The sequence below is a fragment of the Magnolia sinica genome, chromosome 17, assembly GCF_029962835.1.
Source record: "Magnolia sinica isolate HGM2019 chromosome 17, MsV1, whole genome shotgun sequence".
NCBI classification, from domain to species: Eukaryota; Viridiplantae; Streptophyta; class Magnoliopsida; order Magnoliales; family Magnoliaceae; genus Magnolia; species Magnolia sinica.
Genome location: NC_080589.1, coordinates 56,836,335 through 56,908,423, shown reverse-complemented (window position 1 = coordinate 56,908,423; position 72,089 = coordinate 56,836,335). Strand labels below are relative to the sequence as shown.

General features: G+C 40.0%; 2 protein-coding genes across 5 annotated transcripts; one reads left to right on the top strand and one right to left on the bottom strand.

The window, feature by feature from the left end:
- The first annotated feature begins 36,831 nt into the window (after positions 1 to 36,831).
- LOC131230667 (serine/threonine-protein kinase PCRK1-like) lies at positions 36,832 to 52,960 on the top strand. Of its 4 annotated transcripts, XR_009164059.1 has the most exons (6): positions 36,835 to 37,202; positions 38,327 to 38,734; positions 46,086 to 46,346; positions 48,347 to 48,469; positions 51,488 to 52,757; positions 52,858 to 52,960. XR_009164059.1 is itself a non-coding variant. In XM_058226564.1 (5 exons), exons 2-5 carry the CDS (start codon positions 38,354 to 38,356, stop codon positions 52,004 to 52,006), a joined length of 1,284 nt encoding a protein of 427 aa, XP_058082547.1. In that variant the 5' UTR covers positions 36,835 to 37,202; positions 38,327 to 38,353; the 3' UTR covers positions 52,007 to 52,960. The 4 variants fall into 4 exon arrangements, 3 of the variants coding, with proteins under 3 accessions (XP_058082549.1, XP_058082547.1, XP_058082548.1); XM_058226564.1 differs by having other exon boundaries at positions 51,488 to 52,960; XM_058226565.1 differs by lacking the exon at positions 36,835 to 37,202 and adding an exon at positions 37,640 to 37,811 and having other exon boundaries at positions 51,488 to 52,960.
- Positions 52,961 to 62,002: 9,042 nt separating this feature from the next.
- Positions 62,003 to 63,127, bottom strand: LOC131231096 (transcription factor PCF1). The gene has a single exon (XM_058227188.1). It carries the CDS (start codon positions 62,898 to 62,900, stop codon positions 62,214 to 62,216), a length of 687 nt encoding a protein of 228 aa, XP_058083171.1. The 5' UTR covers positions 62,901 to 63,127; the 3' UTR covers positions 62,003 to 62,213.
- Between the last annotated feature and the right edge of the window lie 8,962 nt (positions 63,128 to 72,089).

The following is a 72,089-nucleotide window of genomic DNA, read 5'->3' as shown; positions in this document are numbered from 1 at the left end:
ACATGGACAATCCAAATCCATTACCAAACCATTCTTATCATGATGGTTTGGTCCATGCATCTTGCCATTTATTTGTGGACAGCATTGTCACATCAAAATGACCTTCTGGAAGCATACAGAATCAGGTGTGGGGCTACCCTTTTTGGACTGTCCACATCAATGACCAGACATTTTCCATTTTCTTATCAATTGATGTAATATATACCATTATTAAGCATGAGTAAGCAGATTGGAAGCAGCGTGATGGAAAATATGAGAGTGGATTGCGCCCTGCCCACCTCTGGACTGAAAATTGAAATTGGTCCAGGGAGGGGATCCGTTGGGCCCACTGTATGGGTTTTATCCATGCCGTTCATCCATTTTTTCAGATCATTTTAGATTGTAAAAAAACAAACATTGAGGTAGATCCAAGGCTCAAGTGGACCACACCAAAGGAAGCATTGATGATAATGACACATACCGTTGAAACCTTCCACTGGCCCACCGTAATGTTTATTTTCCATCCAACCTGTTGATAAGGCCATATAGACCTTGATGAAGGGAAAACACAAATGTCAGCTTGATCCAGAACTTCTTTGGCCCTCAAATTTTTTTTAACGGTGGGAGTTCAATTCCCCATCTTTGGTTCACTTAAGGTTGGATCTGCCTATCTTTGGACTCATTTCCTAAAATGATCTAGAAAACTGGATGAACGGTATGGATAATACCCATACATCACGGTGGGGCCCACAGAGCCCCTGCCTGGACCGATTCCATCAGCAGGACGCAATCCGGATAATGTGGATTGGTAGACCATTTTGGCCAAAAAGAATGGGAAATATTAATTTTAGAGGCGGTCTGGGAAAGCTGTGGAGGATGGTTGTTAAATTACCTAAATACCCTTATTTCAGGTTTAAAACCCCTCATATGTCCTTTAGTAAAATATGATTCAAGCCTTTTGAAAGACAACTAGTGGCCTATGAAAGGCAAGCGGTTTGTAGGATTTTTTTCTTTTTTTTTGTTGGGGGGGGGGGGGGGGGGGGGGGTGGATAGGGTCCAATTGAGTCGAAGTAGACTCAAACGAGTCTCATGGGACTTAAACAAGTCTTATAACCATCGTCAGGTATGGATGTTTGCCCCTAGCGTTGTCAATGAGTTGGTTCGAGTCGGATCCTACAGTACCATGCTCGATCTAGTTGGGTTCAAGTCTTGTTGGGTTTAAGCTTCATTCTTAAATGCCTGTAGCTGAATTTTAAGGGTCCAAGAGCTTCATTTTTGAAGACCTGTAGCTGAATTTTAGGTCCCCATCAGATTTTTAAGTGTGAGTTTTTCTTTGGGTTCAGGTTTAATTGTTTACGCCTATTTTCAAAGCTCCTGACATGGGTCAATCAAAAGTCAGCACGTGTCAGCATCATGTGACCGCAACGGGCGTGAAATCTATTATCATACAAGAGTAGCGTCATTTGCATTTGCTTCCGTAATGTGCATTTCGTTATAAATATGAAGGCAAAAATTCTTCTGTCGGTCTTTGAGAAAGCAAATTAGCATACGCCACTTATTCATGTTTATTGTGCCCATTAATGAGATAATGTGTTCGATGCAATTATAAAAGACCCATCGAGAAAATAATTTTATCAAAACTTTTGTTATGATATTCTTGATGAAGCCATATCTCACTATCCTTCTAAAATGGGCAATCTCTCCGAAGATGTTTGGAAATGCTATAACATTGGAGGAGATTCTGAAAATCAAACCAATGTCATAACGAATCGAGTCATACCTCGAACTTGAGTTCAAAGAGGCAGACACATCGGCCCGATCAAGTTCCCCATCCTGTACATCAATTGGAATCAAAAGAATGGGAGAACTAAATCAAGTATGGACCAACACCACAATTGTGTTGCGAGACATCACTCGAGACCATCACATGTAGGATGATTAAGTGCGGTAAGATGTTTGATTTGGACTGTCCAACACATCGAAGTGAAGGAATGAGGCAACCATGAGAGTGGTCATGGTCAACTAACACCCCAGACCAACGCATGGGGATTCCCAAAATATGATCCGATGGCCCAGATCTAGAGAAACTTTGGTGGTCCCGAGCTTAATCTGTATGGTAGACCATCACTAGAGACATTGAGTGGTTGAGATCGATCAAGATCTAGCCCTTGACTTGCTCGTCTTGATAAGAAGAATCTTAACATATTTACAGCTGGTCTCTAATGGACCATGGACACCCATCGGCGGATCAATCACGAGAATAATATTCGAGAAGCAAGAGAGTTTGAATATGACCAGAGCCATTTTTTCTAATCCAAGTCATCAATTCTAGAGCAATTAAAAGGATTCTCATATCCAGAACAATGACGTAAGAGCATGAAAGATTCAGAAACAACGAGGAAACCCCATCATAGGTTTCACTGCCTGGACAATCTATAAAATGAGCAATTAAAGAAGAGCTCGGGATACTACGCCAAACACATCAACTTATCTTTTATTTTATATTTCCTTTATTTTAGCATAGTCTAACCTAATTTTATATAATTACTGCCTAGCGGCTACCACTACAATACCTTAGGAGTATAAATAATCTTTTTGCAACCTTAAATTGTACGACCGTGATCATCTAAATCACACCCGCCTCAATCGTCTGTTCTAATAGGCATATCACGTATTTATCTTTTCTTGTTTGTTAATTCATTTGGTTATCTCGCAACTTGTCGATTATAATGCGCATCATTTCCAAATGTTAATAAAATCAACAACATTTTACCTTCTTTAATTTGTATGTGTATTTTTATTCTTTTGAGAAGTACTTTAAACTTAAAATGTTGGTGAAAGAACATGTCTTTAAGTTCGTAGACTTACATCTATTGTCACAAGGAAAAAAGAACTCATTCGGAAGGGTTAACTATAACTCCTCAAAAATTGATTCCCATGTATCTTACATGGGATCCGAGCTCTGTGGTGTTAGACATTATACTCAAGGCATAAACCCTCGTAACTTATATCATCGCCTTCATTTATATTAAAAAAGGTAACCATTCACCAGAATAAACCAACCATCCTATAATTCTTATTCCATTAAACCATAAAATGTAATAACCCATTTTTTAAACGGTGGGAACTAAATCCCACTCTTTCCTTTGGTGTGGCCTACTCAAGCCTTGAATCTACCTCTTTCCTTGGCACATGTCCTAACATCATCCAGTACGACGTGAATTTTTCTTAAACATATCGGTGTCGCCCACTTCCTCAACAAAAAAAAAAAAAACTCTCAATGACATGCATCAGCAGGTCACCCCATTAACAACTCCTCTCGACTTTTCCTCTCTCTCTCTCCCTCTCCTTCATTTACTTCTTCTTTATCCAGACGTTGTGCACTACCTTACCCATTCGTGCCATGTACAGTCCATAATGGTGAGACCTACCCATTGATTTGATCCATCCATCAACATAAGAGCTTGGCAAAACCCCAACCATCAAAGTGTCGCCCCTAAATCTTCGTTGCACAACCCACCTTGATCATTTAATCAAACCCATTTTCAAGCTCCTATCATAACCTGAATTGCCTAAATTGATGAGCAGCTTAGATCTTTCTCCAAGCCATCTCTGTGGACGCTACCTATCATCCCAGGTTCCACATGTGCCAGGAAGCCTTCCGAGAAATCCTTCCGTATTTGCAGGCACGACTCTCTTTCTTCACAATTGTTGCCGATCTCAACCGTTCATGGCCTTGGTTTTAAATCTACATCCTACGGTTTACAACACCCCAGCACTCTCTAATGATGAGAACCAAACAAAAAATAAAAGCTCTCCACGTCTTCCTCGCATTTTTAGCACGCGCAAGCCGAAATTATACATATCGTGAACCCACCACTGAAATGCGTTCAGATCTTCGAAAACCCGATTCGACAAGCTTCTATAGGTCAATTTGGACGATCAAGAACCATTAGATCAAAGAAATAAGCATCAAATAGCTATCTGCCATTGTCAACCGACCTTTCCCTCATTAGAACCTACCTCCGAAAACTTATTTAAATCTCATCCTTTCCAACATTAAACATCACGTGAGGCCCACCGAAATAAAAAATGGTCATCAAATTGACTAGATAAGTAAACTATTTTGATATAGAAGACCCTGGGTGCAACTACGTTTCCATATGCAGTGCATTGTCACTCTCCTTGTGCAAGTGGGACTCCGAAACTGTCTTTAAGAATGCTTTATACTCGTCATCGTGCATATGAGAGCCTCTACAGAGAGAGCATCATCGAGATAGCTAAAAGAAAGATATTACGGAAGTGGGTGGAGAACGAGTGAGTCACTAAGTCGCAAAGTCGTTGCATTTGTATGTTGCTGACTTGTTTGACAAAGGAACATTTAAGGAGAGATGAAGATAAGTGAAAAGCAGGGAAAAAAAACGAAGAAGAAAAAGACCATAGAAAGAAAGAAAACGAATCAGAGAAAAAGATAGATCGATCGAGAGAAAGAAAACTTGGCTCGACTCGCTTTCGAGTTGAGCTGGATGCATCCATTTCCAACATCATGGCTTGACATGTTTGAAACAGAAGAGAAAACAAAAGAACAAAAGAATAGAGAAGGGGAAAGAAGGAGAGCCAGGAGGAGAGAATAATGAAGTTTTACCGAGTTGATTTGGTGCGAGTCGACTAACAAGTAGCTGAGTCTTCATATTGAAACCAATTCCAAATTTAATCAAGACCTTGTGTGCGATCCCTGATAGATGCCTTCATCAATTTATGTAAAAATTGTAAAGAGTTGCACTAAGTCGCTTTGCGTATAATGCGTTAAAGTACTGGAGCAGAATCGAATCGTCGACACATTAAGACCAATCATACATTAAATTATAGCATACTAAATCAGGTAGGTGATCTTCCCGGTTGAAAACCCTACGGTTACAATGTAACCTTGCGTTAGCATGTGGATTTACATTCTTGTCTTAATATATCATTGTGTATAATGAATTCCTTTAATTATATTTACATGTTATATATTGAATTTGTTTAAATCATATTACATGTGTAAATTGAATTTAATTCATTATAATTACGTGTTGTGGATTGAATTTATCATTATTGTTACGTACTATATATTAAAATTATTTCATTATTAGTACATTTTTAAATTGAATTTAGTTGTTTACTGTTATATATTGGAGAATAAATTCATTTGATGATTATGGTGTAATTAATTTCTGGGTGCTCTGCCTTAAAAGGATTATTATATTTTATTGGTGCTCTGACCAGGGTCATTCTTGAAAGGATCACGACACGATACGGGTGCTCTACCCGAGGTCATTTTTGAAAGGATCGGCACGGGTGCTCTGCCTAGGGTAATTCCCTAAAAGATATTCATACACGGGTGCTCTGCCCTTTGCATTTACACTAAAAGTTTATTCACTGGTGCTTTATCGATGGTAAATCCCTAAATAATCAACATGGGTGCTCTGCCAATGGTCATTCCCTAAAAGTATCAACATCGATACTTTGCCGATGGTCATTCCCTAAAATGATCAACACACACGGGTACTCTACCATGGATTGAACAAAAAAGGAGCTTGGATGATTGTCTTATCTTATTTTGTTATTATGAATATGTAACACCCTAAAAATTGGGGGTCGTGCATACACTCGACTCCCAAGTTCCCGAGTATCACTTATTCTGATTTTTTTTTACTAATTTCTATTCAATTAGGTTTAAATATGCAGCATGAAATTTCTTGGAACATGAAACACAATCACAACTAGTCTACTGAAATAAAAGAGGTCAAATATATACAAGTCCAAAGAATGTAAATGGGTCGCTCAAGGCGTTGCCCAACAAAATCACAAAAGAATGACAAGTCCAAAAGAATAGTGCGCTGAGTCCACCACTCAGCAATGCAAAATAGGCAGCAAAAGTCTATGATGAGCCGCCTATCAACTATAAGTAAGACATCTCATCCTTCTCATCAATGTCAGCGCCGCTCGGCTCCTCGAACTCATCGTCACCTACAGCTACTGTAGAATCTGGTTGGTGTTTTAAAACACTATCCCAGAGTGGGAGTGAGTGATCAAGGCAGTGGGTGCTATTAGTCTTAAGTTACAAGAGACATCAATTAAATTATGGATTTAATGAAAGGCAATACATTCATAAAAACTAACTAATCTTGTTAATGCATGTGCATGTATAATGATATGATGCATGCCCTCACAACAACACTCCCTCGAGCGACTCCGTCTAACGATCGCGTATGACCAACACTCCTTCATTGCGACCTCGACTGCTGAGTCGCCACCCTAACTAGTGCGATGCATGAATAATGTTAACCAAGTATTTAGTTAATTCCGTTCATCCAGTAAATTGGGGAAACTAGTACACCCCACGTATCAATGCCCTCAACTAGTTGCGAAGCCTAGGCTCCTCAACGTGCGAGGCCAGGGCTCCGCAATCCTTGATCCCGTTGGATTCCCCATCCCCAACTTCAAGCACATAGGGAGTGCTAAGAAAAGGGATCGTTCGCGGTCACTATGGGGAGGCTCGTCACCCCAGTGTAGGCCAACAGCTCGGCCACAGTGTCCCATTCCACCATGTCTAGCTCACAAGTCGGTGGATCGACTCCAATTGGTTATTAATGGGCTACAACGGTTGTAGGGTATTGACAGACGATATCGGGTACGAGCGACCCATGTAGTCGAACTACTGCCGCCCATATACACCCGCCCAAATCCACAGGTTTAGTCTTAGGATAGTCCTACTGACGGGACCACTTACACTCTCCTTATGTTCCTGACTAACCCAAGGGTTTGATGGTAATCCACAACATGCCAACGGTCAGGGTCATCAACTAACATAAGCAATACCATGCATCCATATTTCCTAACACACAATTCAAATTTTTCCTACAAAGCAAGCTAACAATATTATGAAACAAAGGTGCATGTGTGGTGTGTGGGTTAGTGAGGAAGCTAAGCATTTCATATATCTCATAGAACTAAATTGCACAAGAGTTAATGAATCATTCATGCCATAAGGCAACATCATATAGGAATCAAACAAGCCATGAACATACAATCATCCATTTATATCAAATCATGTGAGAGGCAACCAACATTCCCTAACTATTCTATGTAAATTAAGAGGATCAAGGATAAGATCTTTCCTAGGTTTCCTCTAAATTCTCCAAATACATCATTCAAGCAATCAAAATCATTAGATTCGTAATAAAATTGGTGCTAGGCCACCTAAGGATAATAGTCTGCACTTATGGATCATTGAAGACTTGAAAAACGACCTAGGAACGCCAAACTCGGTGTCGATCGGCCAGAATCCTAAGACAATATACTTGCATGTTAGAATCTCATGTGAATCCGCCCTCAACATGAGCTATTTCTAATAGATGAGGGTTTACTTACTCAATCGGTGGAGAGGGGCTCTTCCGGTTGTGGGTGAAGGATTTGTTGAGGAAGAGGTGAGGAGTTGCAAGAATTGGTCTCCTTTGGGCCCCACTAGAGTTATGGCCTACCTTTCCTCTTCTTCACTCTCCCTTCCTCTCTTCTTCCTTTCTTCTTTCTCCCTTTTCTCTCCTCTCTTTCCTTTTTTCTAGGGCAAAATCGTATGGGGAGAGGGGTGCTCAAAAGAAGCTCCTTTTATAATGCCAGATTTGGTGCAAATGGCCTCAATTGTTGGGTTTTTACTATACTAGCCCTATGGGAGAGTTTTTCTAGCATCTAGGACCCACTATGAGGTGCACAAGTCGATATACACCGTAGGATAGTTAGCCCTAATGATGATCTACGTATGGATACGTTCGGCCCGCCATTTGGATGTGTCAATCAACGGATATGATTGGAAGTTTGTTTAACGATCACCGATGGTCAATCGGGGCTACAGCTATATGGATATGAGCAAGAAAATATCCTTACTCCACGTGTAAAGTTTGGTCGCAAAGCGACGGTCTGAAACTCTCAACTTTGCATAAGAGTGGACGACCCAATTCACTTAAGTTTCAGCTTCTTCCTTTAAGGTATTTGCACTTCTCATGCATTCGTCCTTTAGCTCAAGTTGAGCGGTTCTGGACCGTTCCTAGGTCTGACTCCCGCGATGGACGTCAAGCCTAGTAAGACGGACATTACTCTATAATTTTGTAACTAGTAGCCCACCAACGAGCGGTCTAGAGCTTGTTCAGAAAATCGGGGCATTTTTGGAATGAATTAGGTATTGAGATTTTTCCTGAGTGATGATTAGGGTTTGGATTAACTATGTTCATAGTGTGACCTATTTATAACTAGTGAAAGTGGAGATTTAGTCATGATTACTCTAAACCGTCGGTTTTAGGCTAAAAGAGTAACAGAGTTGATTTGGTCTATTAGTCAAGATCTGGGCCTTATCTGATTCAGCCACGGTTAGATCTTTTAATTTAGTCATGATTGTCTTGATTAGTTAGCGATGGGTCGGTTAGATTTGGGTCTTATGTGAGTAAATCATGGGGCTACACCTGATATTCAAGTGATCGGGCGGATTCGTTGGTTTCCTACGGTTGATTAATTTAACTTGTGCGGTTCTTTACTGGTTTCACCCCTGTATATACTAACATTGAGTGTTAATGGTCATTAAGTGATATTATAAGTTAGTTACATGAAAAAAAATTCAAGAATTTTTTGAAAATCCAAAACAGTGAAAATCCAAGATGTTACAATTTACCCCCCTTAAAAATAATTTCGTCCCCGAAATTACCTAAGGGTAGTAAGCAAAGATTTTATTATTTCATTTACCTAAGTTTTTTTGATTTTAAGTTTATATGCATGGTAAGGTGTATACTATCTTTACTAGTTTGGCTCATTTTAGTCTACCCCCTTAAAACTTTTTTACCTTGATGGTTTACTACAATTTATTTAATTATCTATTTATTTTTAAAGATTTGGATTCATGATGACGATTTCCCTTTATTTAGAGTAAAAATATTTATTTTCAATGTTAGACCAATACGGAGAGATGGTTGTAGTGGGCTTGAAGCCGATACGTCGATCATCTACCTGACCAGGGTAGAAGGCTCATCGTATCCTTTCTTCGTCCTGGTGGGTCCTAGTCTTCTGCTCGGTCAAAGCAGTGAGTCCATTAGTAGTTGCCCATGATTAAGAATTGGGTCAAGCCGCGAATGCTTCTTAGGCGTATACTCGCATAATTCCGTAGTCTGATCAATCTAAATGTTCAGGGAACAACCATCATTAGAAAGTTTAAATCTTTTATTTATAAGGTTGTCCTTTAAGTCTTGGTCAACGAGAGTCCTTGTTTTAATTTATATCTAATTTGGGGTTTAATAATTCTCTCAACATGCCTATGGGCAACGATCATCCTAAAAAGTTTTTTGAAAGGCACAAAATTTTATATGAATTACTATTTCAATCTTATGGCTAGTGGGTTAATCGCAGACTACACTTTGGTTTCATAAATTTCAAGAATGAATGAATAGTCAAGGTTCTAAGGTATTTGGGAGGTTTGGAGTGCTAATAACGCTAGTAAGGACACAAGAAGGCAAAGATGAAGGATATCATCTTCTCGATGTTGTTTAAACCTTAAGTCAATAAGAGAATAGGAAAACTCAATATATTTTACTGTAGTACACCTCTAACATGAGCTTATAGAGTATTAAACTATGAAACTCAATCCTACTTAAGGATTCTAACTTAATTGCACCAAAACAACTTAAACAAATATATATATATATATATATATATATATATATATATATATATATATATATATAATCAAACTTAATCACGAGATGATTCCTAGCACGATTATAAGTAATTTCTAAATAGACACTTAATGTTAAACTTTAATATGAAAAGACATGACTAGTCTATTGGCAACAATACATGCAAGCATTCACAAAGTGACAAGAGAATTTCAATCCATACATTCACGTTGAATTCCAAAATGCCATTGGCATGGCCAGTTACATCCTACAGTATGGATTTACATGTATCACTAGATATTGCAAACTTAAGGGAAATACAGCCTAATCAAAGCAGGAAAGGTTACAACTATCCTTCAACATATGAAAGTAATTCTAACTGACTTGAACAAACTACTAATTGTCCGTTAGGTTAAGCTACTATTCTTCTGGGTCAGACGCGGACAGGGGTGCTTCTTCCCCTTGAGGGAAAGGATCACCGGAATGGAGAAGAAAGAGGCAATGGTTGCCAAGAACGACATATCCCTCGGCTAGGTTGGGTTGGCTATGAGAAATGTAGGTGGGTCATTGGAGGGAAGATTTTAGGGGTGGTTTTGAGAAGACTTGAGAATGGGTCTAGGATAGGATTTGGGGAGTATATTTTTTGGAAATGATTTGAGAATGTATTGGAGAAGGAGTGGTTAAGAATGGGTTTGGGAAAAATGGATTGTAAGTGGTTGTTGGATTTATTTTTTTTTTAAGTGGTTTTGTAGATGAAGATTGGAGAGGGTTTGGGAAAGGATTTGTTGAGATGAGATCGTTTTGTAAAGGAGAAGAAGATGAGTTTGAAATGGGTTTTGTGGGTGAACTTGAGAATGGGATCGAGAAAAAGAAAATGGTTGAGAAAGGGTTTGGGAATATGGTTTGGAGATGAGGAAGAGGAGATGGGTTAGGGAGATGGGAAATGTGAAGAAGAATGTGGTTTTGGGATTTGGGTTTGAGGATGGGAGAGGGAGAGGTCTCTCTCTCTAGGGGTTTAGAAGCAACGGAGGGGAGTGAGAGGGGAAGAATAAGGGTTTAATTTAATCACCCAAGATGATTCATAGGATTTTTGAAAGTAATTCTTAATTTGACTTCGAATCCTAAAACTCTACGATGAAAGAGATACATCTGGTCCATTAGCAACTTTTAGTTGTAGGAACTTTTAGTTTCAATACATCTTTTGTTCATAAAGTATTTATCACTTTTAATTACTGGATAATTTTTATAATTTTTAATTTTTAATTTTTTTTGGTAATTCATCATTAAGTTGACCCTTTTTATACAAAATTTTAATCTATTTCAAGTTCCATAAAATTATAAAAAAGTTTAGAAGTATAAGTTATTCGAAACTAACAATTTCTTGTAAGATACTAAAATGTATCTAATTCTTATTACTTCTCTTATACTTTTAGTAACTGAATTATTTTTAAAATTTTTATGATGATTTATCATTAAGTTTCAAGTCATCCCACAAAATTTCATATCAATTGGAGTTATAAATAATTTATTAAAATTCTAGGAGCAACAGCTGCCTGAAATTAAAAATTTTCAAATAGTTGACAGAACATCTTAAATTTAATTATATTAAAATTTTTATTTTATTTTTCTTATTTTTATATAAAACTAAACTCATCAAGCTTCAATCTGGTTTTTGAATCACCTAAATCGGAGTTGTAACGAAGGAGATATGAATTTTTGAAGTCAACCTAAATTCGCAGGAAATTCTGGCGGGGGCAACGTGGGTCAGCAGGTGGAACGCGGGCCTCTAGCTTCCCGGGCGGGGGCCATGCGGGCCTCTGGCTCCCTGGGCTGTTGAGGTCTTTCGATGCGCATATCTCGCCAACCGGAATGAGTTTTTCAATATGCCATATATGAATTTAGGGTAGGAGAAGCCGATCTAAGCAATGAGCCTACTGGTTTCGCGAGATTCCCCCCGGTTAGCAGTCAAAATTTGATTTTTCTACAGTTTTACTAATTTCGGTAAATTTTCATTCACCTCTATATCTTCATCCTTGAATGGGTCGGAACTATCAATTTTGGTCCAGTATTAGCTCATTTGGATTTAGACGGTGGTCTCGACCGTCTAATCGTTCAGTTCCAGTTCGTTCCTATCATCAGGCTAAGGTATTGTAAGCATCTCAGACCTTTTTCCTAGCGTTGCTACTATCTCTCGCTACTCAACTCTAATACCTTGGAAGTCTCCCTTCTACCTAATACTGTCGATTCAGGGACTGGGGTGGTTCCCAGCATTTTTATGTTTTCTATTGCATTTCCTCTCAAGTCAGCGGACGCGTTATTGAATTCATGGTCCATGGCCTAATTACTTCCAAACCATTGCATTGATACCATCTTGTAACACCCTAGAAATTAGGGGTCGTGCATACACTCGATTCCCAAGTTCTTGGGTATCACTTATTCTGATTTTTTTACTAATTTCCGTTCAATCAGGTTTAAATACGCAGCATAGAATTTCTTGGAACATGAAACACAATCACAACTAGTCTACTGAAATAAAAGAGGTCAAATATATACAACTCTAAAGAATGTAAATGGGTCGCTCAAGGCGTTGCCCAACAAAATCACAAAATAATGACAAGTCCAAAAGAATAGTGCGCTGAGTCCAATAGTCAGCAATCCAAAATAGGCAGCAAAAGTTTATGATGAGCCGCCTATTAGCTGCAAGTAGGACATCTCATCCTCCTCGTCAATGCCAGCGCCGCTCGGCTCCTCGAACTCATCGTCACCTGCAGCTACTGAAGAATCTGGTTGGTGTTTTAAAACACCATCCCAGAGTGGGAGTGAGTGATCAACTCAGTAGGTGCTATTAGTCTTAAGTTACAATAGACATCAATTAAATTATGGATTTAATGAAAGACAATACATTCATAAAAACTAACTAATCTTGTTAATGCATGTACATGTATAATGATATGATGTATGGCCTCACAGCAACACTCCCTCGAGCGACTCCATCTAACGATCGCGTATGACCAACACTCCCTCATTGCGACCTCGACTGTCCTAACTAGTGCGATGTATGAATAATGTTAACTGAGTATTTAGTTAATTCCGTTCATCCAGCAGATTGGGGAAACTAGTACACCCCACGTATCAATGCCCTCAACTAGTTACGAAGCCTAGGCCCCTCAACGTGCGAGGCCAGGGCTCCGTGATCCTTGATCCTATTGGGTTCTCCTTCCCTGACTTTAGGCACATGGGAAGTGCTAAGAAAAGGGATCGCTCGCGCTCACGACGGGGATACTTGTCACCCCAGTGTAGGCTGACAGCTCGGCCACAGTGTCTCATTTCATTATGTCCGGCTCATGAGTCGGTGGATCGACTCCAATTGGTTATCAATGGGCTACAACGGTTATAGGGTGTTCCAGGTTTCATACATATGTGAGTAAATAGGGTTAACAAACAAGGTTGATCAGTAAGTAGACTAGGCCGCATGAATTCAGACGAGTACTTGACAGACGACATCGGGTACGAGCGACCCATGTAGTCAAACTACTGCCGCCTATATACACCCGCCCAAATCCACGGGTTTAGTCTCAGGATAGTCCTACCGACGGGACCACCTACACCCTCCTCATGTTCCTGACTAACCGAAGGGTTTGATGGTAATCCACAACATGCCAACAGTCAGGGTCATCAACTAACATAAGCAATACCATGCATCCATATTTTCTAACACACAATTCAGATTTTTCCTACAAAGCAAGCTAACAATATTATGAAACAAGGTGCATGTGTGGTGTGTGGGTTAGTGAGGAAGCTAAGCATTTCATATATCTCATAGAACTAAATTGCACAAGAGTTAATGAATCATTCATGCCATAAGGCAACATCATATAGGAACCAAACAAGCCATGAACATGCAATCATCCATTTATATCAAATCATGTTAGAGGCAACCAACATTCCCTAACTATTCTATGTAAATTGAGAGGACTAAGGGTAAGGTCTTTCCTAGGTTTCCTCTAAATTCTCCAAATACATCATCCAAGAAATTAAAATCATTAGATTCGTAATAAAATTGGTGCTAGGCCACCTAAGGATAATAGTCCGCACCTATAGATCGTTGAAGACTTGGAAAATAACATAGGAACGCCGAACTCAGTGTCGATCGACCGGAATCCTAAGACAATGTACTTGCATGTTAGAATCTCATGTGAATCTGCCCTCAACATCAGGGATTTCTAAGAGATGAGGGTTTACCTACTTAATCGGTGGAGAGGGCCTCTTCCGGTTGTGGGTGAAGGATTTGTTGAGGAAGGGGTGAGGAGTTGCAAGAATCGGTCTCCTTTTGGCCCCACTAAAGCTATGATCTACCTTCCCTCTTCTTCATCTCCCTTCCTCTCTTCTTCCTTTCTTCTTTCTCCATTTTCTCTCTTCTCTCTTTCCTTTTTTCTAGGAAAAAATCGTACGGGGAGAGGGGTGCCCAAAAGAAGCTCCTTTTATAATGTGAGATTTGGTGCAAATGGCCCCAAGTGTTGGGTTTTTACTATACTAACCCTATGGGAGAGTTTTTCTAGCCTCTAGGGCCCACTATGGGGTGTACAAGTCAACATATACCATAGGATAGTTAGCCCTAATGATGATTTGCGTATGGATACATTCGGCCCGCCATTTGGATGTGTCAATCAACGGATATGATTGGAAGTTTGTTTAATGGTCACCGATGGTCAATCGGGGCTGCAGTTATACGGATATGAGCAGAAAAATATCTTAACTCTACGTGTGAAGTTTGGTTGCAAACCGACGGTTCGAAACTCTCAACTTTGTATAAGAGTGGACGACCCAATTTACTTAAGTTTCAGCTTCTTCCTTTATGGTATTTGCACTTCTCATACACTCGTCTTTTGACTCAAGTTGAGCGGTTCTAGACTATTCCTAGGTCCAACTCCCGCGATGGATGTCAAGCCCAGTAAGACGGACATTACTCTATAATTTTGTAACTAGTGGCCCACCAACGTATGGTCTAGAGCTTGTTCGAAAAATCGGAACATTTCTGGAATGAATTAGGTATTGAGATTTCTCGTGGGCGATGATTAGGGTTTGGATTAACTATGTTCATAGTGTGGCCTATTTATAACTAGTGAAAGTGGAGATTTAGTCATGATTACTCTAAACCGTCGGTTTTAGGCTAAAAGAGTAACGGGGTTGATTTGGTCTATTAGTTAAGATCCGGGCCTTATCTGATTCGGCCACGGTTAAATCTTTTAATTTAATCATGATTGTCTTGATTAGTTAGCGATGGGTCGGTTAGATTTTGGTCCTATGTGAGTAAATCATGGGGCTACATCTGATGTTCAAGTGATCGGGTGGATTCGTTGGCTTCCTACGGTTAATTAATTTAACTTGTGCGGTTCTTTACTGGTTTCACCCTTGTATATACTAACATTGAGTGTTAATGGTCATTAAGTAATTTATAAGTTAGTTACATGAAAAAAAAATTTAAGGATTTTTTGGAAATCCAAAACAGTGAAAATTCAGGATGTTACAGAATACCAAATCGTTACTATTTCCATGTAAAATCCGAATTCAATACTTGCAATTGATTGTGTTTATTTATTAAGTTATATTGGTGTTATCGCAGAATTTTCAATTTTGGGAAGGATGTGACCCTACGAATCGTCGCGCTCACACCCACATAGATTATTTTTCAGGTTTTGCATATGAAGAGCCAGTTGGGTAAGATTGAAGACTTTTCCTCTTGTTTATTTGAAGAATAATTAAAATTCAATGTATTTTATTTTAATGTAATTAAGACTTGATGATAATTTAATATAACGTTTGTTGATGGAAAATAATATTAGTTTATCCCCTCTTAGTTGCTATGTTTACCTTGAAAATGCATGAAAATTGTGTGGGTTGTGATTTATATTTTGTTTAAATACAACTCATAATCTTAAAATTCGGGTTCGGGCTTGGCTAACTCGAATACCGAATTTCAGGGTGTGACATGAAAGTGCAACTAATCATTTAATGCTTACTCAGGTGGGAGCTGATTACAAATATCCAAATGCGCAGTGTGAAACACAAATAAAGATAAGCTATAATTTAAACATCAACACTATCATACTTCATCACTCGAAATAATCTTCTATAGGGAGATCATCATCCGTATCTTCGATTTGTACATCACTTACATCATCTGTATAGTTGGAGAGGGTTAATGCCCTAGTTTCTCACCTTTGAATTTTACAAGTTTTAGTTTAAAATTTCACCATTGTTCCCTTAAATTTTCCTGAGTTAGATTACATCTTCTTCTAGTTCTAGTTCTAGTTACTTTCAGAATATGTATAAGGTTCAATCCCTGTGGATTCGACCCCGATCTTACTGAGATTATTACTACATTGCGACCTTATACCTGGGGTGGTGAACAGGTGATCGTCCAAAATGGAGATTATATAAGCTATAATGAACATACCATAAAATAAACATATAGAGTACATCAAGTTAAAACTCCAACATATACAAGCACAAGATTAAATAAGTGCATGGTATTCCAGTTTCGCCCGACGCTCCTAAGGCATCACGGTGAAAGTGTAAGCCGATCCAAGCCTACTCGCCGGAGGCCCCGATAGAACCTATATTAACAACAATGCCTGGTTAATATTTTAAAACACCGTCCTAGGTGGAAGTGAATAAGTAACTCAGTGGTTCCATTAGTTTTAAGTTAAACATGTTATCAATCCAATCAGTGCAGGCATGATAAAACAAGAAATCAAACAATTCCTAAATACTCTTGTTAAATGTGTATACGAAGATATATAATGATATATGCTCTTTCTAAACAATATTCCCTCCCAAGTGACTTCAATGCCTATTTCGCACATGCCAACAATTCCTCACAGGCAGCCCAACGCCAAATCGCAAGTCTTATCTAATGCAATGCGGTGAATAAGTATATTAGTTAAGTAGTTATTAGGTTTCATTCATCTAGCATATTAGGAAAGTTAGGGTACCCTCATTTAATCGTGGTATCAACTGAATCACTAGGCTCGGGGTGGCCGAATTAGTTCCTTACCTGTGTCCCTTGATCTGTATTCGGGTTTACCACCCAGACGACAACTCTTCAATCAACGTGAGGCTAAAACTGACCCGACTAACTGGCCCGATTGATTACTAAGGACCCATATGACACAGCTCGGACGCACAGGGTTAGGCGGCCCATCGACGGGTGAAGGGCGCCCACAAATGATATAAGAGTCCTCACCCAACATAAATGTGGAGCGATCGTGTCATCATTATAGTTTGATGTACTAGGCTCATGGCTTTATGATTGCTCATTGGTCATTACGAGAAGGCTCGTCACCCCATCGTAGGCCAACAACTCGGACATGGTATCCTATACCACCATGCTCGGCTCATAAATCTGGTGGATCGTACCGCTAATGGTTATAAGTAGATTAATCTAATGAAAATAGGGGTATCCTAGATTCAATTCAGTATTATCATGCATCACAATTTCAAGCGGTCAGTCGACTTTTAGACTGGTTCGGTCGACTTAGGGCACTCCGGCTCGATCGACATTCGGTGCGAGCATCCCGTGTAGTCCAACTACCGTCGGTCATTTGAACAAGTTAAGAGCGGCCAACTTAACTCGGGCCTCCCCTTAGTTTGGGCGGTTAGTCAATCGACCTAACATTGCAGGCAATTCTAATATCACTATGAACCTAACAACTCATAATGCGATCATTGCGAGGTTTCATAAGAATCATAGATTCAACAATGCAAACACTTAGGCATTTCATCAAACATGTGAGCCTCAATAGAGTAATACGTTCACTAGATCATTTTATCAAACATGTGAATATCAACAAATCAATACATTTAATCGAGCATTCAATCAAACATATAAGTATCATTAGAATAACACTTTTAATCACCTAGGCATTTTATCAAACATGTAGGCATCCATAAACAACACATTCAATCACCTAGACATTTTATCAAATATGTGAGCATCCACATCCAACCAATAACATATATTATAGAAAAATTAAAATGTTAATATATTAGCTTTCACAAATTCATCTACAAGCATCTAATCGTTAACTGAGACCCTCAAGGGTCGATAAATGATAACCTAAAGATAATAGTCCGCACCTTTGCAAGGATTCGCCCAACTCAAAGCGCTCATAGGATTAGGGATTTAGAAAAAATGATTCATATACCAATTTTGAAGTAATTAGGTAAGATTTATACAATTTAATCTACAAAAACCTGAGTTGGGAAGTAGGATTCATTTCTTACCTCTCGATCGCGAGTGGGATGAATTCAGCGAAGGAAAACGGTTGATGCTCAGGCTTGATCGAAGGGAACTCATCAAGAAAACTCTAACATCTCCCTCATCTTTCTCTCTCTCTTCTCTCTTTCTCTCTAGGGTAAATTCGTATATGGAGAGGCGGTGTGAAATGAAATGGTATTTATAGTGCCAGATATTACACAAATAGCCCAATGGCCCTTTATTCATTATACTAACCCTGGAGGGGATTGTTTTCAACTAATGGGACCCGTTGGGAGGTGTACAGGTCAATCTAAGCCATGGGATAAATGCCTCAATAGGCAATGTATATTTGGACACAACCATGTGATGATCGAACGTGTCGATTAACCGAGAAGGCCCTAAAATATTGATGGTCACTGATGATCAATCGGGGCTGTGACTATACGGATATGTATGAAGAAATATCTTTAGTCGGTACCCTAAATTTGGCCATGAATTGACGGTCCGAAAGTTACAATTTTGCGAAAGAGCAATGGGCTAGTTTCACTTAAATTTAAGGTTTTCACTTAAGGCATTCACATATCCAATGCACTTGGCTTGAGGTCCAAGTTGAACAATTTAAGATGCGACCTCGGCTTAATGTCCCACGATGGACGTCAAGCCCACTAAGACGAACGTATTTCTATAACCTCGAGTTTAGTGGCCCATTAACGAGTGGTCTAGAGCTTGTTTAGATAATCGGTGCATTTTTGGAATGAATTGGGTAGCGAGATTTCTTGTGCACAATTATTAGGATTTGAATTATCTAAGTTCATAGTGTGGCTTATTTGCAACTAGCAGAAATGACGATTCGATTATAATCACCCTAAGCTATTGGTTTTTTGGTTAAAAGGATAAGTATGTCAGTTTTGTTTGTTAATTAAGATCCGACCCCTAATTGTCTCGACTTTTGGTAGGTCTTATTTACTTGTGGTTGTCTTGATTAATTAGTGATAGGTCAGCTAGATTTGAGCCCTAGATGAGCACATTACGAGGCTAGACTTAATGTTTAAGTGATCGAGGTGGATTTGTTGCCTTTCTATCATTGATTAATCGAATTTGGGCGGTTCTTTACTGATACCACTTACCTATAGGCTCACCTCGAGCGTTAAGGGTCAGTAAGTGATAATGTAAGCTAGTTATATCAAAAAATTTTAAGAATTTTTAAAAATTCAAAAAGTGAAAATCCAAGATGTTACAAGAAGGAATTTTAATAGCAGATCTAGATCCTTGGGGTTTTCCTTTGATCTGATCATCATGGTTGGCCTAGATTGATTAATAAAAGCTTAAGGTAGCTTAAGATCAAAGCTTTAGGTCGATTTCCTTGATGGGTTTGGCTAAAAACTGTTTAAGCCAATTTTTTATCATAACTGCAAAATATAGGAGTTGTTCGAGTTCAGATAGGTTTCTTAGGATGGAATCTAACGTTGGAATGCTAGTGGTGGGTCCCGCAATCTCTATGATGGAGAATCTTTTAAGGTTTTGAATCCTCGTTTCAATTAGGAAATGTAAGCACAAGTTTCTATTTCAAACTCACCTTGCGTGTGCTTCCGATTTCTACCATTAAAGACAATCTACGAGCTCATGTGGGGTCCACTATGCAGGTTTGATAAGAGCTCCCTGTGTTATAACATAGACGATGCAGATCATTATCATGATTAATGGAGGTGGGTCACATGAATTGAAGAATCAGTTTGATCTTGCTAGCGTGGGAAACACCAATCTGAAGAAGAAGAGTCCTCTTCTTTTGGGTCAGGTCAGCACCCGAACGGTCGTCGAGCAGTTATACACAAGGGTTTGGGTTAGATGGGGTCCACCATGATGTTTGAGGGAAATCCACTTCGTTAATTCGCTTCTCCATATCAAGTTAGGACACGGGGTCGAAAACGGGGCAGATCCAATAGTAAGGTGGGCCACACAGTCTGGAGGAACTCTCGCTGTTGAAACCTCCATTATGATATTCATGTTCCATAATGCCATGCAAATGGCATTAGTTATTTACAATTTTACCCTTTTGGTTATCATGGATTTCCTTCCATAACTCTTAACTTCACCGTCCAGATGCGATGAAATTAGATGAACATTCGTTATTTTTCATGCTATTTCTAATGCTTCAATTTGAGCCTTGATTTCTTAAGGATGACTAAGATATTCTTTTAGTAGTTAACACACTTTGTCGTTCCAAATAGCGTTTGTACACATCTAATTGAAAAGTTACTCGGTGTTTTGGACATATATCATAAGATCTTCATAGTGATCGATTCATTCTGATGTTCTGATGTTCAGGTGGTTCGTTTGGCGGATTCGATTATGATGGGTGGTCAGATGACATGCTAAAAATGTGAAACCAGACGGTTAGTATCTGATCATGTGTTTGGGTGATAGTATGGTTAGTTTTTTAGACGGATGACAACAACAATGCTTTTTATCATGAAAGCGTAGTGTATTTAAGCAAGAAATAATTTTTTGACGTAATAATCCAGACTTTTCCATACCCGAGTATGGGAGATCTGGGCTATTACAATAACCTCCTTCCATCCACAAATTGTTTAAACGGAGCACAGTATTGGTGGTTGAGAGGACTTTGGATTTTGTGTCCAATCTCCAATCTATCTGTCTCTATGAAGGGGACACCAGCAATTCAATCAACCCTTGAGTTAGGCAAACTTTGACATGCCCGCGCATCTTACTTACACACATACATTTAATTTAGGCCCTCGCTCATATGCGCGGCCTAATATAATTGAATTGAGAGCAACACAAATAAGAGCATCTACATGGTTAAACTCACTAAACAGATGGATGGATGGATGAATGAGACAGGCCTGCAAACATGCTTGCCACTCTAACACACGTGGTGTATATATGGCCTCCTACATGCATGTGGCTTAGGAAACCTCATCATATTTGCTATAATAATTAGTTTGATGGACCTAACTCAATCTAACTATACCCAATTTTAACTAGTCTCCTAAAGAAAAGAGTAGGATCCAACCCAATTTCTTGATATAGGATGACTCGTGGTCATCTTGAGATGTACAGTCCATCCTAACCAATGATAGGATAACTATACATCTTAAGATACAGTGTCCACAAGTGCATATTATGTATGTGTGACAATCGTCACATATAACGGTATTGAGATCAATAGATTACCACTCTCCACAATCAATGAGTACCATGTCCAATCTCAAGCTCCCAAGGACTATCAGAGGACTCACTCCTCAACTAACCCATATTATACATTAAGACGTACAAGGTGTCTATGAGGGACTGATAATCATCATGATCTATGGATAAGATTAGCCCTGGCCCATCCACATGACTAGTGGATTAGGGCTCACATTGGTTTTTCGGGGCACATACTTAAACACTAGGCCCAACACCTAAAAGGTCTTAGAAGACTTTTTTTTAATGGATTATAACCATTAAAGTTTTGTTTTAACCATTTTGATTGCACTAAACGACAATCTTATGGCCCATGTTTGATGGTCCACTACTGATCAACGTGGTATGTAGATCTTTGGTGGATATCCACAATAATAGAAAAATTGGATCATGAGTGCATGCATGTCATAGATTTTCTTTGTAGTATGATACACATAAGTCCACGGGTTGATAGGGTACCATACTGGGTGCACCCTTGAAATTAGGTGTGTTAATGGGTTAGGCTCAAGCTTGCCAAAATATGAATTTTGAATAAGCTTAGCCCAACAGCCCAGCCCGAAATAGTTTAAAATCTAGGCTGAGACCAACCCCAGGCCCGAGCCGTTAAAATCCCACTTAAAACCTTAATTCCTCTTTATAAAGTAGATCACATCTCAAAAGGGAGGTGTATAGAGCACTAAATGCCCCTCGGGTGTTACCTAAAATGGAGAGTGCCCTTCTCATCTTCCTCTTCTTCATCCACACATGTAAGTGTAGGGTCCACCTTATGAATGGTGTAGGTCAACACTCAACCACTACCAGAGGATTTGACGAGGCCTTTTGCTTTCCTTCACTTGAGATAGATCCAGAAGGGACCTATGAGTTTAAGTTGGGTCCTAAAATACCCATGCCTTATCTAGTCATTTTCAAGTCTTGTTGAGTCGAAGCTGTCACACGCCCGAACTCGGAAACCGGGCTCACAAAATTCCCGATCACCGAATCCGGCGCCGACAGCCTCCGTAGAACCCCATTCTCGGACCCCGGCATCCATTCACCAGGTTCCGATCCTGGGAGACTACAAGGAGGATTTCAAATCATCAGTCTGATTCATAATGAGCATAACAAAAGCATAACCCACAAACAATAACCACAAGAACACCACCACAAAATCCACTATGATCAAAAACTTTTGAGTACAATGCGGCAGAAAGGGGAAATACAAGATAGTGCGAATAACAAAAACTCCAAAGGCTCGGCTGCACACTCCTGCTGCTGCTATGCTGCGACTGCGTCCTGGCGTCACCTGCACGCATCAATCGTGCATAAGCTTATGGAAAGCTTAGAGGGTGGTGTAAGTGTGTGCGCAATATAAACGTTCTCAAAATGCAAGGTCAGAGTGATGCGGAATCATGGTGATGAGTACATGAATGCAATCAGCCGTACCAAGGCTATGCGGTGCAAGATATGAATGCTATCGGCCATAACACAGCCATGCGATGCGAGATGCAACTCAAGCATGCCAATCCTCATCATGTATCAGTACAGTTCTTATTCTGGATAATCACCGGGGTTCAATACACTCCAAATGGCACTGTCGCTCTCCTAGCCGCACAGTCCAAGTAAGCGTAAGAAACCTCACTATCCGCCTGGCCAATAGTCTGCCAATACCTATCCAGCACGTCGATAGCGGACCCATTCGCGAGCTGGTCAAACTCAGCCTAGTATTGCCCCCTACCCTCGGGCGAGTAAGGCCACACCCCTTTCCAACCGACCACGACACAGTGGGAGATGCGGCCTCCTGGTATTCGGCCCTCGTGCGCTCATATATCCACTCGGTCTCGACATTGGAGTCATCCTCTGGTACCATCGGGTTTAGGGATTTTCACCCAGGGACGTCTATGGCGCCCGTATGCTAGAACCAAACATTTCCGGTATCCAACCCAGCCATCCACGATGTGTCTATGGAGGCTATGGCCCTGATGTCACTAGGGCATACGATAACTATAATCACACAAATGCAAGTGTATGAGTCACACTATCAGTCATGCAACAGTCATGTATGTACCATGCACTTATATGGGCAACTCCGCCTATCAGGGAGCCCATAAATAGTCTGCCCAAAGGCATATGCTATGATCGGTCACTCCTCTCATCAGGCATACAGATGATGCGAATGATCATGAATCATGGATCTATACTAAACATGTATAAAGAGGTGGGTTCTAGGTATAATGGAGATGGGCCTAGACGACCTACTTACCACAAGTTTGGGCCTATCAGTGGGCCTTAGGGAGAGCTATAATGCGGACATTTAACCAACATTATTAATGTGGACGTCAAACCAACATCGCTCCCAAGGAATGGCCTTCCATGAATCATATATTGTAATGGGCCTTTTGTACATCTAATTGGGTTTTGACCCAAAGACCCAAATACATCAAATGGGCTACATAACATGAGCCCCATATCTATGTCAAGGTGGGCCTCAACAAGGACCACTAATGCATGAAGATGGGCCTCCATAATGGGCCTTAAATTATCTCCAAAAACAGTTGGACAGTGGCATGAAACACATACATTATGATGGAGCCCACACTAATAGAGGGTATGGTTTACAATACTTACATAAGTGGGGCCCACCAAAATGCTCATTTTCCACCCAACTTAAGGCCCAATAAGATGTTTATTTTCCAACCAACTATTCATAGGGTCATGTGGACCCGGGTAGGGCCCACTACAATATTTATTTATCACCCAGGTCACGTGGGCCTGGATAGGGCCCACTGTACTATTCATTTGACATCCAAACTATTCTTAAGGTCACGTGGGCCTGGATAGGGCCCACTGAAATATTTATTTCCCATACAACCTGTTGATGGGGGGGTTGTGTGGGCCAAGGGCCCACTGAAATGTTCAACCACGAGGTGAAGGGGCGCACCGTAATGTTATTGTTTATTTTTTATTTATTTATTTATTTTTTTTTATTTTTATTTTTTTATTATTATTATTTTTTTTTTGCACCCGTTCTGGACGAGGCCCCACAGTAAGGTTTATTTGTCATTTGATGAGGCCACCCAACCTAGGGCCCACTGTGATGTGGTCCATGGATCCAGCCCGCCCATTATGTGTGCCCCACTTGGCTGAAAGTACAGACCAAGTTTCAGCCGCATCCAGATCTCAAGTAGGCCCCACCAAGGGTTTTTATATGTTTAGACATGTCTTCACATGATTTTAGATGGTGTGGCCTACCTAAGTTCCGTATAAGGCTAATTTTTGAGTTGGACGTACGGTTTGTGGGGACCCATCAAATGCACGGTGTCGATCATCGAAATGCATCAAGGTGGGGCCCGCAATTGGGCCGTGAGGCCCTGCCTCGTCCGCCCGTCAGGAGCGTCCAGTGTAGGCGCTGCCTGCGCCTGGCGTCAGTGGCAGCAGTTGCTGCTGCTGTTGGTTTTTTTTTTTTTAAAACGGTTTTTCTACGGTTTTTCATAGACGGGGCCCGCATCTGCAAGATCCACCCCAGTCATGGGTCCCCATGGCTTGATACAAACCCATAGAGTCCAATGTTGGGCTGTTTTAGACATACCGGAGCATTAGAGAGTAAATCGAAGGTAGGATCGCTGTTTCCTATGGCATGACCCGCTTGTTTCTCAGATGGGTCCCAAACTTTAGTTCAACGGTTAAAATAATCTGGGCAACGGGATAGACGGCTTAGATTACATGTATACATCAAGGTGGGGCCTGCACGAGTGGTCCACCATTTCTTTCTCTCTCTTCCTTTTTTTTTTAAAGCATTGGCACTTTACGTTGTCAACGTCCAGTGTCCCTGGACGCTGGACGACTTTCACAATCACTTCATTGTGGTGGGCCCCACGTGGACGTGGCCCACCAATATAAATAAATATACATATATAATATATACCAAATAAATAAAAAAAAATAAACAATAACATTACGGTGCGCCCCTTCACCTCGTGGTTGAACATTTCAGTGGGCCCTTGGCCCACACAACCCCCCCATCAACAGGTTGTATGGGAAATAAATATTTCAGTGGGCCCTATCCAGGCCCACGTGACCTTACGAATAGTTTGGATGTCAAATGAATAGTACAGTGGGCCCTATCCAGGCCCACGTGACCTGGGTGATAAATAAATATTGTAGTGGGCCCTACCCGGGTCCACATGACCCTATGAATAGTTGGTTGGAAAATAAACATCTTATTGGGCCTTAAGTTGGGTGGAAAATGAGCATTTTGGTGGGCCCCACTTATGTAAGTATTGTAAACCATACCCTCTATTAGTGTGGGCTCCATCATAATGTATGTGTTTCATGCCACTGTCCAACTGTTTTTGGAGATAATTTAAGGCCCATTATGGAGGCCCATCTTCATGCATTAGTGGTCCTTGTTGAGGCCCACCTTGACATAGATATGGGGCTCATGTTATGTAGCCCATTTGATGTATTTGGGTCTTTGGGTCAAAACCCAATTAGATGTACAAAAGGCCCATTACAATATGTGATTCATGGAAGGCCATTCCTTGGGAGCGATGTTGGTTTGACGTCCACATTAATAATGTTGGTTAAATGTCTGCATTATAGCTCTCCCTAAGGCCCATTGATAGGCCCAAACTTGTGGTAAGTAGGCCGTCTAGGCCCATCTCCATTATACCTAGAACCCACCTCTTTATACATGTTTAGTATAGATCCATGATTCATGATCATTCGCATCATCTGTATGCCTGATGAGAGGAGTGACCGATCATAGCATATGCCTTTGGGCAGACTATTTATGGGCTCCCTGATAGGTGGAGTTGCCCATATAAGTGCATGGTACATACATGACTGTTGCATGACTGATAGTGTGACTCATACACTTGCATTTGTGTGATTACAGTTATCGTATGCCCTAGTGACATCAGGGCCATAGCCTCCATAGACACATCGTGGATGGCTGGGTTGGATACCGAAAATGTTTGGTTCTAGCATACGGGCGCCATAAACGTCCCTGGGTGAAAATCCCTAAACCCGATGGTACCAGAGGATGACTCCAATGTCGAGACCGAGTGGATAGATGAGCGCACGAGGGCCGAATACCAGGAGGTCGCGTCTCCCACTGTGTCGTGGTCGGTTGGAAAGGGGTGTGGCCTTACTCGCCCGAGGGTAGGGGGCAATACTAGGCTGAGTTTGACCAGCTCGCGAATGGGTCCGCTATCGACGTGCCGGATAGGTATTGGTAGACTATTGGCCAGGCGGATAGTGAGGTTTCTTACGCTTACTTGGACTGTGCGGCTAGGAGAGCGACAGTGCCATTTGGAGTGTATTGAACCCCGGTGATTATCCAGAATGAGAACTGTACTGATACATGATGAGGATTGGCATGCTTGAGTTGCATCTCGCATCGCATGGCTGTGTTATGGCCGATAGCATTCATATCTTGCACCGCATAGCCTTGGTACGGCTGATTGCATTCATGTACTCATCACCATGATTCCGCATCACTCTGACCTTACATTTTGAGCACGTTTATATTGCGCACACACTTACACCACCCTTTAAGCTTTCCATAAGCTTATGCACGATTGATGCGTGCAGGTGACGCCAGGACGCAGTCGCAGCCCTAGTCTTGCTGTAGTTGGAGCGTGCAGCAGAGCTTCTGGAGTTTTATTTCTTTTGTTGCATTGTATTTCCCCTTTCTGCCGCATTGTACTCAAAAGTTTTTGATCATAGTGAATTTTGTGGTGGTGTTCTTGTGGTTATTGTTTGTGGGTTATGCTTTTGTTATGCTCATTATGAATCAGACTGATGATTTGAAATCCTCCTTGTAGTCTCCCAAGATTGGAACCTGGTGAATGGATGCCGGGGTCCGAGAATGGGGTTCTACGGAGGCTGTCGGCGCCGGATTCGGCGATCGGGAATTTTGTGAGCCCGGTTTCCGAGTTCGGGCGTGACAGAAGCCTCGTTCTTAAAGACCCATAATTGAATTTTGGTATCCGTCAGGTTTTTAAATCTAAGTTTCTAGTTGAGTTCAAGTCAAATAAGAGCATTCACATGGTTAGACCCAGCAGATGGATGGAGGGATGGATGGATGAAACGAGATTGCAGACATTTGTGCCACTGTGACACGTGTGGTGTGTAAATGGCTTCTTACATGCATGTGGCTTAGAAAACCTGATTATATTGCTATAATAATCAATTTGATAAACTTGAATCGATCTAATTGGATGCGAATTTAACCAGGTATCTAAACGAGAGACCAACATCTAACCTGATTTCTTGAAGGGTCCAAAAAATATAACTAGGACCAGATAAAATTAGGTTGAGTTCATTGGATACATTGACATCTTTAATTTGTAAATTGTAGATCAAATGCATGCTTACAAGATAGGCTACTGGGTAAGGCATTGACCTGATTCAAGCCCAAAATAGGCTATTGATGATGTTAGTGAGGTTTTTTTAGGCAGGCTGCATTTGGGCCATGCATATCTTCACTATCGATCTTCTAGTGATTCACAATTTTAATGGTTAAGATCATGCCATGATTTATGTGTTCAAGCTAGGTTATCATTGTGTGCACTTGTTTGTAGGTAGCATGGGCTTAATATATAGTTTCCTTTATGTTGGTTCCCAAAAAACTAATGTGAGCCCATTCAATTGGTATGTGGATGTGATGATGATTATCTTAAATGTAGATCATGATAACCAAGTGTCCTAGGTGGACATATGATGTCTTAGTTAATATGTAATACCACCTTAAATATACATTAATATGGGGTAAGTGGAGGAGTGGTTCTTCTTGTTGTCCTTAAAAACTTAAGATTGGACAAATGTGTTGGAGTTGTTGCCCGGAAAACCAATGTGAGCTCTAATCCATCAACCATGTGGATGTGATAGGGGCGATCTTAGTCGTAGATCATGATGACCATGTGTTTCTTGTAGACAATTAGATTCTCCTTAGCTAATATATGATGTCATCTTAAACATGTATGGTTTAGATTGGACAAACGATTGTTGTTCGTAAAGAGTTGTGGCCAATGGATTCCAGTACCCTATTATGCCATGACCATCATATGCACTTGGGACATACCTTGGGCACATCTTATACTGAGATATATGGCCATCCTATACAACGGGGGTTGCATGAGTCATGGTAGGTGGTTCTACCATTAGGGCCCCACACAACATCGGGCACATGTATATCTTTGTGCTCGATGGCACTTGCAATTCGGTCATGCAATATATATCCCTGTTCAATATGGGTGCTTGAGCGTCACAACTCCATACACACTAAACATGACCCAACTTTAATGATATTGACAATTATGGAATAATTGCTCGAATCAAGCCCCATATCAAGCATAGCCGTATATGGGATAATTGCACAAATTAAGCCCCATATCAAGCACAGCCATGTATGGGATAATTGCACAAATCAAGCCCCATATCAAGCATAGCCGTGTATGGGATAATTGCACAAATCAAGCCTCATATCAAGCACATCCATGTACAACTCATAGTACATTCCATATGTAGCACCATTTTAGTTGTACAAATATAGCACCGTGATTGATTGTAATAAACTATCAATAAAAAATACAAAACAGACGAGAATATTTTTCTCCTTGTATGTTTCTTATCATGGTATCAAAGCATCTTGTTCTTTGGGATCTCTAACGTTTCCGTTTCCATGGCTGAACCCAGCCAAACTCCATCCTAACTCATCAGTGATCTCACTTCACCATATTTCCTAACCACTGCCGACAACCCTGAAGCAACCTTAGTTCCAGAACTTCTCACCGGCGATAATTACCCCTCATGGCGACGTTTCATGCGTATGGCTCTCAACGCCAAAAATAAACTTGTTTTCGTTGATGGCACTTTAACAAAACCTGCAGATGCGTCCATAGCTACACTGTGGGAGAGGTGCTGCGACATGGTTCTTTCTTGGTTACTCAACTCCATCGACAAATCTCTAAGGCAAAGCTTGATCTATTATTAAAATCCTTCTGAAGTATAGAAAGACCCCGCGGTTGTATCGCCTCAAGCGTGATCTCGTCAATCTACATCAAGATTCCATGACTGTTACAGCCTACTACAACACCATCAAGGGACTCTGGGATGAATTGCACACTCTATAGGAACCTAACTCTTGCACATGCAGTGCTTGAAAAAATGCTTCAGCAAAGGAAAACATAGAATATTTATTTCATTTTCTCATGGGCCTTAATGATTCCTTTAACAATATCAGGAGCCAAATTCTAGCTATGAATCCTCTACCCTCCACTACCAAAGCATATGCTACTGTTCATCAAGAGGAGACACAACGCCACCTTCATCTACCACTCCTACCCACACCCAACAACACAGCCATGATTGTTTCTCGCTCTTCCAATCCAGTCCACAATAGAGCATTAAATGGCAAGAAGTGTATCAAATGCGGAAAAGAAGGCCACCTTGTTGAGAGTTGCTATGAGATTATTGGATACCCAGCCCATTGGAATACCTCTAAGCCTAAGCAAAAGCCTGATGCCGCAACTGCTCCAACCGTCTCAGCCAATGTAGTATCTTGGACATCCCCTCCTTCCACTGCAAGTGTAATCCCTGGCCTCTCCACTGAGCAATATCGACAATTGATGGGTCTTCTTCAGCCAAGCCATGTAGATGATTTTTCTGGTACCTCTAGCCTTTAATCACTCACTAGTTCTATGCCCTCCTTGCATTGGGTCATTAACACGGGTGCTTTAACGCATGTGGCCTCTATGAATTTTTTACCTCATGCTACACATATCACGACTCACTCGCAGTCCCTCACTTTACCCACAGGGGCCACATCTCAAGTCACTCACATGGGCAATCTTAATTTATTTACCTCCTTTCAGTTCACTAATGTGTTATTTGTCCCTGGTTCTCAATACAATCTTATTTCTATTAGCCAGTTTACTAAAGCCGTCTCTTGCCTTATTTTTTTTACTCCATCTCTTTGCATTAACACACGAGGAAGCTGATTGGAATAGGTGAGGAACGTGAAGGTCTATATCACCTTCGAGCCCCGGGTTTCATTGCTCTTCACACCGACTCTACCGCCCACCTGTTATGGCATTTTCATTTAGGTCATCCTTCACTTCCTTGTACCCCAAAAGATTTCTTTGATTTGAATAAAGATGCTCATTGTAATGTTTGTATTCATGCTAAAAATACTCGTTTACCTTTTTCATTGGTTGAAAATAAAAGTGCAAATCCTTTTGATCGTATTTACTGTGATATATGGGGTGGCTATGCCACACCTTCTCATTCTGGTGTACATTATTTTCTTACTATTGAAGAAGATTATTCTCGTGTCACTTGGGTTTATCTCATGAAATTTAAATCAGACACTTTTTCTTGTCTCACAAATTTTTTTCATGATCAAAACCCAATTCCATTTTGACATAAAATGAATTTGCACCAATAATGGTCAGGAATTTTTAGCTCATCGCCTACAAAACTTCTTTTCTGATCATGGTGTACTTCATGAGCGTACTTGTGTTGAAACTCCTCAACAAAATGGTGTTGCCGAGCGAAAACACCGTCACCTCTTAAATGTTGCTCGTTGTTTACGTTTTCAAGCTTGTTTACTTATCTCTTTTTGGGGTGAATGCATTCTAACTACCACGTATTTGATTAATCCTACCCCGTCGGTCTCATGACATCATAAAACTCCATATGAACTTCTTTTTCATAAAGCCCTCACTTATGCACATCTTCGTGTTTTTGGTTGTCTATGCTATGCACATGTTTTAAACATTTATCGTGGTAAATTTTCACCACGTGTCACCCTTTACATTTTCCTTGATTATTCTCTTAGCCACTCCACCTATCGTGTATATAACATAGAAACCAAGAAAATTTTTTCTTCACGAGATGTTCAGTTTGTTGAGACTGTCTTTCCTTATGCTGACCCTACAGCTTATAACCTCACAGACACCCCACCCACTGTCCCTCCTGTCTCTATCGACCCCACCCATATCTTTCCTGCACTTCCTCCCCAAGAGCATTTTCCTAACCATCCCACTAATAGCCCCTCTCTTGAACCCGTTGAACCCAACCTTCCCACTGCCTCCTCTCGGCCACACCACTAGATCATTCGTCCTTCCTACCTTCAAGACTCTATCAGCTCAGACCTCCCGGAGCCTTCACGTTCCACTCCCGATCCACAGACTTTCTCAGGTACGGTTCATTCTTTACCTAATTTTCTCTCTTATCATTTTTTAGTCCTAACCACTTTGCTTTTCTCACCTCTATTTTCAAAAATGTTCATGACCCTCACCTTTATTCTGAAGCTGTTCTTGTTCCTCACTGGCAAGTTGCTATGGCTGATGAAATCAAAGCCCTGAAAGCCAACCATACCTGGACTCTGGAACCCCTTCCTCCCAACAAAAAACCCATTAGTTGTAAGTGGGTTTACAAAACCAAACTCAAGACTGATGGATCCATTGAACGTCACAAAGCTCGGTTGGTTGCCAAGGGTTACACCCAGGTAGAAGGTTTGGATTATCATGATACTTTTGCTCCAGTTGCTAAACTTGTTACACTTCGCTGTCTTCTTGCTATAGTTACAGTTAAAAGTTGGTTTTTACACCAATTGGATGTTCACAATGCCTTCCTTCATGGTGATCTTGATGAAGAAGTATACATGCATCCACCTCCTGGTTATTGCCCTCAGGGGGAGAAGCGTTTCTGTCGCTTGCACAAATCCTTATATGGTCTTAAACAATCTTCTCGCCAATGGTACTCCAAACTGTCTCATGTTCTTACCTTGGCAGGTTTTTCTCAATCTAATGCTGATCATAGTCTCTTCACCAAGACTACGGGCACTGTGTTCACTGCCATCCTGATCTATGTTGATGACATTCTTGTTACTGGCAATGACCTACCGACCATCACTACTCTCAAGAACCACTTGGCTACTGCATTCAAGATCAAAGACTTAGGGAATCTGAAGTATTTTCTTGGCATTGAAATAGCACGTTCACCTGCTGGAATTTTTTTCAACCAACGGAAATACATTCTGGACATTCTCTCTGATGCTGGTCAACTTGGTTATCGCCCTGCTTACTTTCCTATGGAGCAACATCTTAAACTCAATGACACTGATGGTACCCCTCTTGTTGATCCAGCCTCTTACCACCGCTTGGTTGGTCGTCTCATCTACCTGACCATTTCACGTCCAGATATTACTTACACGGTCAATCTTTTAAGCCAGTTTATGCATGCTTCTCGTGCGCCCCATCAGCAAGCCGCCCTCCAGTTACTTCGGTATTTGAAGACCACTCTCGGTTATGGCTTATTTTTCTCTTCAGCCTGCATTTTCCAATTATTTGCCTATTGTGACTCTGACTGGGCCAGTTGCCCTATGACTCGCCAATCCACCACTGGCTTTGTTGTTAAACTTGGCGATAACGCCATCTCTTGGTGTACCAAGAAGCAATCCACTGTCTCTCGCTCTTCTGCTGAAGCTGAATACCGTGCCATGGCCAACACCTCTTATGAGATTAAATGGTTACGCTCTATTCTTCGTGATCTCACAATCTCTCATTCTCACCTTGCACTACTTCACTGCGACAATTAAGCTGCCATTCACATTGCACGCAACCCGGTTTTCCATAAACGCACCAAACACAGAGATTGATTGCCACTTGGTGTGTGAACATCTTCGTGCTGGTCTTTTTACTCCCGCTTATTCACCCACTTCCCAATAACAATTTGATTTCTTCACAAAACCTTTGGGACGTGAATTATTTGTCTTCTTCAGATCCAAGTTGGGCATTATAGATCTTCATGCTCTAACTTGATGGGGAGTATTGACAATTATGGAATAATTGTATAAATCAAGCCACATATCAAGCACAACCATATATGGGATAAGTGCACAAATCAAGCCCCATATCAAGCACAACCGTGTATGGAATAATTGCACAAATCAAGCCTCATATCAAGCACAGCCGTGTATGGGATAATTGCACAAATCAAGCCCCATATCAAGCACAGCCATGTACAACTCATAGTACATTCCATATGTAGCACCATTTTAGTTGTACAAATATAGCACCGTGATTGATTATAATAAACTATCAATAAAAAATACAAAACAGATGAGAATATTTTTCTCATTGTACGTTTCTTATTAAATGAAACCAAACGCTGGTTTTATGAAAACAACAGTGGCTCAATTGAGGTGAAACAGACTCATCCAAGCGGTCGCTTGTTCCACCCTTCAGTTCTGCCTAAACCAACCAAAACCCTAATTTGACTTGTAATTTGATGCAAGTTGTAACGACCCAGCCCTCATTGTATCAATATTGTACGCTTTGGCCAAAGCCTCACGGTTTTGATTATGGAGTTTTCCCTAAAAGGCCTTGTTACAGAGAAGGATGGAACCGCACTTATAGGTAGGGTCTTGAGTGCTCATCTATCTGATGCGAGACTAAGCCAAGGCCCCGACCAACTGTTAGCGATGTTTTCAAACAATGGCGATATTTTCGAACAACTTATAAATTGAACCCTCGCCCGGACACTGAACCTTCGAACAATAACCCAGTTAACTAGGGCGTTAGAATCCCCCACCTTTAGGGTTGAGGCGCCCTCGGCTCTAATACCATTTGTAACGACCCAGCCCTCACTTTACCGATATTGTTCGCTTTGGCCAAAGCCTCACGATTTTGGTTTTGGGGTTTCCCCCAAAAGGCCTTGTTACAGGGAAGGGTGGAACCGCACTTATAGCTAGGGACTCGAGCGCTCATCCATCCTATGTGAGACTAAGCCAAGGCCTCGACCAGCTGTTAGAAATGCTTGCGAACAGTGGCAATATTTTCAAACAACTCACAAGTTGAACCCTTGCTTGGACAATGAACCCTCGCTCAGACAACAACTTGGTTAACTAAGGTGTTAGAAAGTTAGTACAAGACTGTTGGTGAATACCTTGTAAATAGGTAATAATTATTTATCTAACTATCACATTGTTCCCAATGCAAATGTTAACAAACTACCTTCGGAACACTAAAATCGAGGAGGGAGGTTGGAAACAAACTTGGGGCCAATTGTGATGTATGTGGTTTATCCACACCTTTCATCGTTATGCCCGCTAAATTTAGGGTAGGAGCCCAAAAATGCCGACAGATCTAAAGGTCAAGTGGACCACACCATGGGAACCCATGATGAATCAAACATCTACCGTTAAATACTTTTCATGCCTTAGAGATATTGGATCAAGCTAATATTTGTGTTCTCCCCTTCTCCATATCTACGTTAGAGGACAAATAAACGTCAATGTAGGCCGGGTGAAGGAAATAACTTTTAATGGTGGACTTAAAAGCAGTCTCCTTTGGTGTGATCTACTTAAGCATTGATTATTTTTTTTTGTTTTTCTTTCAGCTGATGTTCCAAAATGTTCCAATAAAATGGATGGATGGCACATATATGCCACATATATCACAATGCAACCAACAAATTTATATCGATCTTTTTAAACCCATTTTCAAAGCGGAGATACACTCATATTATTAAACAATATAAAAAAGTAATAATTACTCAATTACAATCAAAGTAACAATTACTCATATACAATCTCGTTGACATGAAAAATCAAACAGAGATTATAAGTGCAATGAGACAAAGTGAATTACAAAAGTAAATAATATATACTCTTTTTCAGTTTAAACATAAAAACCAACAGGCCCTGGGTGGAAAAAGCTCTAAAATTGAGAAATTTAGAAATTTCTAAATCTGAAAATATTAATGGGCACGGGACTCAAAGTAGGCGTGGCAAGCGGTTGGGTTGGCCTGTGGGTCAACTGACGGTCAACCTGACCAAACCTGCTTGAACTCGATAAGCAGTGGATTGAGCTTAGGCTAGAAGACTTTGATGGAAACGGATTGGCTACTCCCCCTGCCACCAGCCCCGTGGCCGGTGGTCGGTGCTCTGTGGGCCCCACAATGATGTATGTGCTTCATCCATGCCGTTCATCCATTTTCACAGATCATTTTATGGTTGATATCAAAAAATTAGAGGGATATAAATCCCAGGTGGATCACACCACAGGAAAACAATAGTGATTGGATATCTACGCTCATTCAACACTGTTTCCTGTAATGTGGTCCCCTTGAGATTGGGATGTAACTCATTTTTGGTCTCATACCCTAAAATGTTCTAGGAAAATAGATGGACAACATGGATGAGACACATACATCATGGTGGGGGCCACATAGCACCGACCACCAGCCATTGGCTGGTGGCAGCAGGAGTAGCAGCCAATCCGTTTCCGACTTTGATGGGGCCCAACCTAAAATCCAATTCATAGATACGATGTATTCATTAATTGGACAGGGCTCAGCAATTCTCCTCATTAAAACATGAGTGGGGTCGTTCGGTTCAAGTCGGGTCAGTCATGTCTATGTTTATTACAGCTGAATGGGTTAAGTCATCTCAGCCCTAGGTTGATTTGGGTTGTGTGGGGCCCATTGTCATTGCTTTTCATGAGGTCAGTTCGGCAAGAATTCTTGGCTGATCTCATCACATGTCCCCATCAAAAAAGACCAATTTCCATTCCTAACTTTCCTGGTATGGACCCGGCAACCCGAAACAGACGGTCTCTTAGGCGGGTCTACAAGTCCGAGAGTTACACTTGAACCCGACGCGAACCTTCCGGCCGCTGCCCCAGCCCGCCCGACGCGAGTTTCCTGCTTGCTTTACGGGAAGTTACTGCAACACCAAGTCGCGTGGGGCCCACTGATATGTATTTGTAAAATCCACTCCGTTCATTAGTTTTCAAAGTTCGTTTAAGCTGAGAAAATAAGACTGAATCAGGATACAAGACTCAATGGAACTACACTATAGGAAACTGTGTCGAATGAACGGCCAAAATTGAAAACTTTTTGAGACCATAAAAGTTTTGGATCAGGCTGATATTTGTTTGTTCCATTAATACACGTGGTAATAAACTCATGAACGGACTGGATGGAATATTAAACTCACGATAAACCCCACGAAGGTTTCAATGGTGTACGCTTCCATGCACACTGTTTCATGTGTTGTGGCCTTCTTGGATATTATATCTATTAATTTTTGTGTTTTTAGTCATAAAATGATCTTAAAAAACGGATGGACGGACTGGATTTTACTAGGACATCGTGGGTGGGCCCACGAGGCTTTGTGTTGCAGGAACTCCGTGTAACGTATGTTATTACAGTGAACTCGCGCCGTGCCAGCACGCCCCGCCCTACTTTTCGGGGAGTTGCATGATACTCTGTCAGCGGATGACGCTTAATATACATGCGCTTAGAAATCGACACGTGGCATTAATAAACTCAAAATAAACTGACTAAATTATGGATCCCACTTTTATTGAGCCACAGCCCCAGTATGATATCGTTTAAAAAATCCCAACCTCTGATTCATGGACACTTTTTTGTTGACCGTTGGACGACTTTCATTTCAAACCGTCCAATATAAATGTCCACCAATCCCATAATCAAATAACTAAATAAACCATAATTTTCGTTCATGGTATATCTAAACAGTCATCCTTCACTTTAATTTTAATTTACTCATATGCCACGTAAGCAATTTCAAACTTAACTCATATCTGAGTGACTGTGTATCATCCACAATTCCAGAGTACCAAAGTTCTTCTCCCACTTTTTACCCCCATTTTTCAAAGATTTGAAAACCCTTTTCACATCTCTCCTTCGTAACACTTTCCTCACTCTTTCCATATTTCTCTCTAATATCTAATAAATCTTCTTGTAACTCTTTCCTTGTTTCTCTCTAATAACTAATAATCTTTTATTTTCTTTAAAGGTTGTATTTATTATGGGAGGGGGAAAAGGTGGGTGAGCTGATTTCCAGCTGCCTTATATTGACTTTCTTCTGTAAGATCATGGGCAGCTCGTTGCAGGCTTTCTTCTGAGATTTGGGTTTTTATTATTTTTCATTTTTGTTATTTTTAAAATATATCAGAAGCTCTTCAAAGGTGGGATTTCAATAGTTATTAAGATATAAGAATTTCTGGTTTTGGGTTTTGGAGAGACAGACAAAACAGAAAACCAAGGTGAGCTTTTTCTCATTTGTTTGTTTGTTTGTTTCTTTTATTGTTATTGCAAAAGTAGTTTTGATGAAAACCCAATTTCTGAAATTGGGTTTGGAAGAGAAAGAAATTGGCTTTTCTGGTAAGAAGTGATTAAAAAAAATAAAATTAGATGGAAGAGGGAGGATGTATTGCGAAAGGGGGGGTTTTGGGTAAGCAGTTGGATTCCTGAAAGCATAAGAAATGGGATTTTTGGGGATTATAATGAGGAATTTGTGAAATTGGGTTTTGAAATTTTTTTTTTTAAAGGAAAAAAAAAATAGAAGGAAATCTTGAAAAGGGGAATTTCTGAAATTCGGTTTTGAAGATTTTTTTAAACAAAAATAAGGAAATCTTGAAAAGAGGAAATTTTGAGTTCAGCAGTTGAGTTCTGAATTTATTTATTTATTTATTATTATTATTTTTGAAGGCATCAAAATTGGATTTTTAAGGCTTATTAGGAGAATTTTGTGGAATTGGGGTTTTAAATAGAAACCCCTAAATTTCTCAATAAATCTTAATATTTTTTGGTTTGGTATATTTATTGCTGGAATTGGATTGGGAAGAAAGGTGGAGAATTTTAGAGGCCATGAGGTGAATTTTCTGAACTTGGGTTCTGAAAAAAAATGTTTTTTCCCCCCTATTTTGGCAGGTGAAAATCCTGAAATTGGGGTTGGAAAAAAGAGGGGATTTATTTTATTATTTTGTTGAAATATCTCAAAATCGAGTTTGGAAAGATTAAAGAAAAAAGCAAAAAAGAAAGAGGTCCTTTTGGGTTCAAATTCCAGGAAAATCCATGGAAATGTCAATTTCATGGATTTAGGATATCCAAATTTCCATTTGCCTGATCCCAAGTAACCCCTAGATGGATTTCTGAAATTGGGGATTTGTTGAGGTTTACAAAGAAGATGAATCGTTCTTCGATAAAAATCCCGAACAAGGCTTGCTTTGTGGATTTTGCAGAACTGATTTTGAATGCTGAAGAGAAAAAATTTTGATTTTAATATTTTTTCTTTTCCTTCCCTGAAATTTTGGTATTTTGCTGCTGGATTCTGCTTTTTTATGCATACAAGGTTTTTGAGCTTTCTTTTATGCATTTTGTTTATCAGAGGGGCAAATTCGGTAATTATTGGGTTATGAAGTGTTTCCATTTCCCCATGAGAGAGAAGAGGGAAGAGCAGAAGACTTCAAAGTCCACGTCGGCTCGGTCTTTCTGTACCGAAGTCTCTGATCGTGAGGCAAGGAGGTCGGGTTCTGAATTGAACTCTCTGAATGTCTCAGACATAAGCGCCGAATCTATGGGGCGTAGCCCATTCCCGAGCCTGTCCCAGAGGCCAAACAATCTTAAGGGGTTCACATTTGCTGAACTGAAGATTGCTACTAGGAATTTCAGCCGATCCCTCATGGTGGGGGAAGGTGGATTTGGGTGTGTATATAGGGGTACGATCAAGAGTCCTGAAGATCCACAGAACAAGCTGGAGATCGCTGTTAAACAGTTGAGCAGAAAAGGGTTGCAGGTAAGACTTCTTTTGAGCGGTTCTCTTGTTTTAATTTTGGTTCCTGTTTCTGTTTTAGTTTAATTTTACCACTAATTGCTTTACCCAAATGTGAATTGCAAAATATACATATTATGATTCATTTGCTGATAATCACTCATGAGGCACGCTACCATATCTAGCTTGCTTCAAACTTCAAAGTGCTCTCACGGCATCTTCACCGTTTAAATGGCATGTGTGTATATTATGGTGATCAGGACCGATGATTTAGTGGGCCATCATGTGGATCACTATAGGCCAAAAATATTGAGTCTATCAAACAACGGTGGCCTTTTGACCACTTATTTCATGGCATGCCATAACGGCTGTTATGTAAAGGTAACGGTGGCTAGCAACCATTACACGTTACCGGGGTCGTAACAGCTGTAACGGTTGTTTTGGAAACAATGCCCGTAACGGCCATTACAGCCCCCGTAACGGTCCATTACGGGGCTGATACAGTTTTTTTTTTGGATTATTTTTTTTTCAATTAAAAAAAAAAAGTGATTGCAACAGCCGTTATAGCCTGTATTGTAATGGTAATGGTGGTGGCTGTTATGGCCACTGTTACCATTACAGAATACCTTGACTTGCAAATGGATGGTTGACACAAGTGTGAGAAAAAAATCCAGCGATGGTCCACTTTGGATTCACATAACTAACAATATCGAATGATTGTGAATTGTGATAATCCAATCAAAATTGTTTGGGCTATGGCCCATCCATGTGGTGCTGACGGCGGGATGAGCATGATTGTTGATTCTACCAGTTTCTTGATCTTATCTAATCTATATTATGGTATTTTTGTCATTAAGAACTTTCAAATTTTTAATTTATTATTATTATTATCATTAAGGGTATTTTTCTAAAAACCAATATCAGCTATCGGTCATATTGGTTTTTTGGAAAACCATTTTGTATTGACCAAAACATCAGCCAATATTTTGAATCATGGTCTGTACATTTTAGGGACTTGATCAATTTTCTTGGCTTACTTAGTTCAGTCTCTGATCCTATCAAGGAAATTGATGGGTAACTTCTCCCTTTAATGTAATATATGAACCCAAGCATTATACAAGCAAGTTTGCTAGAATTCTTTGGCTCGTGACAATACTCCCTATCAACTTGGATAAGTCTCTTTTGTTTAAAGTTGGGCTATAGTCTGTAGGTTACCGCTGAGAAGTCATACTTTGATTGAGAGTTTTCTTGAGAAGAGATCTACTTTTCACAATCTAATTGCTCTCTTGGTCCTTGAATTGGGTTTTGGTTAGCCTTTTTCGATGGTTTTGTTTGTCTTGAATTGCTGACAACATGAGAAGGCATTGCCCATGCAACTTAAGTGAAGACAATGGCTAGTTGAGTACTTTGCTAGCAGATACTTAGACATCTCATTTTTTATTTTTATTTTGCATTCAATGATGGTCATGATTACTTGGCCTAGGGATTGTTGCTTATAAGCATTGCAGCTTTCAAATAACACTTGTTTCCAGCTAGTGGTTCTGCAATCTAGTTGCACAAAAGCATGAGAGGAAATGGGATTGTGATTCGGGTGTTGGAGTGGGATTTGGGAAAGTGTCCCTTTCAAAGGGGGTGCTTATTTGCTGGGTTTTGCTTAATCAGCATACATTTTGCAGCAAAACCTAGAAGATGCCATAATACCATGCCTTTGGCATCACAACATCCCTCATGCTAGGCTGGAAAGAAAGACCCAATTGAAAGAGGTATAACCAGTGTTCGAAATATCGATATCGCACAATGTATCGCAGCCTTGGGATACAGATACATATCGGTTATCGCACGGGATATATTGTTTGTATCGCGTAATTTATTGCACTTTTTGGGAAACATGGGGAAACATTAGGAAATTGGTCGAATTTTTCAATGAAACTTCAGGAATTATTAAAAAATACCTCAATACACACTTATAAATTATAAAATCTCAAAAAAGAAGTGCACATAATAGGTTTCCTTTGTATAGGGTCTTAAGTTATGTGTTGTCTGATTAAACTGAGACAACTAACTATATTCAGATATGATGCATAATGGACAACTAATATGTCATGAAAAAAAAGGATGGACATAGTGGATTTCTCACAAATAACATGGTGGGCCACACCACGAGCCTAATAGGACCAAGAGGCAGATTCAAATCTTATGTGGAACACACCACAGGAAATAGTGATTCTTGAACGGCCACCATTAAAAACTTCTTAGGGCCGCATTGAGGGTAAACCTTTACTATGGGCCCACCATGATGTATGGATTCTATCCATACCATCCATCCATTTTAAGAGATCATTTTAGAGCATGAACTAGAGAACGATGTGCATGGAACCCTGATTGTGGCCCCACCCATTATGTATGTGTTGTATCCACATTGTCCATCCATTTGGAGAGACCATTTTAGGGCTTGAGCCAAAGAATGAGGCCGATCCAATACTCAAGTGACCCTACCACAGAAAATAGTGCTATTGTAGGGCCCACCATGATGATATGTTGTATATCCGCTCCGTCTATTCAAATTTTCAACTCATTTTTGGATCTTGTCCCAAACATATAAGTACATCCAAATTTTAGGTGGACCACACCACATGAAACAGTGATGATTAAACGTTCACCATTAAAAAATATGAAGGCCCACTTTAAGTAGATCCATCATGTTTATTTGTCATCCAACTTGTCGATAAGTTCAACCAGAAGTGAATGAAGGGAATATACAAAGATGACCTTAACCCAAAACTGTCTTGGCCTATAAAATGCTTTTAATGATTATTCACCACTTTTTATGTTGTGGTTCACCTTAGATTGGGATTTGCTGAAGTTTTGGCCAAACGTCCTTAAATGATAAAGTCAGATGGATGGCATGGATAAAACATATACATCAAGGTGGACCCCACAACCCGTTTGTAAAGTAAGCCAACTAATTGTTGTACCGCACATCAGCGGCCTCGCTGGTGTATGTTTACGTGCGTATTAACCATGAAAAGAGGATTAAAGTTATGTGAGCCCCATCATGATGTATTTATTATATCTATATTGACCATCCATTTGGCGAGATCATTTTAGGACACGTAACAAAAAATGAGTCATATCCAAAGGTCAAGTGGACCACATCACAAATAGCAGCGGGACAGTGATTCCCACAGTTAAAACATTCGTAGGGCCCACTGTAATGTTTCTTCTCCATCCAATCTATTCATAAGGCCACACAAACATGGATGCAGAGAAAAAAGAAATATTAGATTGATCGAAAACTTCTGCGATCCCAGAAAGGTTTCAATGGTAGACGTTTAATCTCCCACTACTTTCTGCGGTGTGGTCTACTTGATCTTTGGATCTGTCTTATTTTTGGGCTCAACCCTGGAACGATCTCACGAAATGGACGAACGGTTTGGATATAACATTTACTTCATGGTAGGGCCCACAGAACTCATCGACTCACCAGCCAGGTCGTTGTGTGCGGTACACCACCCGATCCACTTCCATAAATGGCATCGGAAGCCATTTTCATGGCAAGAAAGGGTTTTGGTCCTTCTGGAACCCTAAATCTCAAATCCCAAATCCAAAATCGCTACGATTTTGGCAAATTTTTGGTCAAAATCTCCATTTAGCAGAAAATCTCTCCCCTGTTCGACGAAAAAATAGGAAAATCGGGTGTTTTTTTCGCACTTACGGCGCACCACTACCTCTTGATCGAGTGGCCCACCAGATTTAGCTTCCATTCACGCTCACATCTTCTGCAGGCACCGAAATCCCCTCTCTTACATGGATTTCCCTCCTTTTGTTTGGATTTTTTTTAAAAATTTTTTTTGAGAATGTTGCAAACCCGACATTCCCGGCCTTTTATCATCGGAATTCTCTCCTCAAATGGTTGTTGGCTTTGTAATGTGCGATAGTATTGCTAATATTGGGGATTTCGCAAAAAATCGTGTGATATTGTGCGATATATCGCACGATACAAAAAATTTCTATTTTTTTAAAATTTCGGGGACTTTTGATGGGTTTCGTCTTGCAGGCCAGCAATAATGGTAATATCGACCGATATTATCGATATTGCGAACACCGGGTATAACTCAGCGAGATTGGAATAGCTCAAAAACCTCTCCCAGATGGCACGTAGTCACGATGCATGAACAAATGATCCACCTATTAGGAATCTTGAAGACACATAATGCACATGTTAGGAATAACCATCTTCCTCATGTGATTGATAATGAGAACTTTGTTCATCCCCTTAAGCCACCCAAACTCGATAACCCTTCGCGAGCATTATAAGACCATATGAGCTCCGAATCAATCTCTCAGGTGAGAATAACCGATGAGAACAAATGTGTGCCATTCTTTATTGTCATTGTCATTGTCATTGTAACATAAGCAACATGTCCTTGCTTTCCCTGATATGATGGTGGAGATACACCCATCGGATTGCATCTGATTGTCATTGACCTCCACAACACGGCATACTGTCACATTGTCCATCTGATTGCTGACCAAATTTACTGTCTTGTTTCCATCTCTTCCTTGATCTTCAGATTGTTGGAGCGTGATTAATGCACTTATACTTGCTGATCTGACCATTAATTTGTCTGTCAGTTCTTTTGTTAATCTGGTCATCAGTTCATGTTCTGATCTGGCATTCAATCCATCAGCAAAATCCATCAGGCTATCCCATGTTCAATTCAGCTTTAGTCCATGACCAGGTTTATATGTGGATCCATTCATGGATCCATCTGCAACTTCATCTGTTGACTGTTCTTTCAGTTCACCCGTCGATTCACTTGTACTTCTTCCAGTGGCTTCGTGGCCATCTAGATCTTCTTAGAAATTGGCTTCATTATGAATCTTTTCTAGATCTTCTTAGAAATTGGTTTCCTAGTGAATCTGTTATTATGCTTTTGGAAAGAATAAGTGTTCTTCTCAGCATCATGGATGGGATACTTCATTCCCATTGTCCATGAAGAGTATGACTATGGTCTAGCTTTATAGAGCGACCAGGTTTTTTTATAGAGCAACTGGATTACATGCAATTAAGTAGGTTTATCCTTGGCCAAGTCTCATTTGGGATCATTGGATTCGGCTTATAATTGAAGATGATTCAAAGTGTTTTCTTTCCTAGTTGGCGGGAGGTTGTCTGGGTCCTTGGAAGTGTTATTTTTGTGCTAACATGATGAACGGGCTGATGTTGTTATTTTCTCTCTTTGAGGCTAATCAGTTTGCTGAGGCTTTGGCAAAGGGTGGTGTATTTAGGCAATCTTTGTATATTAGTGAAACTTACCCATTATTGTAAATCACTGTCAGTTATGACAATAAATAAATAATAAGAAGAAGAAGAAAAAAGGAAAATAAATAAAGAAATTACCGCACACCATGCATCTTTAGAGTAAGTATTCTCCAAAGGAATACAACAAAAAGCAATGTTGGGTAGGGTGTTCTTTACACTTTGAAAAAAAAAAAAAAAAAACTCAAATTTGAGAGTTCTATTACTGCCTTCTCGGAGATGAAATTTTTACGACCATCTCCATCGATTACCATCTTATTGATCCTTCTATATCCTCCACATACCATAGGGCTGTCAACAGGCCACATTCAGTCTGGGCTGACAGGCATGCAGCCCGAGTCCAGCCCAATTAATAAATGGGCTTAAATTTTAGGCACAGGTCAGCCCCTTGAGCCTAGTGTTTCAACCCAAGCTCACCCAGAAGTGTGCCAAGCCCGAAAGCCTGACAGGCCATCCTGGCCCATTGAACACTCTAATTTACGATACATCTACTTCAGAATATATCACCTCCATATAGCATACATCTAGTTCTAAATATATCACCCCATGAATCGATGTGTAGCTTATATGTGATCAAAGTGTGGTCTATGAATTAAAAGAGGTAAATACAGGCTTTTGGGTGATTTAGAAATATGGTATGGACTGTTCAAGGGTGGGACCCAGTATAGGCGGAAAGAGCACTTACGACTGGGCAGACTTCTAACTGAAACTTCGGAAATATATAAATGGATTCCTGCAGTGAAATATCTAAAAAAGTAAAATCAAATCAAATAGCTCAAAGAATCAATGGTCAGGAAATCCAGGAATAGATGGTTGATTACTTGAAGAACAATTATACAACCATAGCAATACTTTTTTTAAAAATTCAGATTTAACGACTGATTGTAACTCAATCAGTTAACGTTTAAAGATGAACCATAATAGTTTCATACTGATTTTCTGATTATATTTTAGTGTCTGATTAAAACATAACACAGAAACTAATAATCAATGTAAGGAACAGTACTGCTTGTCAAATTCGAATTTGATGAGAATTCAAGTTCTGGGGAGAGAGAACGGGGATGGGACAGAAGTATAGAGAAAATGAACTGACAAATCAATTCAACTCCCACAGGTCTTCTAGTTTGAAATTCTGGGATGGGATGAGAAAAAAATGGTGAACCAGATCGACTGGGATTCTGATGATTCCCACAATTTTCAACCAGAATTTCAGGTTCTTTTATTTGTTCAACAGTAGAAATGCAAAAATCTCAACAGATTGACATTAAACAACCCTTCTGTTGGCATCTTGCCACCAAAGAAATAAAGGAGAATGTCAACCACATGCACCTCAAACTTGTATCTCTAGTGGCATCGTGCCACCTAGGAACTTTACACTCAATAAAAACGGGGTTTAAGAAAGCGAAGAATAAATCAATTCACTGATTTCAAACACACGGGTGCAGATGTGGATATAGAGTCTTTATCTGCCTCCTTTAACCTCTTACATATTTTAACTGTATTTTCTTAATTTAAATGCAAAACAAACTTCAACTAGTAGTTTGCTAGAGTAGTTTCTTAACTGCAAGGGAACAAAGACTTTATCATGAGCTAAACTCCCACTAGGCAATTTTGAAATTAAGATTGCTAACTGTCCTAACCCGTATGTGTTTGTATACGGATGAACACTGCATATGTGTGAACACTGCAGACATGGGGTCCAAATCTGATCAAACTACATGTGGGGCCTACCAATTTGATTGAACAGAATATATGCATTTGGAGCCCTTCTTGGTCATACCTATAAATCATGAGGTCCCGTGTCTTGATCTGAAATCCAATAGTGGAAATGGTTGCATCACTATGCAAATTGAACCTTCAATATTCCAGGAGTGAGTAGGTACCCCTTCATTAATGATGCCTGGCGGCGGTTGTGGTGATGACAGAAACTGAACACGATGATGATCAGCTACTGTTTTTCTTGAGCAAATGCCTCTTTTTTTGTGTTTGTGTGTTCATTTGAGAAAGACACGTCTTTTGTCATATACTCTGCTGATGTAGATATTCATCTCTCAGGGGCACAAGGAGTGGGTGACAGAAGTAAATGTTCTTGGGGTGGTTGATCATCCGAATCTTGTCAAACTAGTGGGATATTGTGCAGAAGATGATGAGAGAGGAATACAACGGCTTCTGATTTATGAATTTATGCCAAACAGAAGCGTGGAGGACCATTTATCCACCCGTTCAACCACACCTCTTTCATGGGCCAGGAGACTAAGAATTGCCCTAGATGCAGCTCGTGGCTTAACATACCTTCATGAAGAAATGGAATTTCAGGTATTTCATCTCTTTGTTCTCATTTCATCTGATCAGGATTTACCCTCGTTTCATGACTGAAGTTGCATGCTAGTGTCAAGTAAGTTATTTTGTTCATGTGTCTGCTGTACTTCTTTAAATAATTGCCTTATTAGGGAACACATGCCAAGCAACATGTTGGATGCAACTAATCCATCAGATGCGTCATTGCATGTTACTCTCAGATCCTGAAAATCAGGATGACCGTGAATCCAGTGGGCTACAATATGGTGTTGGGAGGGAATACCCACCCTTGATTTGCATGGAGGGCCTACCATATTGTTTATATGAAATCTAGGCCTTTCTGACCCTGGATGAAAGGTCAGGCCAAAATTACTACTTTTTTGCAATTCAGGTGGGCCCCTTTGCAAATCAAGGGTGGGCGTCCTCTCTCACGTTGTTCCATGTGTTGTGGCCCACCTGAGTGTTGGATCGGGCTGATTTTCTACACCTTGTGCTAATATGAGGTGCTGCCTCTGATGGATTGGTTGGATGGCCTGCATACATCACGTGGGCTCCACATCTGCCCAGTACCACTGTGAGCTTTTGGTGGTACCGGTACCACCGGAGCGTGCCCCTTTATGGTGTACATTTAAATCCTTTATTTCTACTTGTACTTTTGTGCACCTAAGTAGTTGGGATAAAGCTTAGATGATGATGATATACAGTTTTATTTCTGATAGAAAAGAAATTACGGATCAAGAGATATGTGCACTCTTCTGTTTTTGGAATTTAGCTGCACTGAAACCTAATGAGTGGTATTAAAGCCTCAGCCAAGGATTCAAGTTGGTGAAAAGCAGGATTCTTGTTGGTCCTTTTGCTCAGGGAAGAGTAGATTGAAAAGCATTGCTGGTTTGTTTGCTCTAGTAGATTGGACGTAAATAGTGTTTGTTGTCTCTTTTCTAGAGTTGTGGATCAGCTGTATTGCATAAGGAGAAGGTTTCCTGATTGTCTTTGTGCCATTCAGTATCTTGAAGATCAAGGTACATGGTGGAAGGTTGCAACCATATCATCTAGCATAGATGTCCCAACTGTCAATGGGTTGGGTTGTCCCATGGATCTAGTTCTACTTGGATTAGGGTTTGGACCCGTGTTGAGGGTCCAATGGATTGGATCTGGGTTGAGATATTGGGATCTGATAATCCTATTGGGCATTGAATCTTTTCTATTTTCATCTAGTCCATATACTTTCATCCACCACCAACGCCAACATCAAAACTTTGTCCCAACTAATTGGGGTCAGCTACACGAATACTTTTTACACCATTACACATGGATACTTTTTACACCATTACACTCTCTCCAGGAGGCTGCGTGATGGTTTCAAGATGTAGGGCCTTCTTTTTCTTGCTTTTTCTTTGGTGAATAATATGAGAATAGGAGAAAGTAGTTTGCAGGAATGGAAGGGGGAAGGTTGTTGCATCATATTTATGTAGTTTGGATGGATGAAAGTGTGTTCCTTGCATCCTCCAATATCTACCACGACATGTCATCTGAGTGCCACTCAATATCATGACATCAGTTAAGACACGCTGATTGATCTGCACATAAACTCCTGTGTCTGCATCAAAGTAAGGAGAACCTGCGCTCTTAGGTGGACGAATAACTGCCCCAGTCCAGCTTATATAGTCTGACTTGAGATTTTGCTAGCATTCCCCTCTTTCATATTCTTATAAGTGGATATTTTGACTATCGGCCTGTCCTTTCACTTTGCATTACATAAATTTGATGCTTCTTCCCTTCAGTTCTTCTTATTTATTTATTTTTAATTTTTAGTTTTCTCAATTGAAAGACAATACTAAAACTCGAAAATGGAAAATGCTGTATATCTATTTAATAATGCAATCATTTATGGATCTCTGGAGAAAGCAGTTTCTCCAATTGCTGCATGTCACATGGTCCAACTATAGCTACCAAAGATTGATCTGGAAATGCTTTTTCATACATGTCAATGCTGACATCTATTGATTATATTTGTACAGATTATCTTTCGAGATTTTAAAACTTCCAACATTCTGTTGGATGAGCAATGGAATGCAAAGCTGTCAGATTTTGGGTTGGCAAGACAGGGCCCGTCAGAGGGATTAAGTCATGTCTCAACGGCGGTAAGTCTATTGAATAAAAGATCTATAAATAGCCTTAGAACTGCTCTCCATCCTGGTGTTTCTTTTCTTTTCTCTATCTATAGAGAAACTTAGGAATGGTTTGCATTCCAGTTGTATTCACATTGAATTATACTTAACATTGATTGTTTTGCATTTCGAGCACTGCTAATCTAGAATAGTTTCCGTAGTTTTTTTTTTTCCCTGTGGATTGATGGCGGTGTTGATCCGTTGAGACGGTATTTTGACATGGCTTATGCTGCTTTTGCTTGGCATTTTCCTCTGTTATTACCCATGAAATATGTCATATGCTGTGCCTTCTACATGCACTTAATGGACAGTAACATGTGGAAGTGGGTTTTTTTGAAAGTCTTTTGAGATGATACTGGTTTAAGATTTTGAAAATCATGGAGATGATGTTATCATCGCTACACTACTATTATCATTACTAGAGAAATATGAATTGGGTGAAAGAGAGAACTATGTAAGCTTGATATGAAGAGTATACAAATGTCCATGATCTGATTGATTGGCTATGTTTGGATGCACAAGTCAATTGAATTATGAAATGAAGATTCAGTTTTTTAATCAAGAAGAAACCATAAGGGCCCGTTTGGCCGGGCAGATTGGATGGTATTAGAGTGGATTGCATGGATTTCAAGGTAATGATAGCTGCGTCAGTGGATTGGTGCAAGATCTATGGGATTGCTATATCCGGTCTGTTTGGCATGCCGGCCAATCCCGGGATTAAACCTTCCAATCCCTTTCAATCCCTCAAACCAAACACGTCCCAGGCAATTTTGAAGGGATTAGGATGGATTGGATGGGATTTAAAGGTAATGATGGTGATGTCAGTGGATTGTCTTAAGATCCATGGGATTGCTATATCCTGGGATCAGGATCCCCGTGTCTGTTTGGCCCACCTGGCCAATCCCGGGATCTATCTTCCAATCCCTTCTAATCCCTTCCAATCCCATCCAATCTGCCCGGCCAAACAGGCCCTAAAAGGGCATTTAGGGGAACTTAAGAGTAGCACCAATAGGTAATAAGATGAGGGAAGGTAGACTTGGCTAATAAAGTGAGGGCATTTGAGGCAACGGAGACCAAGTGCGCCCATTAAGAGTGAGTTGGGTCATGTTGAAAGCTCTGAAAGGGCAAGGGGAAGGCCCAAAAGGACATGGGTGAAGTAGTAAGAAAAGACGATGTCCTATGGTCTAACTAAATTCATGGCCCTTGATAGAGCAGAATGGAGGAACAGGATTCAAGTAGCCAAACCCAACTAGTTGGGATAAGGGTTAGATGATGATGAAAAGCAATAAAGGTTTTGCTTTCCTATTAATCATGATGAGGAAGTAGTCAAATTGCAGACTGGCAGTTATCTTCCTCTTGAGGCGAACCTGTAAGTAATGTAGTTGCAATTACATGACTGCTAAGGAAATCACAATCTTGACATTCTAACTTCATTAGACCAATAATTGCAATTCTTTTTCTATTGGCATTAATTGCAATTCAATTTGATAGTGCATCCAGACGTACCCTTAACAGTTGCTGTTCACCCTCAAGACAGGCTTTAGTTAAAGAGCAATAGGGATAGAAGTGAGTTTTGGGCTTTTAACTGAAATGCAAGTTCAAATAAACAATCTCCCCATGCTTGGATTTGCCATCCAATGTTAGAGTTCCATGCCTTGTATCGACATTTTTCACTGGCAATGAAAGTAGGACACAGATGGTCAGGTTTACAGATCCTTGGATGCTTGTTTGTAACAATAGCATATAGCACCTTATATTTAACTTGAAAAGCTGCAGGATGTTATTTTGTTTTAATTTTTATCACCCAAGAAAACACAGACGGACAGCTGGTCATGGCTTGCCGAATTCCTGGAAACCAGACACTTGAATGTACTTCAGTGTTTTGAATAGCATCCGCAGCGTTACTACAATGCTGCTTAGCATTTGCAAATAGCGTTAATCCCCTGTAGTGTACGCTACCAGGGTCGTAGCGTATGTAGCGTGCATGTAGCGCAGGTAGTGTATGCTATGCTTTATATATATATATATATATATATATATATATATATATATATGATAATTATATATATATATATATATATAAAATTGTATTTTGTACTTAATATTCTCAACCCGTGGGATTTTAATTTCTTTTCATACTTGTGGCTTGTGGTTTCAATTAGACATTATTAATTAATTTGGTTTGCTTAGAAAGTTGTTGATGTGATAATGATTTGATTTGGTTTATGTATGTGGATTGGCTTTTGATAACTGATAATTAATAACTTATTTGAATTTGCTTAGACTTGAAAAATGAATCATCTTTTAGGCATTTTATTTTATTTTATTTTATTTTCCGACTATTTATCATAATTTTCTTATTTTTAAATTAATAAAGTATCGTGTAGCTTATGCTACATGCTATAGAGGGCTGAACATTACACAACATGCTGCCGCTATTTAAAACACTGATGTAATTACGCTTGCATGTAGCTATTTTATGAGGTTCTATATGATGCTCAACTGAGCAAATGACTATTTGCCATGTTGGATCTTGATGCATGGCTCTGTGGTAGACACTCTGCGTTTCAACACTGAAGTCCCCAGGGTGGGTGGGTGTTTGTGTGCTAAGAGAAAAAGGACTTTTTGCTATGCCAAATGAACTGTTGATCATGGTGCCTCCACTTTTGATGAATCGGGGCCCACATCTACTCAGTAGGTCGAGGAAAAAATTAACTTTTCGTTATTATTTTCTCCTTTGTGAGATCCTAAAGTCAGATCTTCAATTTCAGCTAATTTTTAGCATTATCGATGTTTTTTTCTGTAGTACCAAACACTCCAAAGAAATCAATACATGGATTTATATAAATAGATAGACTGGCATTTAAATCCATATTATTGGTCTTGTTGCATTAAAATAATGATGACTTCCTCAACCTCAATTAATGGCAGATGACAGCAAGAAGAAACTTATGTCCGATTCCTTACTTTCTACCGTTATCTTTAAAACAGGTAGTTGGAACAATTGGGTATGCAGCTCCAGAGTACGTACAAACTGGACGCCTCACGTCCAAGAGTGATGTTTGGAGCTACGGCATCGTCCTCTACGAACTCATAACAGGTCGGCGCCCGGTGGACCGGAACCGGCCAAAAAGTGAGCAGAAGCTCTTGGAATGGGTCAAGCCATACATTCAGGACATCAAGAAATTCCATATGATCTTGGACTCGAGGCTCCAAGGGCAGTACAACCTAAAGTCTGCCCAGAAGCTTGCTGCGGTTGCTAACCGGTGCTTGGTGCGGCATCCGAAGATGCGGCCCAAGATGAGTGAGGTGTTGGAGCTAGTGAAGCGGATCGTTGATTCGTCTGAGATGGGGAGTCCACAGCCTCCCATCAGGAGTCTGACTCCAAAAGATGCCTCCAAAGAACCCAAAAGGAAACGGGCCAATCCAAAGAAGGGGATTCTGGATTGGAGAATCGGAGAGAGTGGGTGGTGGCGATCTTGGAAGCCGAAGCTTAAGAGGATGTGGTGATGGGTGGGAAGAGAATGAGTCTTATTTTCAGAGTAAGTGAACCTTCAAAAGTCCCATGGCTGGCCCTTTGTTTAGAGGAATGATAACATGTAGTCAGACTGCATGATAAGTGACCATGTTGGTAACTCATGTGGGGCCCACCATGGGGGTGTGTGTGTGTGTGTGTGTGTGTAACATCTAGCCTGTTCAACAGGTATGCCAGCTGCCCATGAAAATCACCCAGCTCATAAAGCGGGCCAATCCACTCGTCCTGATTTTTTGGGGCGTCCTATTTTCATGGTGGGACGAACTTAAAACTTGCTGGAAAGGTTGGATGCCATTACACAGTGGGGCCCAGACATGAATTGACTGCATGGTGTGGTCAGTGCATGTGATCATTCTATTTTTCTTTCTTTCTTTTCTTGTCTCTGTTTTTTTTTTTTTTTTTCCTTTCGGTGCATGTGAATTGTAATGACATAGGAAGAGTATGTTTCATGTGTGTACAGGTCGTGCAGGCAGTGATAGAAAAAAAAATTCCCATATTTATAAATAATTTCATTAAATGTGTGGCCCACCTAGTGTACTTGTGTGCCATCTAAAGTTGGCATCCATGGAACTGAGATGTTGCGGTGATAGGATTTGGATGTGACGGGAATTCTCTGGATCCATGCCCGCGATTCAAAGCCATTCTTGGGTCCATATCTTCATCTAGAGCATTTGAGCTGTTTATTAGGTGATCATCTGGCTGATAATACAAGTAGGCCGACTTCAGGTGGGCTGCATATCTGTCCATAGTTTTCCTACCTGTGGGGTCCATAATTTTGCTATATGTGAGGCTGACCTGGCATTTAATTGGCCTAATTTTTCACCAGATGCTCTAAACAGTGGGGGCCATCTGATACACGGCTCAGATGTCCTTGCACAAGTGTGAATTAATTTTCGAGGGAAAAAAAAAAACTGAAAGAAATAGGTTGTCATGCTTTGTGCAAAGGTCGGATTGCAATGCATTCCCAGTTCAGGTATGATTTCTTGCATGGCTTCCTACCTTTTGTTATTGTTATAGGATAGGATAGGGCTCTGTTGCTGTTGGATCTGGGGTCATGGTTGGGTGATCCGAACCGTTGATTGGTCCGATGAGGTACAGCTGATGGTAAAACACCCAAGTCTGTGGGGGCTCACCATGTTGTATTGTATAGTGCTTGGAAATCTAGGACCAGAATTCTCTACAAGACATGTTTTATGCAGTAAGAAAAACACCCAACTCTGTGGGGCCCACCATCTTTATGTGTAAAATCCATTCCCTCTATCAGGTTCTATCCTCGATGCTAGGCCCTAAGGCCAAAAATCCAGCTAGATTCACAACTCGAATGGTCAACACCATGTGGAACAAAGGGGATGAAAATCATAGTTTTGTGTGGGCTGCCATGGTGTATATCTTTCATCAGACCCCCTAATCAGGTGTAACTCACCAGAAAGAAGAAAATATACAAAAATAACCTGATTCAGAACTCAAGTGCATCAAAACCCATTTTTTCCCTCCAAACAATCCATAGTAGTGGTTCAAATTCCCTTAGGAAGGTGATCAAATAAAAGAACTAAAATTTAAAAAAAGAATGGAAATTCTTTTAATATTTAAAAAAAGGGGGTGGATGCACTTAGATATTGTTGACATACATCTAAAGTATCAGTGATAGAAAATGACAGTGATATTTTATATATATATATAAATCGCAATATAATATATCTCGTTGACACATTGTGATGTTATAGAAAATAAAATACCGCCAGATATGATGAAATATATGGACTCATGTTGGGTCTCGTATTGCTCAAGTGTGATACCGATACTATCAGCCGATTGTATTTAAAACAATGATTGGACCAGCCCAAATTCTAAGTTAGGTTGGGCTTGGGATTAAAATCCACAACCTGACGTCAACATGACCCTAGGTTGGGTTGGGCTTAGTTTGGGTCTGCAGGCAACCCAACTCAAATCAGAACCTAAATACTTCAAATATAGATATGAGTTATGACCAGTAATCATGGTATAAACATAAAATCATGGTTTCTATGAAATAGGGTTCATGATTGGAACTGACCATGTTGTGGACTCTACGCTATATAAGGTTCATGATCAGAGCTATCAGGTTCATGATCAGAGCTATCCATGCATGGAAAATAAAAGTCCATTATCAGATATGGCCTATTACCCATATGCTGAGTGGTCTGATGTTTATGGAATAGTACCTTCAAAAATTAGTGAGTTTTTTCTGATGTTCTACACCTTCATGGTAGGCTGGGTGAAATTTGAACTTATTAGGCCTAGACCCAAACTCTGCCGATCACGGGACTTGCTCCGCAGAGATTTTAAATGACACATGGGATGCCCAATCAATAATTTGAACCATCCGTTCTTTCTTACAATTAGAAACAAGCCATGATGCAAAAATCATGCCAATTGGATGATCTTAAGTTTCGGATAAATAGCATGGAAAATGGACAGTTAAAAAAGCATAGAAAAAATAGGTCCAATCATCATCTTGAATCATGTATTTGATGGAACCCACTTTGTATTGCTTATGATTTTGAAGTAGTACTTTGGTTTGATTATTCTAACAATGCAACCTATGGCTCATAACAAACAGCCACTTGGAACAAATTGGCCTCATTCATAGGGCTATGATTGATCGATTGGTGTGATTTTTGCACCATGGCTTGCTTCGAACGGTATTACTAAATGAACATTCTAGATTGATGATCGAATATCCCACTAAATGAACATTCTAGATTGATGATCGAATATCCCACGTATAAATTGAAAGCTTTGGAGATGTTGCTAACGTCCCGTGAAGGTGGGAAACTTGGGGGTCATTTGGATCATAATTTACTTTATATAAGCTACTTATGCCTTAAGTAACCTTTGTTTTCAACAACACAGCTACACTGCATGGGCACTAGATCCCCATGATCTCCGTTTTGAAACAAAGTCTCTCTACCATTGAGACTTGGAGCCAAGCCCAACCTTAAATAACTGATCTTGGTTTCTACCAATCAAGAGATAAGTATGTTTGTTTTCCAACATTATGTAAGTACTTATCCCTTAAGTTTGTTCAGTCCACACTTAATATCCACCATGCATCATGTGGGCTCAACCTTTGATGTTGACCGTTCATTATGTTGGACCCGTTCATTATGTTGGACCCATATTGGCTCTATCTTCAATATGAAATACCCAACATGTGGGGCTTACCTTCAATGTGGACCATCCCCTTGCAAGGCCCACCTTCAATGTGGGCTATCCATCTTGTGGGGCCCAGCTTGAATGTGAGCCATTCATCATGTGGGATCACCTTTAATGTAGAACATCCATCATGCAGACCACCCGACTTTTAAGTGGGCCATCCATCAAGCAAGGCCTACCTTGGATGTGGGTCATTCATCATTATCGATAAACCTTTGATGTGAACTATCCTCACATGGAGCCCACCTTGATATGGGTCATCTATCACATGGGGCCCAACTTTAATATCCATTGCCCATCACGTGTAGCCACCTTTGATGTGGGCCGTCCATTATGCAAGGCCGACCTTAGATGTGGGCCATTTATCAGCTGCACCTTTTGATGTGGACCGTGCATTATGTGGGTCATCCATCATGTGGGGCCCACCATCAAAATAAATTGCCCATCATGTGGGGCCCATCTTCAAGTCCATTTTCCATCATCCTTGGATGTCGGTCATTCATTAGTGGGGCCAACCTTTAATGTGGACTATCCATTATGTAGGGCCCACCTTCAATTTTATCGTCTGTCACGTGAGGCCACCTTACATATCCACCGCCCATCATATGGAGCCCACCTTTGATATGGACTGTCCATCGTGTGGGCCCCACCTTAAACGTTGGTCCTCCGTTGTTAAGAGTTGAAAAGCAAGAAAAAGATATTAATCTATTCCTTTAGTTTTAGTTGTTGTTTAAAAAAAAAAGATTTTCTTTAATTATAATTAATTATAATGGAAGGATGATAATAGAGTTTATGTATGTTGCTGGTGTAATTTGGTAGCAAAAGGTACAACTTGAAAGATATCATTTGATGATTATAAATGTATGATTTTATATATTGGTTCATGATACAAATGTGAGAGCCAATCCGAATTGTGATACGGTTACACACAAAAGTATTCAGTGACTTGGTTTTGGGTCTCTTGAGGTTGGTTTGACATTTGACCCACCACAAACTAAGTTGAGTTCCACCCACAATTTGAATTATGGCTGTAATGTAATAATAAATAAATAAATAAATAAATAAAAGACTGATATAGTGGGCCATGTATATATCTGGCGGACCCCAACTGTCTAAAGTTCCACTGTGACCATAGGTGGAGCCCACTTGGGACCCCCAAACGACAATTCGCACAACAGCAAGGTACAAAAGAACTTTGTACTTTTTTTTTTTTCTTTCTTTTTTTGAGTTTTAAAATGCAACATACAGTCGCATTTAGTTATCAAAAAGTCATTGTTGAAACTTGAAAGGCAAAAGGGGTCGTTGCTATCTGGAATATTGTTGGGGTGCTGTTAACCAAACCATCTGTGGACAACAACAAAACATGAGATGCAATCAAACCGACTGCCACAAGCACGTGCACATAATTCCTCACTATGCTCAGCACGTGCGAGCATATGCATGTCTTAGTTACTTCCTCCTCAATCAGAGGATGCCAAAACCCCCAAAATTGCCAAAAGGAGATCATCTCACACGTGTATTTCTTTCAGTTTCTGCATTTTATTTTTATCTAATTGGAAAGAATCCAAGACAGTTGCACCCATCAGATCGCCAAATCATGGGGGCCCACATGCACCAGATTTTTCCCAGCAAACCAATGACACTGCAAATCCTGCCGTGGGCTCCATTTTATCTTCTTTTTTTTTTCAAAAAATGGGATTAGGTGTACAATCTTATTGCTAGAGGGTAGATACACATGAATTGAAGGTAGTTGTCCAACCATCTCAATCACCGAATAATTACACCATTTCATTCACATCAGCGCTACATAACATTCAAACTGATCCAGAACGTCCTCAATGGGTGGATGAATACTCAAAATGGTCCATAATGGGGGCTCATAAAGACTTGATTATCACATCCAGACCAAACCAGCCATACAGGCAATTTGCCAATTCCCAAGTTTTGGACCAATTCATCAAAAAGACTAGATCACTGTGGAAGTGTACCAATTGGCCATGATTCATTCATCTGTTCTGTTCATGACCTGTAGCCTGATACTCCGCCATGGATGCACGGTGGTCCAAAAACAAAGTTAGCTTATATCTAGCTTCTTAATCCATCTATCCACATAGCAGAAATGGGGAGTTTAGAGCACCAGGAGATTTCGGGCACAATCCCATCCAAGGAAGGACCCCAAAAACCAACAGTCCACATGAAAAAACCTTCACTCCTCAAAAATTAAACTTTCAAGTCAGCGATCTGTATAATTCCTCAACACCATAGTAGAGTAGATAGAACTACACATATTAGTTTAATGAAGAGGATATAACAGAATTTTGAGCCGAACCTCTCTCTCTCTCTCTCTCCAAAAGGGCCTGAATATCAAAAGCTGAAAAAGTATCTGAACCTAAAAGCTCAAAAAGTGGTCTGCCAAACACAGACACCATAAAAATGCACTCTTCTTCAATCCATAACCCTAAAAATAAACCGTTCTTGAATCCATATCTAGTTTCTAGGTGGATTGGCTGAAAACAATACACAAGGCCATTTCATTTGTTTTGGGCGGAGCAGTCACCATTCAAACAGCCTATCAAGTGGCGGTTGGGTCTCTTTCAAGTCCATCCTACTAATAACTTAAGGGGGAGAGAGAGAGATCGCAACCTGGTTCATGTCCAGTTCATCCTACTAATAAATCACAATTCAATACAATACTGCATCCAAACATGCCCTTGGCATTTGTGAAGCTTCGAGCTGGAAAAAACACTTTTCATCAGTAGGATGAGTAGAATCTTGCATGCCACTGCCATGCCAAACATGACTATGGTGTGGGCCCTGCCCCAAGCTCTGTACAATAAAGCTCTCCCAGTTCACCACTTTAGCAAACTATCTAAATAAGGTCCCACAAAATAAAAGCAGTTGGTATTGCTAACTACCAGCACTCCTGTGTACCAAGGAGCCTACAAAATTGAACTCCAACAAAATGACAAATTTACCCCCATGATTCAGTATGTAGGTAGGCTTATGTTAAAGGACAAACATGTCATCCCGTGCAATCCCACTGATTGCAACCGTGCTTTAAAATTTGGTTTCAGCATATATTGTATCGTTCAACACTGATACACGGGGTTGTATCACACCCCTGTTAGGGCTGATACAGCTGCATCATTCATGGATGACACTGGTTTTGGACAATACTTCAAACCTCAATTGCTAAATGTGTGCAACATGTAAGTTTGTAACATGTAACTGTTGTCCCCCTTCCAATCGAAAGAAAAGAAGTGAAGCTGTTAAACTTGGAGAGAGTCCCCAAGAAATAGTAGATTTCATGTTTCAACCCCAAACTATTCAAATTTCTTTTATTTCACAAATTTCTCATTGTCTTTACTTTGATATTCCAAACAACAACCAATCAACCATTAAACCATAAATAATGTATAGACATCTTCTGTTTAATTGATGTAAGATGTCCATTGATCTGGACCACTGAATCAACAATCTCCACGATCCAAATTGGTAAGAGATTCTCCGGTGTGGCAGGCATAAGCAGGAAAACGGTGCTTCATGGGTGTGCTCCCTCCACACTGGTATGTTTAAAATGGACTTAGATGGGAGTTCAATTGGGGAAACCAGGTCTATCAGGTAAGGATAAGCTAATTTTGTTATATCTGGGGGTTATGGTTAATGGTCCTGGCAACGTTCTCGTCCTGGGGGTGGCTGACTCTAATAATGCTGAGGCTAGGGCATTTCTCCAAATGGTCAAGATCGTGGGGGCAAACAATTTCCTCCCGGACCTACGTATTGCGAGATCTTATTCTTTCATGCCAACCTGGAAGCAAATTCCCCAGCAAAAGGAGTTTCCAGAGCTTCCATTTCAGATGTATAGATAATAACTAGGTTAGTTGGGGTGGTGGACCGGTGGTATCTTTCTGTCCATGTTGTTCTTTGTATTCTCTTGCTTCGTTTTTTTTTTTTTTTTTTTTCTTTCAATAAAATTTCTCATATATATATATAGGGAAAAGGAACTATGCGCTCGACCTCACGAGTCCGTCCCATGAGGTCGAGCTGTGTGGGCCCCACCGTGATGCTTTTCGAACATCTACCCCATCAGTCAGATACACCATTCCATCGTGGGCCTAGATCTCAAAAATCAAGTCAATCCGTGACTTGTGTGGGCCACACCACATATAGAAGTGGGGAGGAGCTGTGCACCATTAAAACATTCATAATCATTTTTTGGGCCCATAGAGATGTGGTTTGCAAATCCAGCCCATCCATTATGTGTGTCCCACTTGGATGAGGGTTCAGACCAAGTTTCAGCAGCATTCAAAACTCAGGTGGGCCCCACCAAGTGCTTTTATATGTTTTAACGGTGTCTTCACATGATTTTAGATGGTATGATCCACCTGAGTTCCGTATACGGCTGATTTTTGGGATATCCATAATTTAGAGGGGACCCATCAAATGCATGGTGTTGATGGTCGACACGCATCACGGTGGGGCCCACACAGCTCGACCTCACGGTATCTTATCATGAGGTCGAGCGCATAGTACCTTTTCCCATATATATATATATATATAATCCCTGCTATCACCAAAGGTTCTCCAAATGCAATTTTGTCATCGAGGTGTCTGCCCACGAAGAATTGCTGATGGAAAGGAAGAAATCACAAATGGCTGCATGGGTGTTGATGATTCTTTTGTGCATGCTCCAAAACAAGTTAATAATGAGGCAGACTGTTTGGTTAATTCGGATGTGAATAAACCAGAGCTTGTCGTTGATACTATGGCCTTGTTATGGCAGGGTCATGGAGTGCTATTGTGCGCTGTTCTGTTAGTGTCATGGCATGATGTTGTACGCTGTTAGGGTCATGGAGTGTTTTACTAATGATGTTTTTCTTTCTTTTGAACAGAAATATTTTATTACTCAAAAAAAATAAAAATAAAAAATCCAATTAGTGTATTTTGTTTGTGGACTATTGATGGTTAACTAGGTCAAACACAATCAAATATTGAAGTACTCAATATATAGCAAACCAGATTGGTGGTCATGACAAATACATACATTGGTTGGGTTGCCCAGATCAACTACTGCCTACAAGACACATTTTTCCTTTTTTATCAGTTGTCAGTGTCGAAAGAGTGGATATTTCAGGGCTGGTCAGGTAAGCTGTGGTAGCTTGACGAGCATTGATTGATCTGAAAGTCCACATCAACTGTCCAATAAATGGATTTTCATCACTGAACAGTGAGGTTTAGGGTTATGGCTCAATAGGATGATGAGTAAGAAACTAACAATCTATAGACAGATTACAAACTGACTCTTCTTTATATAGTACATACACTGACATAATCTTTTCTCCAATTGGTGAAAATGTCCATTATTCTGGACCACCGGATCAATGAACATGGCCATCATATCCCAAAATCGGACCAACCCAACAATCCCTGCCATCCAAATGACCAATGCTGTTTGCTAACTGTCCATGGTTGACCAACACAAGTGCATTCAAACATTGCCACATTGAGGTGAACATTGAAAAGGTTTGATAGCTACAGTTGATGCATTCATTCATTGGATTGTCCAGATCTAATGCCATCCAACACTGGATTTTTTTTTTTTATTTTTTTTAAATTTCTATGCTTGAAAGAGAACAGAAATTTATTAGAACGCCCACCGCGAGGCAGGAAATGAAAACAATGCAACACTATGCAGACATGGCAGCACTAACAAAAGGAGCCCAACCCTTTACATAGCCTTTAACTATAAAAATCACTCCATCGACCAAGGTCCTGTTCCTGAAACATTTCTCATTCCTTTACTTCTATATAGCCCACAAAATGGCCAAAATGAGAAATTTTTAGACTGCCCACATACAAAACAGTGGACGTTTAGGCTATGGCCATCATATAAGACACGACAGATTAACAAACATTCATGGACTGGGAGTCCAGATCACTCACTGTCCAACCAGAAGAATTCCTATTATTATCTAACCGAGAGTGATATTTTTTTTTAAAGGAAATGGCCCTTCAAATAGGAATATCAACTAGTATGCAACCTCAGGAGACCCCACTATTATCTGTCAAAGAGTGATGTTATATATATAAACCATGATACAGCTTGATAAGGTTGGTTATACACTGACTCCTCTGTGTACAGTACATATAGTGTCCAGATCAACTAAGTAAAACCAGAGAAATTCCCCTATTATTAATTCCCAACAGTGATACTACTAAGCAATGGTCCCTCAAATAGACTGCTCAACTGGGTTATACACACACTTCTCTGCGTAGAGTACAATTACTATCCAGAGCAACTACTGTCCATCGGACCCATGGAATTCCTATCACTAAGTGCCCAACATTGACGTTTTGGGGGCAATGGCCATTCAACTCCGATTGTCAACTGGGTCATAACATTAATCCTCTATGGCTAGTAGATACGCTCTCCAGATCAACTACTGTCAAACCCTAGAAATTCCTAATATTAACTGTCTATCGGTGATATTTGCAAGGAGATGGCCCATCAAGCAGGATGATTAACCCGGTTGTACACTGTCTTCTCTATTGTATACGCAGTTTCATGCATTCTAGTATGTGATAAAAATTATTGAAATACATCAAACATTACTGTAATTTTTCATACCCATATATAAACCCCATCAAACCCTAATCAAGCATTTTTTTTATTTTTTTTTATTTTTGTGGTTCTCATCTATTGTTAGAAAGGAAAGAAATAAAGGAATTCTCATCTATTGTTAGAAATGAAAGAAATAAAGGAAAAGAAAAAGACATCTATAATGTCATATACCATTATTCCATATGATTGAATATACAGCGTAAATAAAAAAAAAAAAAAACCAGTTCTGGTGTCTCAGCTACTCATCATTCCATTAAACAAAATTCAAAGAAAAAGAAAGATATAAAGAAAAGAAAACTACCCTAAAACCCCCCTTTTCAGCTGAAAACCCCAGAATCCCATCAAAAATAAACAAACAATGTATCTCAATCATCAGAAGACTCCTCATCATCATCATCCTCAGCCGTCAGGGGTCCAGCCGGAGGCTGCAGCAGCATCGCCGTGAACGGCATCTGCCGCGGCCCGCCCCCGGATGCAGTGGCGTCCAAACCAACAACGGACTGGCCGCTGAAGTCGAACCCAGGGACGGCAACGTACCCACCAGGCACCATGGGGTGGGCCCCACCGGATGGAGGAGCAGGGGTGGAAGAGGATGGAGGGGGAGGGAGTGGACCTGCAGACCCGGAGGCCGATGAAGAGGCGGCGGTGCCCGATCCGGTGGCGGCCATGATCGCGGGCTCAGCATGGCGGAGGAGCCACTCGATCGTCTCGCCGTCGTTGCGGTGGCCGAGCTCGCGGGTGAGCTGGAAGATGCGAGCGGCGGAGAGGACGGGAACGCGAACACGGCGGCCACGGCCGTTGACCTTGGAGTGCCTGTCGCGGGAGTTGGAGAGGGATTTTGGGGCGAGGCGGGTTCTGGAGGGATCGGGCTGGCTGACGGCGACGGGGGAGGGGACGATCAATCGAACGGGTGTGATCGTCTGAGGGTGATGAAGGTGGGGTTGTTGCTGATGGGACGATGATTGTGGTGTGGCCAGAAGGGTAGGGTGGTGATCTTTTGAAGAAGATGATGGCTCTGCTGATGATGGATGAAGAATCAGCTCTGATCCCATTTTCAAACAGATTTAATGATACAAATATATAGGGAGAGAGACTTCTAGGGTTTTATAAAAAGAGAGAGATTTCTAGGGTTCTTATTAAGGAGATTTCTATCAAGAAAGAGAGATTTTTAGTGTTTCTTATCGAAATAGATTTCTAGGGTTTTCATCGAGAGGGGGGGTTTTTCTTCTGTTTTCTTTCTGCAAGAAAGAGGGGCAGATAAAAAACGAAGGAGAAGGTTAAAAAGGTGGATTTAGGGTTTTTATATTACAGAGAGGAAAGGGCGTCATTTGATACTCTGTCAGCCGCGACGCTTGATAGGCGGGCACTTCCGGAAGTAGTACACGTGGCGTATGTTAACTGTAATTAAGCCAAGAAATCCACGCTCCTGTGTCTAAATCCTAAAATCAGATTGGTTGGAAATCTAACCTCTGATCTATGGACAGTTGTTTCTGAAAATGGAACCATTTGATTTATTTATCTCTACCGTCTAATAAATATCCAACAATCCGATATTCAGATAACATAATAGTCTTAATTTTTGCGGCATCATACATCTAGATTGGTTACTATAATTTGGACGGTTTAAATTGAATTAATCATGATGCGTATGCAAGTCTGAGTGACTGCGTATCATCCATCGCTCTCTCGCAGAGTATCAAAGTTTTTGTTTCTTTGTGCAATTGAATTCATAGACTCACACGCACAGTCTCCACGCGCAACTTTGCAACGCGGAATACACGCTGATAAAGCACGTGTGAACCATTGATCCGTGTGTGTAAGGTGGGATCATCTAACATGATGACCTGGCATCAAAGTTATACCGTGTAATATGGGCTGCATGCCTAGTTGAATCTGGACCGTTGGGGAGTAATTTTCATGGTGTTTGTCGATTTTGAACTCGGGTGACCCACAATTGAGTGGACCGGAGATGAATTTCTCGCTAGGTCATCCTGACGCTTGGATAATTACAAGAGATCGAGTTTACCACACACGTGGAATTTTTACGCGTTTGCACGTGTAAAGGTTAGTATGGCTGTATGTGACTTTGAACGCTCTGCTTTAAGCTTGCCGAGCTGTTTGATACTCTGCCGGAGCGTGACAATTGATACTACGTCACCCAGAAATTGTACATGTAATATATATTTCATTCAAATTAAACCGTCCAAATTGTGGTAGATAGGCTATATTCCTGAAATCTTATTGATTTAATAACCTAAGCCTATGAATTCTAACAGTTGGTTATTTCTCATCTCAGCCATCTAATAACTTCTTGCCAATATAGAGTGGGGATCACTTTTTGACGGTCTCACTTCAGTTACTTTAATCCACGTATACAATTTCTTAGCACCCGCATATCAACCACCACAGTCTGCCAGAGTATCTAAAGCTTTTCTCAAGTTGGTAGATTGTTTGACCGAAGGAAACGGATTGGCTACTCCCCCTGCCACCAGCCAATAGCTGGTGTTCGTGCTATGTGGGCCCCACCATGATGCATGTGTTTCGTCCATGTCGTCCATCTATTTTTATAGATCATTTTATGTATTAAACAAAATATGAGATATATAACAATCTCAAGTGGACCACATTACAGGAAACAGCGTGGAATGAACTTCAACCATTAAAAACTTTTTGGGGGCCATAAAAGTATTGGATCAAGCTGATACTTGTTTTTTCCCTTCATCTGGGTCTTTATGACCTAATCAACCGATTGGATTTCTGATAAACAGTGCAGGAGCCTTAGGAGGATTTAAATGATGGATATCCAATCACTATTGTTTTCCTGTAGTGTGGTCCGCCGAAGATTTATATCCCTCTTATATTTAGGGTAAAGCATTAAAATGATCTTTAAAAATGGATGAACGGATTGGATGAAACACATACATCATGGCAGGGCCCACAGAGCCCCGACCATCAGCCCCGGGGCTGGTGTCAGGGGGAGTAGCCAATCCGTTCCCTTGACCGAAATGGGGAAGGAACGCTAGGTTTCGGTAAAAAGTGGGAGAAAGATTTGATCTGTGTACTTGCACCTTACACATGTCAACTTGGCATACTTTCGAGAGATCCAATCCGTTCAGAAGGTGGGCTTGATCGTACATATGCTTGTGTTAAAAATCAGGTTAGTTTTTTGAATATACTAAGATTGTATGGAAGAATGGGCCGTTAAAAGGAGTTGAGTAATAGTCTATGTTCAACGTTTACAAGTGGACCACCAGAGAAAACGAGAGGCTAGATTTTGAACTCAGACTTTCGGCTCTATCGATCAGCGGCTCAGATTTCGAACATGTGTAGAACATTGTAATTGTGGGTCGCGAGTTTGCTTCCAAAGGTATAGGATATATATGTTGTATTTACCTATGAGAAATGCCATTTTAGCCGGACGGGAGTTTCCTCCTACTCCGCCCCACCAAGTGGTCGGAAGCTACGTGAGGTCCACCCATATGTCCAGAGCTAGGCATCGGACCGAGTCGGATCGGATTGGGTCCAACTTGGTTCGGTCCGAAATCTAGACAGTCTGATTCGAACCCGATCCGATCCGGGACCGAGTCCGAAACACCTGACTTGAACTGATCTGACGCAAGGTTAGCCTGACCCAAACAGAGTCTGACTCGGTCAGGGAAACCGAGTCGGATCGGGTTGGGTATTATTCGAATATTTTTAACGGTGAAAATCATTATCCTCGCTGTTATTTTCGGTGTGGTCCATTTGAGCTTTAGATATGATTCAAATTTTTTTTTTTCCTAATACTCTAAAATAATCACTAAAAATGGATAAACGGTGTGGATATAATAAATACATCATTGTGGGGCTCATGTAACGTTGATCTTATTTGAGCTGTTCGTACAACTCGGAGCTCGAGGCGCTAGCTGTATTCACGTGCTGCAGTTATAACGTGCACTGCACAAAAGAGCTGCTATTGACGTTGGCAAGTTCCGTGGGTCTGATCATGGGGTATGTGTTATATCCAAACCGTCCATCCATTTGGCAAGCTCATTTTAAGGCTTGAGATGAAAAATAAGATAGATCTAACTATCAAGTGGACCACACTGAAAAAAGCAGTGGGGATTGAATGTCTGCCATTCAAATCCTTTTTGGGTCACAATCCCACAAAATTTTGGAATCAATTTGAAATTTGTTTTGCCTCTTAATTTAGGTCTTTGTGACCTTACTGAACAGATTGGATGGAAGATAAACATTATGGTGGGCCCTATGAAATTGTTTAACAGTGAAAATCATTCTCTGCTGTTATTTATGGTGTGGTCCAGATGATCTTTGGATATGATTCATTTTTTGGACAATGCTCTACAATGATCTCTAAAAATATATGAACGGTGTAGATATAATAAATACATCATTGTGGCCCATATAACTTTGATCTTCTTTGAACCGTTCGTACAACTCGGAGCTCGAGGAGCGTCAGTGCTCGTCTTCACGCGACACGTTCCTACAGATAGGACAGCCTACAACAGCTATATAGCTGTGTATGGTACATCGCTAAATCCTTTTTTATTATACACTCTAAACTCTATTGAGGTCCACCGTGAATGCATGTGGTTTATCCACGTCGTCCATTCGTTTTTCCAGATCATTTTAGTCATTGTACCCAAAATTGATGCATATCCAAAGCTCAAGTGGACCATACCACAGGAAAAAGTAAAATCATTATAAGAACCACTTCGAATCGGGTCGGATTGGGTCGGGCCGAATCCATTCGAATTGGGTTTTCGGATCGGATCGGTCCGGATTGACCACGACGATCTGGATCCGAAAAAATATCGGATCTGAATGGCTTTATCCGATCCGCACCAATCCAGTCTATCGATTCGGTTCGGAACGGGTCGGATCGGGTCTGATCGGGTCGGATCCACCGGATCGAGTCAGATATGCCCAGCTCTACATATGTCCATGAGAAATATGCACCGTCCATTAGTTTCTACAGGAAGGAGTGGGGATGATATTGCCCACCGGCAGAAGCTTTTCCGAAATATGAACAGTTTGTATGGCACATAAGCATCATGGTGGGTCTGAGACGGTTTTAATGATAGGCATTTCCATGCCACTATTTTCTATAGTGTTGTTCTAAGTTTTGGTTGTGTTTTAAAGATAGGCATTTCCACGCCACTATTTCCCATAGTGTTGTTCTAAGTTTTGGTTATGTTTTAATGATAGGCATTTCCACACCACTATTTCCTTTAGTGTTGTTCTAAGTTTTGGTTGTGTTTTAATGATAAGCATTTCCATGTCACTATTTCCTATAGTGTTGTTCTAAGTTTTGATTGTGGCTCATTTTTGTGATCATGTCCTAACATGAGTGGGAGAAATTAACCGACGGAGTGGATTTCTCATCGACATTTTGGTGGACCCACCTAGCTGCCGACTCAATGAGATTCTTGTAGGCAACTCACGTCCATTTCAACTCCCATCTAGAGGTGGATACCGAGTTGAACCGAGTCAAGCTTGGTCCTGTTAGTACATTGATTTGCGTATCTTATTTGTCGATCATGTGAGTCCATGTGACGTGTAGTCGGTTGAGCCATTGGAAGCTGAAGACTGAAGACATAAGAGTATGTGAAGCATCAAGGAGCAAAGAATAAGGATATGATGTGCATTGATGACCCTAACCATTTACTAAAAATAACCCCTTGAACGTTTATATGATCATTAACATTATAGGTAAACCTTGTTGATTATCCATTAGCCTTAGAAGCCTAAATGGAACATGATAAGTAAGGATATAAGAGGTGTAAAGTTGATGTGAAATCGTGTGCCCAAAATAGTAGACTTTCGAGTTGTGCTCGATCTCATCGAGCAGTCCTCGAGAGATTTTCGATGGCATTGAAGACCACTCAATGAAATTGAGTAACTCAGATATGTCCAACTAGTTTTGATATTTTGATATGAGTTTTTCGATGAAATCGAGGAACCTTCAATGTCATCAAAGGGTCCTTTTGATCCCATCTATCAGTTGAGTTATCGATGTTTTAGAGAGGGGTGAATATGACTTAACCAATTTTTTTATAATCAATCTTAGAAAATAAATTCATAACAACAATTAATGTTAAAATATTGATTTCAATTGAGTCATAGGATAACCCTCACCTAATCTCTTAGGTAGGAAAACCTTATTTCATGACTTCATTGATTTCTGTATTTTAAGATAATAATTAAAAAAAAAAAGATCGTCAATCACCACAAGACAAATAGAGTTATAATGGATCAGTATTAACACACACCTACTTCACTCCCAAAATTATTTCTCCACGTAATTTTGGCTTTCCACTATATTCAAGGTTTTCACAGGCTAACCTCAACAACCTCTTATAGTTTGTGATTTTCATAGGCATATCACAACAAACTTCAAGTGATTTTGACGAGATTATCACTCCACAACCCGATGAGATTTTCTGAACAATCTCAATCAACCCATAATAAAAGTATGTTACTAAATGAAAAACTCATCTTCTTGAAGACGTGAGTCAAAGCGAAGATATCGATGAAGTCTTTGATTATGAAGCTTCAGTAGACGTAGCGATCTTTTCTTTTCTCAAATGAAGATAAACCAATGTATGCACAACCAAGAAGGATCTAAGGATATATGGTTTTTCAAAGAACAAAACTCTAAAAGTTGCAGATTTAATCCTCTATTCTCGAGTTGAATAGAGGTCACTATCTATATGAACTTAACAAATCTTGAGAGGAGAATTGAATAAGCTAAAAATAATATATAGAATATAATTCAAATAGCTCAAAGAAGAAAAAGATTTCTCACTTTTGTTATACCAATCACCCTTTGATAAATAGGAGAATTAATACTTTTACTTGATTCATCCTTGGATATTTTGAGTGTTGTACTCATGGGAGTATTAGAATTTCTTCCATTTTCAAATCCAAACATTTTAACTAAATTTTGTGCATACTTGGTTTATGAAATGATAATTCCATATTCAAATTACTTTACTTGAAGTTCAAGAAAATATATTAGCTTGCCAACCATACTCATTTTAAATTCAAACTTCATAAGTTCTACAAACTTAGACAATAGATTAGCACATATAGATTCATAAATAATATCATCAACATAGTTTTGAATAGTTAAGATATCATTATTGTCTTTTTTAGCAAACAAAGTTTTATCTACACTTCCCATTCGAAAGTCACGGTTGAGCAAAAATTTAGTTAGCTTTTCATACATACTTTAGAGGCTTGTTTCAAGCCATACAAAGCTTTCTTAAGATGGTACCCATAATCAGAAAGTTTGCGTTCTTCAAACCATTCAGGTTGTTCAACATATACTTCATCATTCAAGTCACTGTTTAGAAAAGTATTATTGAAGTCCATTTGATATATTTTAAATTTTTATAGCAAACAACAGAGATGAACAATCTAATTGATTCAAGACGAGCAACCAGTGCAAAAGGTTTCATCTTAATCAATTCATTCTAGAGTATAACCTGGCACAACTAGTCATACGTTGTTTCTAATAATATTTCAAAGCTCGTATGATTTGTTTTTAAAAATTCACTTAGTTCCAATAACATTTTTATCAGATAGTCTAGGAATAAAATACCATACATCATTTCTTATAAATTATTTTAGTTTATATTGCATTGACAAAATCCAATTTTCATAAGCCAACGCTTCAGTTATGTTGGCCGGTTCAATTTGGGAAGTAAAGCAAATATGATTACAAATATTTTCTAGTCTCTTCTGGTTTAAACATTAGAAAGAGGGTTACCATGAATTTGATTTGTTAGATAGTCTTTTACCAATTTTAAATTAGTATATGATTTGGATGATGGTTCACTTTGATTAATTAGAATGATATCACCATCACCATCATCTTGGTGAAGACTGGGATTGATCGAATGATCATCAATTATAACATTTATAAATTCTTTTATTAACTAAGTTCTCTTATTTAGAAAAGGATATACACGACTATTTAATGTATATCTTAAGAATATGCCTTCAACACCTTTTGCATCAAACATTTCCAAATTTTCACGGTCACATAAAATGTAACACTTGCTTTCAAAAGTATAAAAATATTTTATATTGGGATTTTTCTCAAACCACATTTCATATGATATTTTATTTTTTCCAACTCTAATATAAACACAATTGATACGGTTGATCATATAGCAAGCCGTAGTCACAGCTTTAACCCATAGATATTTAGGCAATTTCATACTATTCAACATAATACTTGCTATTTGCTATAACACCCAATTCTTCCTTTCAGCAACTCCATTTTATTGTGGTGTTTTAGAAGCTGAAAATTCATGCAATATGCCATGGTCATTATAGTATTTCTCAAAATTACTATTTTCAAATTTTGTTCCATGATCACTTCTTATATTAACTACAAATAGCTATTTTTTTAAAGTCTGGATGCGTTTAATAAGCTTTTTAACTTCGTCAAAAGCATTTGACTTTTCTCTTAAGAATGCTACTCGAGAATATCTTGTGTAGTCATCAACTACAATTAAGAATTTTTTTTTCCTCTACTCTCCATTCTTGTTGGTCTAACCAAATACATGTGGAGAAGTTCAAGAGGTTTAGTAGTGGCTGAGGAGTTCACTTTCTTGTGACAACCCTTAATTTCCTTGCCAACTTGACAAGCATCACATACTTTATTTTGTTTCTTTATCAACTTATGTAAGCCTCGCAAGTGATATCTTTTGCTCAACTTGTAAAGATCTCTATAATTTACATGTCAAAGACATTGGTGTCATAATCCAATCTCATCTGTTTGGACCATGTAACATGAAAGGTTTTTCGAGCAAGTGTCATCAATTATATAACAATTTTCAAAAGTTCCGCAACCATTGAATATCAAATTTCATTCTTTATTAATCATCCCACATATGCAATCGGAAAATCTTACATTATAATTATTGTCACATATTTGAGAAATACTAAGAAGATTATGTTTCATTAATCTTTCAACATATAAAATATTTTCAAATATAGGCAAGTTAGGAATATGTACATTACCTTTACCAATGATCTTGTAGTTATTATCATCTCCAAATGTAACTAAGCCACTATCAATTTGGTTGATATTTGAGAATAATTTTATCATATATCATATGTCTAGAGCATCCACTGTCCAGGCACTATCTTGAATGGCTACTTACTTTGAAAGCTTTGTGGATGACAATACATTTAACCTTTGGAACTCACTTTATGATGGTTCTAGGCTTTGGAGGGTCTCTTTCCATTTGTTGTCTTTAAGAGTTGAGATTTCTCGTTTTCCTGTTTATTCCTTTCTTATTTAAGTTGGCTTTCAACAACTCTTTGAGCAAGTCCACAATTTTATCAACAAGAGGAGGATTGTTAATTTCTCTTCTTTGATATTTGTGGTTGTTGTCAAAGGTTTTCACTTTAAAAAATCTTTGGAAGGGTTTTTATTTTTTATGTTTGAAGATAATCTTCTTACTATCAAACTTGTTCCCTTTTTTAGTTTCCACTTTAGAGTTCGGGGATTCTCCTTTCACAAAAGTAAGAGTAGAAATGTAACGCCTCGGTTTTTCGAACCCGAGTATATGACTCGCATCCCGAAAATTCAGAAATTAACAGAATAATGATGGTAATCAATATATAACTGGAAGTGCAAATAACGGAATGAAACATAGCATAGATATGACCCAAAATGTGAACAATATCCTGGCCCACTCAGCTGGTGGCTAAATATAACATCCTCAATGTAATAATCCCAAACATACTATCATAAATGAAAATCTACTAATTGAGGCCATAATATGCAGCTGCCTCTTGTTGCGGCTCCTCATCATAAAACTCTTCCTCGACCGCAGCCACCTTCGGGTCTGCTGCGTATCCATCTGCACCATCTGTACGGTTGAACATCGATGAATGAGTGGCTAGCTCAGTGTGATTTTCCCTTAAGATTACACACTGCTGCCCAATGCAAGAAATAGCATGAAAGTGATAAGGCATACAAAACAATACAAGATGAGTCTTATTAAATGAGTGGATGTATGAGTGCAAGTCAACTGGGGATGCTCATCCTGTTGACCTTTGGGCAGGACCCATGCAATGCGGCTGGCCACACAGTACGAGCATAATATCATTTCATCATTATGGCCGGCCACCAGCGAAAGCACATAGTGCATGCGTAGTGCCAAACTTGCCAACGTAACCGATCACTAGCGAAAGTACATAGTACGCACGTAGTGTAA

Coding starts and splice junctions, on each gene's coding strand:
- LOC131231096 (XM_058227188.1), bottom strand. CDS start 62,900: ATGGGATCAGAGCTGATTCTTCATCCATCATCAGCAGAGCCATCATCT.
- LOC131230667 (XM_058226564.1), top strand. CDS start 38,354: ATGAAGTGTTTCCATTTCCCCATGAGAGAGAAGAGGGAAGAGCAGAAG. Junction 38,735..46,085: donor TGAGCAGAAAAGGGTTGCAG/GTAAGACTTCTT, acceptor TTCATCTCTCAG/GGGCACAAGGAGTGGGTGAC. Junction 48,470..51,487: donor TAAGTCATGTCTCAACGGCG/GTAAGTCTATTG, acceptor TCTTTAAAACAG/GTAGTTGGAACAATTGGGTA.